Below are 72,089 nucleotides of genomic sequence, written 5' to 3'. Positions count from 1 at the left end.
TTATATATGGTGATTAGGCCGATTAGGCCTTAGGAAAATACACCCATTCAATTTGCACCTTAGGAACGAAAAACTGGCCCAATGACCTGGAAATGCTTCCAAGGTTTGCAAATCCGTCGCCGGCAGGTGGCGTCGAGTTAGCCTGTAGTGTCAGAGTAAAAGTTGGATTACGTCGAACCTAGTCCATGATCCGACTAGCATTCTGGATGGTCAAAAAAAAATAAAAAACAAAAAAAGAAAGTTTCCTAAGGTTATAAATTAACATTTTCTTCTAAGGCTTAATCACACATAACGGACTCCATGGAATCATCCATTGGGGAAGTTTTAATTTTTGATCTTATGGGAAAGAAGAAGGAAACAAAAGAGGTGTGACATTTACCTAGAGAGGGATCATAACACCTCTTTATGCTCCTATTTGTGTGCACCTTGTGTTGAAACACGGATAAATGCAAGTATTTTTGCATGGTGGATTTAGCTAAATGGGGGGCCTTAATAGCATAATTATATCCCTAAAGAGAACCTTATCATCCAAAAATTTGGATAGAGCTAGAGACAAATTGGTGGATTTTTCAGATGCCCCAGATGATGCTTATGCCTATCATGAGGGGGCTAGACACAAATCATGTTCTTGTAGAGGAAGAGAGATTTATTACAATCAACTATAGAGGAAATAGAGGAGACCTGTGAGAGTGACTCAGGGTCAGACGATGATAGTGATGATGATGTTGACCTTGCTTGTCATTATGTGGGATGGATGTGGTGGTGGTTGAGGGAGCATGGGAGGAGCATGAAGGCCAAAAGGGCTAGGTGATGTCCTTGGGTGCCCCTAGCTTCACATCGGATTCACCCTCTGGTGATGAGGATATTGGTGATGATGATGTGTTTGATTTTGACTTATTGGTTAAGGATGATGATGTCATACTATCTTATGTTGAGGATACATGATTTACTCATGATGATGATGAAGTTATCACACTGTTCTTGGCTTTTATTACTCATGATAATGCCATAGAGTCTTTAGATGGGGATATCATACATGATGATGATAGGCATACATATGATGGGGACACATAGGGTGATAATGTGGTGAGATGCATGGTGATGTGGTTTCCATTCATGATGCCAATAAGAGAGAAAGAGAGCTTTATTATAATCAACTATAGAGGAACTAGAGGAGACTTGTGAGAGTGACTCAAAGTACGATGATAGTGATGATGATGTTGACCTTGCTTATGTGGGATGGATGTGGTGGTTGAGGGATCATGGGAGGAGCATGAAGGCTAGAAGGGCCAAGTGATGTCCTTGGGTGCCCCTAGCTTCGCATACAATTTACCCTATGGTATCAAAATACTGGTGATGATGATGTGCTTGGTTTTGTCTTATTGGTTAAGGATGATGATGTCATACTACCTTATGTTGAGGATACATGACTTACTTGTGTGTAGGAATTTAAATATTTCCAAAAGATAATCATAAAGTTGTGCTCTTGTTTTATGCATAGAAGTTCTTAGATTTTTGAAAATCTTGATATTAGATTTGAAAGGGTGAAAACTTTTGTAGAAAGGTACAAAGACAGTTTTAAACACTAGATTACGGTTGTATGGTGTATAGGCTTGAAGCCTGATAAGCGTTAGTGTGAGATTGATATGTTATAAGGTTGATTTTTGCAATGAGTAGTATATGGTAGAGAAAAAAAGAAATGTGCTATGGCAGAGAAATATTATAGAAATTTATAAAATTACCAAATGTTGAGATAATGCAAAAAAGGATACATATAATGCATAAAATGCTCGATTGCCTCTTACAGCATCATGAGTAACCCATTTGAACTAAGTTTTTCTACACAACCATTATTTCCATGCTTCTTCTAAACCTTATATTTACAGTTTTTAAGTGGTTGTTTCTTGCAAATTCATTTCAATAAATTTACAAAAGATAAAGACAATCAACTTTCACCAATCTTCTTAATTATCATTTACCATAAACAAGTTATCACAAGCATTATTTAAAGTCATAATCAACGCTCTGATACCAAATGAAATGCCCCAAGTAATTGTCCACTTACTAAAATTTAGAGCATGGCCACTTGCTCTTTCTCAGTCCTTGCTCTCTTGCATACATCTAGAGGCACTTATTCTACTAGGCTCCAAGCTAATGTTTAAGCTCATGAGGCTTGATTAGAGAGGTTCCTCTTAGAGCTATTTTGCTAGTGAGGTTTCTTCCTCCACAAGCAATAAAATCTTTATTGCTTCATAGGGAACTATCCCTCACGATGGGGAAACAGTTATCACCCTGAATAATTATCTTCCTTACATGTCATGTATAACTTTTTCATACTTTATATACAATTGGTCTTTCTTTTAGATAGTCTCGAGTATGATCTCCTCCATTTGGTCTCCCAAACTTTCTTAGCCTCTAATGTGTTTGTGAAATTTCTCTTACCCTTCTTATCTTGTTTATTGACTTCAACCCATTGTTGGCTCTACTTTTTCTTTATCAACTCTCAAGTCTTCTTGTCCCCTTTCCTCTTACCGGAGCTAGCTGATTCAATTTGGCTTAGGCTAAGATGCTCAAAGTTTTAGCATTTACAACAATCTTCTTTGTTAAGGATAATTGGATTCTTTTGTTGATCCTTTCACTTTTGGCATCTCCTTTGTTGAGCTTTTATTCTTTGTCCTTTGTTTCTTTGCTTTAATTTCTGCTTTAGCTGCCTTCTTAATGAGTTCTTTCTTGGGTCTAGTTCTTTCAGCCTCGGCTTGTTCCTTTTTCTTCTCGACTTGTTTCTTGGATTCTCTTCTCTTTGCCTTGGCCTTTTTTTAAAAAGTAATCTTTTCCCTTTTTGTGATGTCTCCTCCTTGGTTTGCAATACATTTCTCATGAAAACCATTGCATTAATGGAGAAGAGTATGAATCTATTTTAGGACTCCGGTTAATGCACTTATACCTCTAAAAATGATTACATCAAAACCATATAATTTATTATACCAACATTGAAGTAAAATTTATTGTATGTGGTGTAATATGTGATGATTGTCATAGTGGACACATTACTCATACATTAGCTTAGGTAATTAGAATGAACATTTACATTTATATATGGTGATTAGGCCGATTAGGCCTTAGGAAAATACACCCATTCAATTTGCACCTTAGGAACGAAAAACTGGCCCAATGACCTGGAAATGCTTCCAAGGTTTGCAAATCCGTCGCCGGCAGGTGGCGTCGGGTTAGCCTGTAGTGTCAGAGTTAAAGTTGGATTACGTCGAACCTAGCCCATGATCCGACTAGCATTCTGGATGGTCAAAAAAAAACAAAAAACAAAAAAAGAAAGTTTCCTAAGGTTATAAATTAACATTTTCTTCTAAGGCTTAATCACACATAACGGACTCCATGGAATCATCCATTGGGGAAGTTTTAATTTTTGATCTAATGGGAAAGAAGAAGGAAACAAAAGAGGTGTGACATTTACCTAGAGAGGGATCATAACACCTCTTTATGCTCCTATTTGTGTGCACCTTGTCTCGAAACACGGATAAATGCAAGTATTTTTGCATGGTGGATTTAGCTAAATGGGGGATCTTTATAGCATGATTATATCCCTAAAGAGAACCTTATCATCCAAAAATTTGGATAGAGCCAGAGACAAATTGGTGGATTTTTCAGACGCCCTAGATGATGCTTATGCCTATCATGAGGGGGCTAGACACAAATCATGTTCCTGTAGAGGAAGAGAGCTTTATTACAATCAACTATAGAGGAAATAGAGGAGACCTGTGAGAGTGACTCAGAGTCAGACGATGATAGTGGATGATGATGTTGACCTTGCTTGTCATTATGTGGGATGGATGTGGTGGTGGTTGAGGGAGCATGGGAGGAGCATGAAGGCGAGAAGGGCTAGGTGATGTCCTTGGGTGCCCCTAGCTTTGCATCGGATTCACCCTCTGGTGATCAGGATACTGGTGATGATGATGTGTTTGATTTTGACTTATTGGTTAAGGATGATGATGTCATACTATCTTATGTTGAGGATACATGATTTACTCAATGATGATGATGAAGTTATCACACTGTTCTTGGCTTTTATTACTCATAAAAATGCCCTAGAGTCTTTAGATGGGGATATCATACATGATGATGATAGGCATACATATGATGGGGACACATAGGGTGATAATGTGGTGAGATGCATGGTGATGTGGTTTCCATTCATGATGCCAATAAGAGAGAAAGAGAGCTTTATTATAATCAACTATAGAGGAACTAGAGGAGACATGTGAGAGTGACTCAAAGTACGATGATAGTGATGATGATGTTGACCTTGCTTATGTGGGATAATGGATGTGGTGGTTGAGGGATCATGGGAGGAGCATGAAGGCTAGAAGGGCCAGGTGATGTCCTTGGGTGCCCTAGCTTTGCATCCGATTTACCCTATGGTGATCAAAATACTGGCGATGATGATGTGCTTGGTTTTGTCGTATTGGTTAAGGATGATGATGGCATACTACCTTATGTTGAGGATACATGACTTACTTGTGTATAGGAATTTGAATATTTCCAAAAGATAATCGTAAAGTTGTGCTCTTGTTTTATGCATAGAAGTTCTTAGATTTTTGAAAATCTTGATGTTAGTTTAAAGGGTGAAAACTTTTGTAGAAAGGTTCAAAGACAGTTTTAAACACTAGATTACAAGTGTATGGTGTATAGGCTTGAAGCCTGATAAGCGTTAGTGTGAAATTGACATGTTATAAGGTTGATTTTTGCAATGAGTAGTATATGGTAGAGAAAAAAAGAAATGTGCTGGCAGAGAAGTATTATGGAAATTTATAAAATTACCAAATGTTGAGATAATGCAAAAAAGGATACATATAATGCCAAAAATGCTCGATTGCCTCTTACATCATGAGCAACCCATTTGAACTAAGGTTTTCTACACAACCATTATTTCCATGCTTCTAAACCTTATATTTACAGTTTTTAAGTGGTTGTTTCTTGCAAATTCATTTCAAAAAATTTACAAAAGATAAAGACAATCAATTTTCACCAATCTTCTTAATTATCATTTACCATAAACAAGTTATCACAAGCATTATTTAAAGTCATAATAAACGCTCTGATACCAAATGAAATGCCCCAAGTAATTGTCCACTTACTCAAATTTAGAGCATGGCCACTTGCTCTTTCTCAGTCTCCTTGCTCTCTTGCATACATCTAGAGGCACTTATTCTACTACGCTCCAAGCTAATGATTTAGTTCATGAGGCTTGATTAGAGAGGTTCCTCTTAGAGCTATTTTTCTAGTGAGGTTTCTTCCTCCACAAGCAATAAAATATTTATTGCTTCATAGGGAACTATCCCTCAGGATGGGGAAACAGTTATCACCCTGAATAATTATCTTCCTTACATGTCATGTATAACTTTTTCATACTTTATAAACAATTGGTCTTTCTTTTAGATAGTCTTGAGTATGATCTCCTCGATTTGGTCTCCCAAACGTTCTTAGCCTCTAATGTGTTTGTGAAATTTCTCTTACCCTTCTTATCTTCTTTATTGACTTCAACCCATTGATGGCTCTACTTTTCCTTTATCAACTCTCAAGTCTTCTTGTCCCCTTTCCTCTTACTGGAGCTAGCTGATTCAATTTGGCTTAGGCTAAGATGTTCAAAGTTTTCGCATTTACAACAATCTTCTTTGTTGTGGATAATTGGATTCTTTTGTTGATCCTTTCACTTTTGGCATCTCCTTTGTTGAGCTTTTATTCTTTGTCCTTTGTTTCTTTGCTTCAATTTCTACTTTAGCTGCCTTCTCAATGAGTTCTCTCTTGGGTCTAGTTCTTTCAGCCTCGGCTTGTTCCTTTTTCTTCTCGACTTGTTTCTTGGATTCTCTTCTCTTTGCCTTGGCCTTTTGAAAAAAAAGTAATCTTTTCCCTTTTTGTGATGTGGCGTTCGGTTACATCGAACCTAGTCCATGATCCGACTAGCATTCCGAATGGTAAAGAAAATAAAAAACAAAAAAAGAAAGTTTCCTAAGGTTATAAATTAACATTTTCTTCTAAGGCTTAATCACACATAACGGACTCCATGGAATCATCCATTGGGGAAGTTTTAATTTTTGATCTAATGGGAAAGAAGAAGGAAACAAAAGAGGTGTGACATTTACCTAGAGAGGGATCATAACACCTCTTTATGCTCCTATTTGTGTGCACCTTGTCTCGAAACACAGATAAATGCAAGTATTTTCGCATGGTGGATTTAGCTTAATGGGGGATCTTTATAGCATGATTATATCCCTAAAGAGAACCTTATCATCCAAAAATTTGGATAGAGCTAGAGACAAATTGGTGGATCTTTCAGACGCCCTAGATGATGCTTATGCCTATCATGAGGGTGCTAGACACAAATCATGTTCCTGTAGAGGAAGAGAGCTTTATTACAATCAACTATAGAGGAAATAGAGGAGACCTGTGAGAGTGACTCAGAGTCAGACGATGATAGTGATGATGATGTTGACCTTGCTTGTCATTATGTGGGATGGATGTGGTGGTGGTTGAGGAAGCATGGGAGGAGCATGAAGGCCAGAAGGGCTAGGTGATGTCCTTGGGTGCCCCTAGCTTCGCATCGGATTCACCCTCTTGTGATCAGGATACTGGTGATGATGATGTGTTTGATTTTGACTTATTTGTTAAGGATGATGATGTCATACTATCTTATGTTGAGGATACGTGATTTACTCATGATGATGATGAAGTTATCACACTGTTCTTGGCTTTTATTACTCATGATAATGCCATAGAGTCTTTAGATGGGGATATCATACATGATGATGATAATTATTTAAGTCATAATCAACGCTCTGATACCAAATGAAATGCCCCAAGTAATTGTCCACTTACTTAAATTTAGAGCATGGCCACTTGCTCTTTCTCAGTCTCCTTGCTCTCTTGCATACATCTAGAGGCACTTATTCTACTATGCTCCAAGCTAATGTTTAAGCTCATGAGGCTTGATTAGAGAGGTTCCTCTTAGAGCTATTTTGCTAGTGAGGTTTCTTCCTTCACAAGCAATAAAATATTTATTGCTTCATAGGGAACTATCCCTCAGGATGGGGAAACAGTTATCACCCTGAATAATTATCTTCCTTACATGTCATGTATAACTTTTTCATACTTTATAAACAATTGGTCTTTCTTTTAGATAGTCTTGAGTATGATCTCCTCGATTTGGTCTCCCAAACTTTCTTAGCCTCATATGTGTTTGTGAAATTTCTCTTACCCTTCTTATCTTCTTTATTGACTTCAACCCATTGATGGCTCTACAATTGGTCTTTCTTTTAGATAGTCTTGAGTATGATCTCCTCGATTTGGTCTCCCAAACTTTCTTAGCCTCTAATGTGTTTGTGAAATTTCTCTTACCCTTCTTATCTTCTTTATTGACTTCAACTCATTGATGGCTCTACTTTTCCTTTATCAACTCTCAAGTCTTCTTGTCCCCTTTCCTCTTACCAGAGCTAGTTGATTCAATTTGGCTTAGGCTAAGATGCTCAAAGTTTTAGCATTTACAACAATCTTCTTTGTTGTGGATAATTGGATTCTTTTGTTGATCCTTTCACTTTTGGCATCTCCTTTGTTGAGCTTTTATTCTTTGTCCTTTGTTTCTTTGCTTCAATTTCTACTTTAGCTGCCTTCTCAATGAGTTCTCTCTTGGGTCTAGTTCTTTCAGCCTCGGCTTGTTCCTTTTTCTTCTCGACTTGTTTCTTGGATTATTTTCTCTTTGCCTTGGCCTTTTTTAAAAAAAGTAATCTTTTCCTTTTTTGTGATGTGGCGTTCGGTTACGTCGAACCTAGTCCATGATCCGACTAGCATTCCGGATGGTAAAAAAAATAAAAAACAAAAAAAGAAAGTTTCCTAAGGTTATAAATTAACATTTTCTTCTAAGGCTTAATCACACATAACGGACTCCATGGAATCATCCATTGGGGAAGTTTTAATTTTTGATCTAATGGGAAAGAAGAAGGAAACAAAAGAGGTGTGACATTTACCTAGAGAGGGATCATAACACCTCTTTATGCTCCTATTTGTGTGCACCTTGTCTCGAAACACGGATAAATGCAAGTATTTTCGCATGGTGGATTTAGCTTAATGGGGGATCTTTATAGCATGATTATATCCCTAAAGAGAACCTTATCATCCAAAAATTTGGATAGAGCTAGAGACAAATTGGTGGATCTTTCAGACCCCCTAGATGATGCTTATGCCTATCATGAGGGTGCTAGACACAAATCATGTTCCTGTAGAGGAAGAGAGCTTTATTACAATCAACTATAGAGGAAATAGAGGAGACCTGTGAGAGTGACTCAGAGTCAGACGATGATAGTGATGATGATGTTGACCTTGCTTGTCATTATGTGGGATGGATGTGGTGGTGGTTGAGGAAGCATGGGAGGAGCATGAAGGCCAGAAGGGCTAGGTGATGTCCTTGGGTGCCCCTAGCTTCGCATCGGATTCACCCTCTTGTGATCAGGATACTGGTGATGATGATGTGTTTGATTTTGACTTATTTGTTAAGGATGATGATGTCATACTATCTTATGTTGAGGATACGTGATTTACTCATGATGATGATGAAGTTATCACACTGTTCTTGGCTTTTATTACTCATGATAATGTCGTAGAGTCTTTAGATGGGGATATCATACATGATGATGATAGGCATACATATGATGGGGAGACATAGGATGATAATGTGGTGAGATGCATGGTGATGTGGTTTCCATTCATGATGCCAATAAGAGAGAAAGAGAGCTTTATCATAATCAACTATAGAGGAACTAGAGGAGACCTGCGAGAGTGACTCAGAGTGCGATGATAGTGATGATGATGTTGACCTTGCTTATGTGGGATGGATGTGGTGGTTGAGGGATCATGGGAGGAGCATGAAGGCTAGAAGGGCCAGGTGATGTCCTTGGGTGCCCCTAGCTTCGCATCCTATTTACCCTATGGTGATCAGGATACTGGTGATGATGATGTGCTTGGTTTTGGCTTATTGGTTAAGGATGATGATGTCATACTACCTTGTGTTTGTTAAAATTACAGCAATGTGATGATCTATGGTGGATGAAATGATAGAATCAACATCATTAACAAAGAGATTAGATGAAATGATAGAATCAACATCATTAACAAAGAGATTAGATGATAATTAAGACATGATTAGTGAGCAATTAACTGATAGCTTAATGTAGGCATGGATAATCAAAAACCAGCAAGTTCTCATTAGGCCAATGCCTCAATTTATAGAGTTTACATCCAAGCATCTAATCCCACTGATTTCTCCTTGATTCACTCCACCTCTTTCGCTTGATTCTCTCCACCTCTCCCAGAATATCTCCACACATCCTAAATCTTCTCATGCTACCCTTCATTCTCTCCCAGTAGATTCTTCTCACCTTTTCACAGGTTCTCTCACATTTACAGATTCTCTTTTACAGCCTCTAGCCAAGGGCTTGTTCCCGCACACACCCTATTCACTTGTATATTTCAACACCTCCCCTCAAGTGAATACTCCTAGCACACCTGGACCCTATACCAAGTTTCCCTCTTCCTTGATAGTCCGCGACCAGTGCCTCAAGTCCCTAAACTCATAGTCCTTTGACACTCTCTCTCTCTCTATGTGTCCAAGGCTACTACAAGTGCCCGTGACCTTGACTAAAGTGCTCACACATACATCTACCACATGGCCTACATCATCGGTGGCTCAGAGGTGGTTTTACTTTGTGGGGGCAGGTTACATTGGGTTGTGGGGTTTCTCTCTCTCTCTCTCTCTCTCTCTCTCTCTCTCTCTCTCTCTCTCTCTCTCTCTCTCAAAAGATGATTCGACTCCACTTCCTTAGGAGCCTCCATGAAGTTTGCTGATGTCGTTCCTTCTCCACTGGGTTTGCTGTATAGCAGTCTCTTGCCATGTGTCCTTGTGAGATCCCTCTTCCCCCTCTGCGCCCCATACTCCTGGTAGCTGACAGCAGAAGCAACCCCCTCATGTGCAGGGCAGGGTTACTCACTCGGGGCCTCGCCCACGAATGTCCGGGCACGAGACTAGGCTGGTGGTCACTCCGAAAACCAAAACCGGGAAAATTTTCCATACCCAAAAAGCGAGGACGATTCCACCTTTTTGAATTTTCTTAATGAATTTTTCTAACGAGATCAAAACCTAAACTATCCTTCACCTGAATAAACTAGATAGAAGGAAACTATCGCTGATATAATTTGATCATCTGAGCAATTCAATGCTTTTTTCTTGATCAAGATCAGGCACAGCTGTTGATCCACTCAATTGAGAAATTTATCAGGGAATTAACTAACTACTCGAATCCTAGCGTAATCCTAAGATTTTTTAGTTTGATTATTAAAACTCCACTGATTCAAGCCTAACCCCATCTGGCCCATGGGTTAGCCACCACCCTACCACTGGAATTGATAGAACCGAACAAGTACTCACCCACCCATAAATGAATGCTTTTCTTAACTTTAGGTTTAGAAAACAAGTATGCACACACTCCTCTTTAAAACTTTAATATAAAAATAATCCATTGATAAAACAGATATGGTCACAGATTTTATAACTCATTTCCATTCAATCCCTTGTTTCACAAAAACAGTACCACTCTGGACTCTCCGTTGAGACCAGTAGGTCAGCCACGAGATCCAGTAAAAACAGATTACAATAATCATTTCGTCAACATTCATATATATCTTCCACGACATACGCATGGGTGTCCTAAGCACCACAAGCCTGTGCATCGCCTGGTCAGAACCCTCCAGGATCCTCCTTAGGTGTCCTGGTACTTCACTCAGGGACCGCTTCGTCTGCCCTCGCCTATCGTATCGGAAGCACACCATTTTTCACCATACCCAGGCTGGTGTCAAGACCTGGGCAGGTTTTTGCCACGTGAGCTGTCCCTTGAACACTCCCTGCCAGCTGTTGCAAATGAACTTCCCTTAGATAAACACATATGTTAAATGCTCCCTCTCCAGCATTCTGGCGTAAGACAGTCCTTTAAGAAAACAGGGTTTCTATGTAAGTTTTCAGTTTTGTTTTTGTTTTTGAATACAATGGTTATATCTTAATTCCGTATCCCAATACTTCTAGATCACAGGTCTGGATTCCCAAGCAGAATTCCTCGAATTCTGTAATCTTGATCCTCAGATCAAAATGAAAGGTCTCAACTTAGTTTCAGATTCGGTGGGTGATTTGAGTGCATTTTTCTGAACTGGGCACATCGTCATTGATCGAAATTGACGAAGGAATTAGGTCTTGGTCAAAAGTCTGAATCAGAGTTTGAGTCTGGAAAGGTTCTTCCTAAACTATCTTTCTCGAAAGGTAATATTTTAATTTCTCTTTTTCTAAATTTCGTTCATTGAATATTTGCTTACAGATTTCTAAACTAAACATGAATTCCTAGGAGGAATAAAATAATCATTTATCTCGATCTCCGACTTCGGTAGTTTATTTGAATTTTCTCATTCCCATCTTAGTGAATATGAAACGGTAGAATTTCCTCTCACATATTATCTACTTATTCATTTTTCCAATTTTTACGGAAACCAAACAGAGGATTAAAGAGAACCCTTATTTAAATATAAAAATTCTATATGCATCAATTTATGCATAAAATCCAATTCTGATGAAAGTCACACTTTTATCATCATAAAAATCATTTATGATGAAAATCTCTCTTTTAATATAAAAGAATTTCTTTTATGCATCCATTTATGCATAAAATCATTTATGATAAAAATCACATTTTTAATATAAAAATATCTTTTATGCATATGTTTATGCATACAAATCATTTATGATGAAAATCACTCTTTTAATATAAAAGAATTTCTTTTATGCATCCATTTATGCATAAAAATCATTTATGATAAAAGTTACACTTTTAAAATATAAAAAATATCTTTTATGCATAAGTTTATGCATACAAATCATTTATGACAAAAATCACTCTTTTAATATAAAAAAATTTCTTTTATGCATCCATTTATGCATAAAAATCATTTATGATGAAAATCACACTTTTAATATAAAAAATATCTTTTATGCATATGTTTATACATACAAATCATTTATGATGAAAATCACTCTTTTAATATAAAAGAACTTCTTTTATGCATCCATTTATGCATAAAAATCATTTATGATGAAAATCACACTTTTAATATATAAAAAATATCTTTTATGCATAAGTTTATGCATACAAATCATTTATGAAAATCACTCTTTTAATATAAAAGAATTTCTTTTATGCATCCATTTATGCATAAAAAATCATTTATGATAAAAATCACACTTTTAATTAAAAAAATATCTTTTATGCATAAGTTTATGCATACAAATCATTTATGATGAAAATCACTCTTTTAATATAAAAGAATTTCTTTTATGCATCTATTTATGCATAAAAATCATTTATGATAAAAGTCACACTTTTAATATATAAAAAAATATCTTTTATGCATAAATTTATGCATACAAATTATTTATGACAAAAATCACTCTTTTAATATAAAAGAATTTCTTTTATGCATCCATTTATGCATAAAAATCATTTATGATGAAAATCACTCTTTTAATATAAAAGAATTTCTTTTATGCATCCATTTATGCATAAAAATCATTTATGATGAAAATCACTCTTTTAATATAAAAGAATTTCTTTTATGCATCCATTTATGCATAAAAATTGTTTATGATAAAAATCACACTTTTAATATATAAAAAAATATCTTTTATGCATAAGTTTATGCATACAAATCATTTATGATGAAAATCACTCTTTTAATATAAAAGAATTTCTTTTATGCATACATTTATGCATAAAAATTATTTATGATGAAAATAACACTTTTATAATCAAAATAAAAAATTTCAATATGCTACCTTCTATGCATAGAATTTAATTCTAAGAAAGTAACACTTTTTTTTAATAAAATATTTTTAGTATGCATTTTTTTAATACCTAGGATGAAAAATAACACTTTAAGAATACATATACGATGGGAATTACTCTTTTTGAAATAAAGAAAAGTAAAACTTATTTTACACAATTTTAGAAAATTTTGCCATAACCTCCTTTGTATGGCTGACCATTTTTTAATTTTTTAACTCTCTAAAATTAATTAGAATTTCACCAAGAGTATTTAAATCATTCTAATGTAAACATTTTCTACTCATTTAAGAGAAACATTATGAAAAAACTTGATTTTATCCATTAATCATTCATCTAGGATAAAGAATGGTTGGATTTACTAAAGAAGAGAGGGGAATGCCTTTTTTCAATGAGGCATAACATCATATTCATATTAGAGAAGACAAAAATCATAATAAACCATAAAATGAAATAGAAAAGAGAAGAATCTCCAACTTACAAGGAGAATTTGAGAGCTTTCCTTTGGCTTGATGGTTTGAGGGATCTACTCTTGTTTGAAACAAGAGTGGCCACCAATCTTTAGAAGTCAAAAACTAATGAATTATGAGTAAATTCATAGTTTTTGGCTGTATGGGGGAATTTTCCTCATGAAGGAGGCGTCTATTTCACATGTGCGAGAGAGTTTTAAACTCCCAAATAATGAGATATTTTTATCTCTCCTCTCTCCTGTTTCAACTAGATCCAAAAAGTGAGCTAAACTGACCTAAAAATGGTCAAAAATTGACCAAACTGATCTGAAAAATTCTAGAATCAGTTGGCTTGGTTAGAGGCTCACTTTTTCCTATAAATAGAAGCCTTCACCTTTGTTGGAGCTTAATAGTGTTTTTGCACTATTACCCTACTTCTCCCAAGAGCCAAAAACTATGAATTTACTCATAATTCATTAGTTTTTGACCTTCCCTCTTCTAAAGATTGGTGGCCACTCTTGTTTCAAACAAGAGTAGATCCCTCAAACCATCAAGCCAAAGGAAAGCTCTCAATTTCTCCTTGTAAGTTGGAGATTCTTCTCTTTTCTATTTCATTTTATGTTTTTTTATGATTTTTGTCTTCTCTAATATGAATATGATGTTATGCCTCATTGAAAAAAGGCATTCCCCTCTCTTCTTTAGTAAATCCAACCATTCTTTATCCTAGATGAATGATTAATGGATAAAATCAAGCTTTTCATAATGTTTCTCTTTGATAAGTAGAAAATGTTTACATTAGAATGATTTAAATACTCTTGGTGAATTTCTTATTAATTTTAGAGAGTTAAAAATTGAAAAATGGTCAGTCATACAAAGGAGGTTATGGCAAAATTTTCTAAAATTGTGAAAAATAAATTTTACTTTTTTTTGAATTTCAAAAGAGTAATGCCCATCGTATATGTATTCTTAAAGTGTTATTTTTCATCCTAGGTATAGAAAAATGCTTACTAAAAATATTTTATTAAAAAAATGCTACTTTCTTTAGAAGCATAGAAGGAAGCATATTGAAATTTTTATTTTGATCATAAAAGAATTATTTTCATCATAAATGATTTGTATGCATAAAAGATATATTTTTTATATTAAAAGTGTGTTTTTATCATAAATAATTTTTATGCATAAATGGATGCATAAAAGAAATTCTTTTATATTAAAAGAGAGATTTTCATCATAAATGATTTGTATGCATAAATATATGCATAAAAGATATATTTTTTATATTAAAAGAGTGATTTTCATCATAAATGATTTGTATGCATAAATATATGCATAAAAGATATTTGTTATATATTAAAAGAGTGATTTTTATCATAAATGATTTGTATGCATAAAAGATATTTTTATATTAAAATAGTGATTTTATATGCATAAAAGATATTTTTTTATATTAAAAGTGTGATTTTCATCATCAACGATTTTTGTGCATAAATGGATGCATAAAAGAAATTCTTTTATATTAAAATAGTGATTTTTATCATAAATAATTTGTATGCATAAAAGATAATTTTTTATATTAAAAGAGTGATTTTTATCATAAATGATTTGTATGCATAAATATATGCATAAAAGATATTCTTTTATATTAAAAGAGTGATTTTCATCATAAATGATTTGTATGCATAAACATATGCATAAAAGATTTTTTTATATATTAAAAGAGTGATTTTCATCATAAATGATTTTTATGCATAAAGAATTTTATTTTTATTCCAAAAGAGTTATCCTTATCAATTTTGAATTTATGCATAGAAAGATGCATAAAGAATTTTATTTTTAATTCAAAAGAGTATTTTCATCAATTTTGAATTAGTCTGATGGACCATTATTGTGTTAAAGCTATGAATGAGATATTCCAAAAGAGTTATCCTCATCAATTTTGAATTAGTCTGATGGAAAAAATTAGTCTGATGGACCATTATTGTGTTAAAGATATGAATGAGATATTCTGAATGAATTGTTAACTGATAATGCGTTCTATATGAGTATCTTTATCCCTTGATTCTGTGGGGAGCCGACCTATTTAGAGAACCCCAGAATCAATTGAATCAAAAATCGGATTGAATCATAAATAAAGAGACTTAACAAGAATTTTTGTATTGATAGGAACATGGATCGAGGTCACCGTGGTAGAAATGTTAACCCCCAACTCGATGAAGAAGAGCTCGACCTGGATGTTCATAAAACTCTTCATAGTTTGCAACGTGGACCTTTCAAGAGTGAAGGCGAAAACTTGGACGAGGCTATGGAGAAGTGGATCAAATCAATGGAAGAATACTTCGATGTCACCGGGTACAATGAGAAGAGCAAAATGGCTCTTGCAAGGCTGAAGATAGTGGAGACAGCTAGAGTGGCATGGAGAAACCACTGCGAGACAAACCGTCTCGACCGAAATACCCAAACCTGGACCGATCTCAAAGCTTATGTGAGATCCCTCTGCTCCCTCCGTGCACCGGCGGATTCCCGGTAGTTGCCAGCGGAAGCAGCCTCCTCATGCGAGCCTCCTCATACGCGGGGCAGGGTTTCTCACTCGGGGCCTCACCCTCGAATGTCCGGGCACGAGACTAGGCTGGTGGTCACTCTGAAAACTGAAACCGGGAAAATTTTCCATGCTCGGAAAGCGGGGATGATTCCACCATTTTTATTTTATTTAACGAATTTTTCTAAACGAGGTCAAGGTACTAAACTAACCTTCATCTGATAAAACCAGATAGAAGGGAAACTATCACTGATATAATTTGATCATTTTAGTAAATTCAACGCTTTTTTCCTGATCAAGATCAGGCACAGCTGTTGATCCACTCATTTGAGAAATTTATCAGGGAATTGACTAGCTACTCGAATCCTAGCGTAATCCTAAGATTTTTCAGTTTGATTATTAAAACTCCACTGATTCCAGCCTAACCCATCCGGCCCATGGGTTAGCCACCACCCTACCAACCACCACTGGAATCGATGGAACCAACAAGTACTCACCCACCCATAATTGAAATGCCTTTCTTAACTTTAGCTTTAGAAAACAGATACGCACACACTCCTCTTTAACTTTAATCTATAAAACAATCCATTGACAATTTACTGGTTACACATGTCGTACTTCAAAATTTCCATTGAGTCTTTGTTTCTCACAAAACAGTATCATTCTGGACTCTCCGTTGAGACCAGCGAGTGAACAACGAGATCCAGTGATAGATTATAATAAACATAGGTCCATCATATAATATCTTCCTCGACATACGCATGGATGTCCTCGACACCGTGAGCCCGTGCATCTCCTGGTCAGAACCCTCCAGGATCCTCCTTAGGTGTCCTGGCACTTCACTCAGGGACCGCTTCGTCGGTCCTCGTCCATCGTACCGGAAGCTCACCATTTTAACCATACCGAGGCTGGTCAAGACCTGGGTAGGCTTTGCCGCGTGAGCTGTCCCTTGAACACTCCCCGCCAGCTGTTGGAACCGAACTTCCCTTAGATAAACATATATACCAAATGCTCCCTCCAACAGCATTCTGGCGTAAGACAGTCTTTTAAGAAAACACGGTTTCTATGCAAGTTTTCAGTTTTGATTTTCTTTTTGAATACAATGAGTATATCTTAATTCCGTATCCAAGATTTCTAGATCACAGGACTGGATTCTCAAGCAGAATTTCTCGAATTCTGAATTCTTAACCTTAGATCAAAATCAAAGGTCTCAACTTAGTTTCGGATTCGGTGAGTGATTTGAGTATAAATTCAGGAACTAGTCGCACCATCATTTCTTGAAAATAACGAAGGAATTATATCTTGGTCAAAGTCTGATTCAGGTTTTTGAGTCTGGGACGGTTCTTCTTGAACTATCTTTATCAAATGGTAATATTTCAATTACTACTTTACTAAATTTAAAACTAATCATTTACCAATATTCATGGGAATTAGTCATAAGATTAAGAGAATTCTTATCTTAATATAAAAATATTCTTTCATGCATACTTTTATGCATAAAATCAATAATGATAAAAGTAACACTTTTATAATAATAAAATATTCTTTTATGCACAAAAATCTATTATGATGAAAGTAACACTTTCATAATAAAAAAATTATTCCTTTATGCATAAAAATCTATTTTGATGAAAGTAACACTTTCATAATAATAAAAATTATTCCTTTATGCATAAAAAACTATTTTGATGAAAGTAACACTTTCATAATAAAAAAATTATTCCTTTATGCATAAAAATCTATTTTGATGAAAGTAACACTTTCATAATAAAAGAAAATTATTCCTTTATGCATAAAAATCTATTTTGATGAGTAATAAAAAAATTATTTCTTTATGCATAAAAATCTATTTTGATGAAAGTAACACTTTCATTATAAAATAAAATTATTCCTTTATGCATAAAAATCTATTTTGATGAAAGTAACACTTTCATAATAAAAAAATTATTCCTTTATGCATAAAAATCTATTTTGATGAAAGTAACACTTTCATAATAAAAAAAATTATTCCTTTATGCATAAAAATCTATTTTGATGAAAGTAACACTTTGATAATAAAAGAAAATTATTCCTTTATGCATAAAAATCTATTTTGATGAAAGTAACACTTTCATAATAAAAAAATTATTCCTTTATGCATAAAAATCTATTTTGATGAAAGTAACACTTTCATAATAAAAAAATTATTCCTTTATGCATAAAAATCTATTTTGATGAAAATAACACTTTCATAATAAAAGAAAATTATTTCTTTATGCAAAAAAAATAATAATAATCAATATGCATCTTCTATGCATGAAAATGACACTTTTAGAGTATAGATTTGATAGGAATTACTCTTTTAGCATAATAAAAGGTAATACTTATTTCCAAAAAAATTTCGCCAAAACCTCCTTTGTATGGCTGACCATTTTTTAAATTTTCCTACTTAATTTGTCTTAAAAATTAACTCTTAATTGATTTAAAGTAATCTAGACTAATCAAAATTCACTTATAAAAGAGAAAACATTATAAAAATTTTGATTCCAATAATTATCACTTTAACTAGGATAAAGAAGGGTTGATTCTAAGAAGAGAGAAGGGAAAAGTCTTTCAATCAAGGCATAGCTTCCATTTATTACTTCAAACAATCATAAACATTAGAAAAACATAAAATTAATAAAGAAAATTACAAGAACCTCTACTTACATAGTTTCTTGGAGCTTTCCTTTGGCTTGAAGGTTTGAGGGTTCAACTCTTGTTTGTAACAAGAGTGGCCACCAATCTTTGGAAGAGGAAAATGTCAAAAACTAGTGAATTATTAATGAATTCACAGTTCTTGGCGTGGGAGGAGTAGAGTAACAGTGCATAAACACTATTGAGTTTTCAACAAAGGGGAGGGCTTCTATTTATAGGAAAAATTGAGCTCCTAACCAAACAAACTGAATTCTAGAATTTTCCAACTCAGTTTGGTCACTTTTTGACCATTTTTAGGTCAATTAAGCTAACTTTTTGGAACTAGACTTAAATTAGGAGAGAGGAGAGATGAATTATCTCAATTTTTGAAGATTTAAAAGTCAATTGCACATGTGAAGTAGGTGCCTCATTCATGAGGGGAATTCCCCCACGAACTCGACTAGGTGCAAATAGTTTAGCCACTTCTTGGGTTCCTTGCCACCACAGCATGACCGAAGTATATCTTCGATTACTTGGTTTACCCTTTCTGTTTGATCATCGGTCTCAGGGTGGTAAGCTGTGCTGAGATCCAAGAAAGTTCCCACTGCTTTGAAAATGGCAGTCCAGAACCTTGAAGTAAACTTGGGATCTCTATCACTTACTATTCTCCTGGTTTTGGGTAGGCCATGCAATCTGAAGATTTCTTTGAGGAACACTCTGGCCACATCCACTGCAGTGTAGGTTTCTTTTACTGGGATCAGATGGGCAACTTTGGTTAGTCTGTCAACTACCACAAAAATGGAGTTGTAACCTGTTTGTACTGAAGGTAATCCAGTAATAAACTCTATACTGATACATTCCCACTTCATCTGGGGGATGTCTAATGGATGTAACTTCCCAGGCATTTTTACTCTTTCAGCTTTGACTTTCTGACAGGTCAGACATTGACGTACATGATTAAGCACATCCCTTTTTAGACCAGGCCAAAAGAAGCTTTTCTTCACAGACATGTAGGTTTTGATGAAACCTCGCTATCATGGGCTTCATTCAGAATTTGTCCTTTGGTTCTCTCATCATTGGGGATGCATAGCCTGCGATTATAATACATAATTCCATCATCCAGGTTGTACCCTTGAACTCGGTTCAACTCTTGTGGAGTTTTTCTTTCCTGCATAAGTAGGGTAGCAATAGGGCCAAAGAATCTATCCTGCATGATCTTCTCTCTTGCTTCAATAATCAAAGGATTTGATACTATAGTAATTGCAAGCAAGGAGGCTTTCCTGCTGAGGGCATCTGCTACCACATTTTCTTTGCCTAGGCGATACTTGATTTCAAAATCAAATTCCTGCAGGGTCTACATCCACCTTCTTTGGTGCATGTTGAGATCCTTCTGAGTGAAGATCCACTTTAAGCTCTGATGATCAGTCATCAAAGTGAATTTTTGACCCAGTAGGTAATGTCTCCACAATTTTAGAGCATATACTACTGAAAGTAGTTCTAAGTCGTGGACAACATAATTCCTTTCATGCGTTCTGAGTTTTCGGGATTCATAGGCCATTGCATGACCTTCCTGCATGAGTGCACCTCCGAGGGCAAAACCACTAGCATCAGTTACTACCTCAAAGGGTAGAGAGAAATCTGGCAACTTCAGGACAGGATTGGTTACTAAAGCAGTCTTTAGCTTATCAAAAGCACTTTGGCACCTGGTAGACCATTGAAACAGAATATTCTTCTTGAGAAGATTAGTCAGGGGGGAAGCTATAAGAGCATACTTTGGTATAAAAATTCTATACCAACCAGTCAATCCCAAGAATCCTCTGACTTCTTTCACTGTCTTTGGTTTAGGCCAGTCTATGAGTGACTGCTTGGACTTTTGCGGAATCTGGAGAAATTTCATCTTTTGATACCAGAAAGCCCAAGTATTCAACATGGTCGATAGAGAAAGTGCATTTGCTCTTTTTGGCAAAAGAGTTGGTGCTTCCTTAGAATCTCAAGAACTTTTCTGACATGAGCTTCATGGTCAGCTGCATTCTTTGAGTAAATCAGAATATCATCAAAAGAAAACAAGAACAAAATCATCCAAGTATTCTCTGAGAATGTCCTGCATTAAGCGATTGAATGTAGCTGGGGCATTTGTCAATCCAAACGGCATGACAATGAATTCATAATGCCCATACCGAGTATTGATGGCTGTCTTCGAGATATCTTGCTCATTAATCCTGATCTGATAATACCCTGATTTAAGATCTATCTTTGTGAAGATCTGGGCTCCACTTAGCCTGTCCAGAAGCTCATCAATTCTGGGGATAGGATACTTATTCTTAACTCTTAGTTGATTTAGACCTCTGTAGTCTACACAGAGTCTTAGCGTTCCATCTTTCTTTTTCTGAAAGAGAACTGGCACACCCTAAGGTGAAACACTGGGTCTTACAAACCCTTGTTCCAACAGCTGTCTAAGCTGTTCCTTGAGTTCGATGGCTTCAAGAACTGGCATTTTGTACGTGCGCAGGGCTACTGGCTGAGCTCTTGGGGTCAATTCTATCACATGATCTACTTCCCGTATTGGAGGCATCTCTGTTAGCTCTGCTGGGAATAAATCATCATATTCACTTAACCAATCAGGTTCTTTAGCTTTTAACTTTGAGTCTACTGGATTCATTTTGACAAGATAAATGTGCTGCTTTTTTCTAAGTCCTTTTAGTAACTTAGAAGCCTTTACTAACTGCAGACTTGGGGATCCTGAAATTCCGGTTCCTTGAACTTTGTTTCCGTGAAGGTCACGGAAGGAAATGGTTCCATTATGACAGTGAATGTCAGCTTGATTTTTGTGGAGCCAATCCATTCCAAGGATCCCATCAAAAACTCCCAAAGGTATAACTCTAAACTGACAGTCAGTTAAATTCCCATCTAGATGGAACTGTATACGATCTGTCTCAAGGTGAGTGAAAAGAATCTTCCCACGTGCCAATTTAACTTGCATAGATTTCCTTGATTTCTGATCTAAGACTAGCTTACGCAAGCATCTAGGGGAAATGAAAGAATGAGTACTGCCTAAATAAATCAAAAACTTAAAAGGCTTACCCTGATACTCAGCTGGAGTATTGATGACTGAGAATTGATGATTTGGCCCTTGATTTTCAATTGCTGCATAAATCTGGCCTCTTTCTTCTTCCACTACTTCTGCTATTGTGACTGCTCTGGCTGCTGTAGTCTGAGGCGGAGCTCTTTCTCTTTGGTTGCCCCAGTTCTTCTAGGAAGGAAATCTGAGGCTACTCTGGATAGAGGCAGATGGCTGAGCTCGAGTTCTCCTGGGATTTCCCTGATTCTGGCGCGGGGGACCTTGATTGGACTGATAAGAAGGATTCTGTCTCGGAATTCTGGGACCCTGGCTTCCTTGACCCACAAAAGGAGATGGGCAGTCCTTGAGCTGGTGCCCAAGACCTAGACATCTGAAGCATCGGTTCTTGCTTCGAAGGTCTTCTCTTTGCATTTTGGAGAGAGCCGGAGTTCCAGAGAATGTACTTCGGGGGAAAGGTCTCCCTTCATTTCTAAAGTTTCCCGTCTCCACATTCTGATTAGGACCTTGGAGTCTCTTTGGAGGCGAAAAGTTGGGAGAACTTCTCGGTGTCTTAAATCTCTTGAAGAATGAGGGAGCTGGCTTTGGCGGAACTTTTACGATGAAGGCTTTGGCAAAGTCCTTCGCCATTCTGACAGCTTCAGCCATGGACACTAGCTTGGCATTTTTGACCAATGTGTCCAAGGGTTGGTTCATTCCCCGAATGAACCTTGCCATGAGTTGCTCTTCATCTAGAGGTGGTGAATATTTGAGTAGAAGAGCGAAGGCCATGATTTGTGTCTAGCCCCCTCATGATAGGCATAAGCATCATCTAGGGCGTCTGAAAAATCAACCAATTTGTCTCTAGCTCTATCCAAATTTTTGGATGATAAGGTTCTCTTTAGGGATATAATTATGCTATAAAGATCCCCCATTTAGCTAAATCCACCATGCAAAAATACTTGCATTTATCCGTGTTTCGAGACAAGGTGCACACAAATAGGAGCATAAAGAGGTGTTATGATCCCTCTCTAGGTAAACGTCACACCTCTTTTGTTTCCTTCTTCTTTCCCATTAGATCAAAAATTAAAACTTCCCCAATGGATGATTCCATGGAGTCCGTTATGTGTGATTAAGCCTTAGAAGAAAATGTTAATTTATAACCTTAAGAAACTTTCTTTTTTTGTTTTTTATTTTTTTTAGCATTCGGAATGCTAGTCGGATCATGGACTAGGTTTGACGTAACCGAACTTCAACTCCGACACTACAGGCTAACCCGACACCACCTGTCGGCGACGGATTTGAACCTTGGAAGCATTTCCAAGTCGTTGGGCCAGTTTTTCGTTCCTAAGGTGCAAATTGAATGGGTGTATTTGCCTAAGGCCTAATCACCATATATAAATATAAATGTTCATTCTAATTACCTAAGCTAATGTATGAGTAATGTGTCCACCATGACAATCATCACATATTACACCACATACAATAAATTTTACTTCATTTTTTGGTACAATAAATTAAATGGTTTTGATGTAATCAATTTTAGACGTATAAGTACATTAACCGGAGTCCTAATAGATTCATACTCTTCTCCATTAATGCAATGGTTTTGATGAGAAATCTATTGGAAACTAAGGAGGAGACATCACCAAAAGGGAAAAGATTACTTTTTAAAAAAAGGCCAAGGCAAAGAGAAGAGAATCCAAGAAACAAGTCGAGAAGAAAAAGGAACAAGCCAAGGCTGAAAGAAATAGACCCAAGAAAGAACTCATTGAGAAGGCAACTAAAGCAAAAATTGAAGCAAAGAAACAAAGGACAAAGAATAAAAGCTCAACAAAGGAGATGCCAAAAGTGAAAGGATCAACAAAAGAATCCAATTATCCTTAACAAAGAAGATTGTTGTAAATGCTAAAACTTTGAGCATCTTAGCCTAAGCCAAATTGAATCAGCTAGCTCCGGTAAGAGGAAAGGGGACAAGAAGACTTGAGAGTCGATAAAGGAAAAGTAGAGCCAACAATGGGTTGAAGTCAATAAAGAAGATAAGAAGGGTAAGAGAAATTTCACAAACACATTAGAGGCTAAGAAAGTTTGGGAGTCCAAATCAAGGAGATCATACTCAAGACTATCTAAAAGAAAGACCAATTGTATATAAAGTATGAAAAAGTTATACATGACATGTAAGGAAGATAATTATTCAGGGTGACAACTGTTTCCCCATCGTGAGGGATAGTTCCCTATGAAGCAATAAAGATTTTATTGTTGCTTGTGGAGGAAGAAACCTCACTAGAAAAATAGCTCTAAGAGGAACCTCTTTAATCAAGCCTCATGAGCTTAAACATTAGCTTGGAGCGTAGTAGTATAAGTGCCTCTAGATGTATGCAAGAGAGAAAGGACTAAGAAAGAGCAAGTGGCCATGCTCTAAATTTGAGTAAGTGGACAATTACTTGGGGCATTTCATTTGGTATCAGAGCATTGATTATGACTTTAAATAATGCTTGTGATAGCTTGTTTATGGTAAATGATAATTAAGAAGATTGGTGAAAGTTGATTGTCTTTATCTTTTGTAAATTTATTGAAATGAATTTGCAAGAAACAACCAGTTAAAAACTGTAAATATAAGGTTTAGAAGCATGGAAATAATGGTTGTGTAGAAAACCTTAGTTCAAATGGGTTACTCATGATGCTGTAAGAGGCAATTGAGCATTTTTGGCATTATATGTATCCTTTTTTGCATTATCTCAACATTTGGTAATTTTATAAATTTCTATAATATTTCTTTGCCAGCACATTTCTTTTTTTCTCTACCATATACTACTCATTACAAAAATCAACCTTATAACATATCAATCTCACACTAACGCTTATCAGGCTTCAAGCCTATACACGAAACAACTGTAATCTAGTGTTTAAAACTGTCTTTGAACCTTTCTACAAAAGTTTTCACCCTTTCAAATCTAATATCAAGATTTTCAAAAATCTAAGAACTTATATGCATAAAACAAGAGCACAACTTTACGATTATCTTTTGGAAATATTCAAATTCCTATACACAAGTAAGTCATGTATCCTCAACACAAGGCACTATGACATCATCATCCTTAACCAATAAGCCAAAACCAAGCACATCATCATCACCAGTATCTTGATCACCATAGGGTAAATTGGATACGAAGCTAGGGGCACCCAAGGACATCACCTGGCCCTTCTAGCCTTCATGCTCCTCCCATGATCCCTCAACCACCACATCTATCCCACATAAGCAAGGTCAACATCATCATCACTATCATCGTACTCTGTGAGGAGTCACTCTCACAGGTCTCCTCTAGTTCCTCTATAGTTGATTATAATAAAGCTCTCTTTCTCTCTTATTGGCATCATGAATGGAAACCACATCACCATGCATCTCACCACATTATCACCCTATGTGTCCCCATCATATGTATGCCTATCATCACCATGTATGATATCCCCATCTAAAGACTCTACGGCATTATCATGAGTAATAAAAGCCAAGAACAGTGTGATAACTTCATCATCATCATGAGTAAATCATGTATCCTCAACATAAGATAGTATACATCATCATCCTTAACTAATAAGTCAAAATCAAACACATCATCATCACCAGTATCCTGATCACAAGAGGGTGAATCTGCCGATGCGAAGCTAGGGGCACCCAAGGACATCACCTTGCCCTTCTGGCCTTCATGCTCCTCCCATGCTCCCTCAACCACCACCACATCCATCCCACATAATGACAAGCAAGGTCAACATCATCATCACTATCATCGTCTCTGACTCTAAGTCACTCTCACAGGTCTCCTCTATTTCCTCTATAGTTGATTGTAATAAATCTCTCTTCCTCTACAGGAATGATTTGTGTCTAGCCCCCTCATGATAAGCATAACATCATCTAGGGCATCTGAAAAATCCACCAATTTGTCTCTAGCTCTAATCAAATTTTTGGATGATAAGGTTCTCTTTAGGGATATAATTATGCTATTAAGGCCCCCCATTTAGCTGAATCCACCATGCAAAAATACTTGCATTTATCTATGTTTTGAGACAAGGTGCACACAAATAGGAGCATAAAGAGGTGTTATGATCCCTCTCTAGGTAAATGTCACACCTCTTTTGTTTCCTTCTTCTTTCCCATTAGATCAAAAATTAAAACTTTCCCAATGGATGATTCCATGGAGTCCGTTATGTGTGATTAAGCCTTAGACGAAAATGTTAATTTATAACCTTAGGAAACTTTCTTTTTTTGTTTTTTATTTTTTTTACCATTTGAAATGCTAGTCGGATCATGGACTAGGTTCGACGTAACCAAACTTCAACTCCGACACTACAGGCTAACCCGACGCCACCTGCCGGCAGATTTGCAAACCTTGGAAGCATTTCCAAGTCGTTGGGCCAGTTTTTCGTTCTAAGGTGCAAATTGAATGGGTGTACTTGCCTAAGGCCTAATCACCATATATAAATGTAAATGTTCATTCTAATTACCTAAGCTAATGTATGAGTAATGTGTCCACTATGACAATCATCACATATTACACAACATACAATAAATTTTACTTCATTGTTGGTACAATAAATTAAATGGTTTTGATGTAATCAATTTTAGAGGTATAAGTACATTAGCCGAAGTCCTAATAGAGTCATACTCTTCTCCATTAATGCAATGGTTTTGATGAGAAATCTATTGGAAACTAAGGAGGAGACATCACAAAAAGGGAAAAGATTACTTTTAAAAAAAGGCCAAGGTAAAGAGAAGAGATTCCAAGAAACAAGTCGAGAAGAAAAAGGAACAAGCCGAGGCTGAAAAAACTAGACCCAAGAAAGAACTCATTGAGAAGGTAGCTAAAGCAGAAATTGAAGCAAAGAAACAAAGGACAAAGAATAAAAGCTCAACAAAGGAGATGCCAAAAGTGAAAGGATCAACAAAAGATTCCAATTATCCACAACAAAGAAGATTGTTGTAAATGCTAAAACTTTGAGCATCTTAGCCTAAGCCAAATTGAATCAGCTAGCTCCGGTAAGATGAAAGGGGACAAGAAGACTTGAGAGTTGATAAAGGAAAAGTAGAGCCAACAATGGGTTGAAGTCAATAAAGAAGATAAGAAGGGTAAGAGAAATTTCACAAACACATTAGAGGCTAAGAAAGTTTGGGAGACCAAATCGAGGAGATCATACTCAAGAGACTATTTAAAAGAAAGACCAATTGTATATAAAGTATGAAAAAGTTATACATGACATGTAAGGAAGATAATTATTCAAGGTGATAACTGTTTCCCGATCGTGAGGGATAGAAAGCAAGGACTGAGAAAGAGCAAGTGGCCATGCTCTAAATTTGAGTAAGTGGACAATTACTTGGGGCATTTCATTTGGTATCAGAGCATTGATTATGATTTTAAATAATGCTTGTGATAACTTGTTTATGGTAAATGATAATTAAGAAGATTGGTGAAAGTTGATTGTCTTTATCTTTTGTAAATTTATTGAAATGAATTTGCAAGAAACAACCACTTAAAAACTATAAATATAAAGTTTAGAAGCATAGAAATAATGAATGTGTAGAAAACCTTAGTTCAAATGGGTTACTCATGCTGTAAGAGGCAATCGAGCATTTTTGGCATTATATGTATCCTTTTTTGCATTATCTCAACATTTGGTAATTTAATAAATTTCTATAATATTTCTCTGCCATCACATTTCTTTTTTTCTCTACCATATACTACTCATTGCAAAAATCAACCTTATAACATATCAATCTCACACTAACGCTTATCAAGCTTCAAGCCTATACACCATACAACCGTAATCTAGTGTTTAAAATTGTCTTTGAACCTTTCTACAAAAGTTTTCACCCTCTCAAATCTAATATCAAGATTTTCAAAAATCTAAGAACTACTATGCATAAAACAAGAGCACAACTTTACGATTATCTTTTGGAAATATTCAAATTCCTATACACAAGTAAGTCATGTATCCTCAACACAAGGTAGTATGACATCATCATCCTTAACCAATAAGCCAAAACCAAGCACATCATCATCACCAGTATCCTGATCACCATAGGGTAAATCGGCGGATGCGAAGTTAGCGGCACCCAAGGACATCCCCTGGCCCTTCTAGCCTTCATGCTCCTCCCATGATCCCTCAACCACCACATCCATCCCACATAAGCAAGGTCAACATCATCATCACTCTATCATCGTACTCTGAGTCATCTCGCAGGTTTCCTCTAGTTCCCCTATAGTTGACTATAATAAAGCTCTCTTTCTCTCTTATTGGCATCATGAATGGAAACCACATCACCATGCATCTCACCACATTATCACCCTATGTGTCCCCATCATATGTATGCCTATCATCATCTGGTGATATTCCTCGATGGTTTTGCTCCCCTGCTTTAGCTCTAAGAATTCGTTCATTTTGGTTTTCAAAAATCCAGGGGGACAAAATCTCTTTCTCAAATAGGTTTTTAGGTTGGTCCAGGACTGAGTATTTCTGTCCAGACGGTTGGCGTCACAGTGGTTCCTCCATGCTTCCTAGGCTGTTTCCACTATTTTCAGCCTGGCAAGAGCCATTTTGCTCGGCTCGTTGTAGCCTGTGACATCAAAATATTCTTCCATGGCTTCCACCCATTTCTCCACAGCCTCGCCTAGGTTCTCCCCTTCTCCTTTGAAGGGTCCTGGGGCTGAGTCCTATGAAGAGCCTTGCGAACATCAGGGTCAAGCTCATCATCTTCAGAGAGAGGGTCTGGCTGACGGCCACGGTTTCCTCGTCTCATGATTCTGCCAAAAATTATATATTATTAAATTTTTATTTTGATATCATCCACGAGATCCTAAGACTTAAGAGGTTCGAAAAACAATTTCTTAAACAAGACAATGATCTTATTGGAGATCTATGACATATGTCCGATAACAGGTTTTTCTTTTTCAGATCGTCTATGAACAATCACTTATACAACAGGGAATTTTTCTCCAAAAACATTTCTTTATTTATATATAAGTTGCAATATGTACATAGAGCAGCTCGGTTCCAGAATTCAAAATCTCCTCGAGAGACGCATATGACGACGGTACTAGGCCATAGCCATGTCCTGATACAAACGTCCACTTACTGACAAGGGAGCTATTATCTTCCACTTAGGAATGAAGCAACTAAAGAGTATGTAGATTTGACATGAAAGTCTGAAATTTTGAGGCGTCAAATGATATAGAATGATACCACACACCATTTTTAGCTTTAACAGAACCATTGCCAATGAGAGATTCTGTCTTATCATTGCATGTCGGTCACAAGAGGCGTGGACATACTGCCCTGCAAACCACTTATGCTGTCGTCTCTCTACTGGGTCAGGAAAATATAATTCCTCGAAATGGCTTGCGAGTCTTGCTCGGCTTGCTCGAGTTGAAGCGGAAGAGATGAGATGCTCGAAGGCGAACGCAGTCATATCTTGTGACTGGGTGAGGTCAAGAATACCGGATAAGTACGGAACTTCCATCTATAATTTCCAATTCGATTTATAAGTTTCAATTATTTATTTATTTATTTATTTTGAAAGTTTATTTAACATAATATTAATAAGCGAAAAGCATTATTTCTCAAATTTTTAAGCAATTTCTGCTATTGTTACGTAAATTTTACAACAGGGCTCTGATACCAATTGTGAGATCCCTCTGTCCCCTCCGCACACCGGATTCCCAGTAGTTGCCAGCGAAAGCAGCCTCCTCATGCGTGGGGCAGGGTTTCTCACTCGGGGCCTCGCCCTCGAATGTCCGGGCACGAGACTAGGCTGGTGGTCCCTCCGAAAATCGAAACCGGGAAAATTTTCCATGCCTGGAAAGCGGGGACGATTCCACCATTTTTATTTTATTTAACGAATTTTTCTAAACGAGGTCAAGGTACTAAACTAACCTTCATCTGATAAAACCAGATAGAAGGAAAACTATCACTGATATAATTTGATCATTTTAGTAAATTCAACGCTTTTTTCCTGATCAAGATCAGGCACAGCCGTTGATCCACTCATTTGAGAAATTTATCAGGGAATTGACTAGCTACACGAATCCTAGCGTAATCCTAAGATTTTTCAGTTTGATTATTAAAACTCCACTGATTCCAGCCTAACCCATCCGGCCCATGGGTTAGCCACCACCCTACCACTAGAATTGGTGGAACCAACAAGTACTCACCCACCCATAATTGAAATGCCTTTCTTAACTTTAGCTTTAGAAAACGGATATGCACACACTCCTCTTTAACTTTAATCTATAAAACAATCCATTGACAATTTACTGGTTACACATGTCGTACTTCAAAATTTCCATTGAGTCTTTGTTTCTCACAAAACAGTATCATTATGGACTCTCCGTTGAGACCAGCGAGTGAACAACGAGATCCAGTGATAGATTACAATAAACATAGGTCCATCATATAATATCTTACTCGACATATGCATGGATGTCCTCGGCACCGCGAGCCCGTGCATCTCCTGGTCAGAACCCTCCAGGATCCTCCTTAGGTGTCCTGGCACTTCACTCAGGGACCGCTTCGTCGGCCCTCGTCCATCGTACCGGAAGCTCACCATTTTAACTATACCGAGGCTGGTCAAGACTTGGGCAGGCTTTGCCGCGTGAGCTGTCCCTTGAACACTCCCCGCCAGCTGTTGCAACCGAACTTCCCTTAGATAAACATATATACCAAATGCTCCCTCCAACAGCATTCTGGCGTAAGACAGTCTTTTAAGAAAACAGGGCAAGTTTTCAGTTTTGATTTTTTTTTTGAATACAATGAGTATATCTTAATTTCGTATCCAAGATTTCTAGATCACAGGACTGGATTCTCAAGCAGAATTTCTCGAATTCTGAATTCTTAACCTTAGATCAAAATCAAAGGTCTCAACTTAGTTTCGGATTCGGTGAGTGATTTGAGTATAAATTCAGGAACTAGTTGCATCATCATTTCTTGAAAATAACGAAGGAATTATATCTTGGTCAAAGTCTGATTCAGGTTTTTGAGTCTGGGACGGTTCTTCTTGAACTATCTTTATCAAATGGTAATATTTCAATTACTACTTTACTAAATTTAAAACTAATCATTTACCAATATTCATGGGAATTAGTCATAAGATTAAGAGAATTCTTATCTTAATATAAAAATATTCTTTCATGCATACTTTTATGCATAAAATCAATAATGATAAAAGTAACACTTTTATAATAATAAAATATTCTTTTATGCACAAAAATCTATTCTGATGAAAGTAACACTTTCATAATAAAAAAATTATTCCTTTATGCATAAAAATCTATTTTGATGAAAGTAACACTTTCATAATAAAAAAAATTATTCCTTTATGCATAAAAATCTATTTTGATGAAAGTAACACTTTCATAATAAAAAAATTATTCCTTTATGCATAAAAATCTATTTTGATGAAAGTAACACTTTCATAATAAAAGAAAATTATTCCTTTATGCATAAAAATATATTTTGATGAAAGTAACACTTTCATATAATAAAAAAAATTATTCCTTTATGCATAAAAATCTATTTTGATGAAAGTAACACTTTCATAATAAAAGAAAATTATTCTTTTATGCATAAAAATCTATTTTGATGAAAGTAACACTTTCATAATAAAAAAATTATTCTTTTATGCATAAAAATCTATTTTGATGAAAGTAACACTTTCATAATAAAAAAATTATTCCTTTATGCATAAAAATCTATTTTGATGAAAGTAACACTTTCATAATAAAAGAAAATTATTCCTTTATGCAAAAAATAATAATAATCAATATGCATCTTCTATGCATGAAAATGACACTTTTAGAGTGTAGATTTGATAGGAATTACTCTTTTAGCATAATAAAAGGTAATACTTATTTCCAAAAAAAATTCACCAGAACCTCCTTTGTATGGCTGACCATTTTTCAAATTTTCCTACTTAATTTGTCTTAAAAATTAACTCTTAATTGATTTAAAGTAATCTAGACTAATCAAAATTCACTTATAAAAGAGAAAACATTATAAAAAATTTGATTCCAATAATTATCACTTTAACTAGGATAAAGAAGGGTTGATTCTAAGAAGAGAGAGGGGAAAAGCCTTTCGATCAAGGTAGAGCTTCCATTTATTACTTCAAACAATCATAAACATTAGAAAAACATAAAATTAATAAAGAAAATTACAAGAACCTCTACTTACATAGTTTCTTGGAGCTTTCCTTTGGCTTGAAGGTTTGAGGGTTCAACTCTTGTTTGTAACAAGAGTGGCCACCAATCTTTGGAAGAGGAAAATGTCAAAAACTAGTGAATTATTAATGAATTCACAGTTCTTGGCTTGGGAGGAGTAGAGTAACAGTGCATAAACACTATTAAGTTTTCAACAAAGAGGAGGGCTTCTATTTATAGGAAAAATTGAGCTCCTAACCAAACAAACTGAATTCTAGAATTTTCCAACTCAGTTTGGTTACTTTTTGACCATTTTTAGGTCAGTTAAGCTAACTTTTTGGAACTAGACTTGAATTAGGAGAGAGGAGAGATGAATTATCTCAATTTTTGAAGATTTAAAAGTCAATTGCACATGTGAAGTAGGCGCCTCATTCATGAGGGGAATTCCCCCATGCAAATGTGTCAAAAATGCATCATTACTTCCAAATATCTCTCTTTTTAACTATTAACCTTGTCCTTATTCAACTCTTCATCTTATGTGAGTATTTACTCATTTTTGGAGGATTTTCCTTTTATTCTTCTATTTATCTCCTTCCTACATTTGGATGAATCTTATTGGTCCATAGGAACCTTAATTTAAAATTTTGAAAAAATCTTCACCCTCGAGATAATGCCTCTTGAACAGATTACACTTAATTTCTAATGCACCTTCTGGAAATCTTTTTGAACTTCTGTTTCAGGGGAACTTATTTTAATAAGATGAGAATTTTTTCTATCCTAAAATATTTAGAAACTGAATGTTCTCTCTCTAGAATATTTTCTCTCTCTAGAATATTTTCTCTCTCTAGGCTAAAATAGGTAGAAACAAGATCTTTTATATTTCTGAAGAGGGATTTGACTACAGGGGAAGATGTTGGACATCTTGAGAGGCTGGGGAGGAATCTTACAGCTTACCTCAGAAAGAGGTTTTGTCCCCCAGGCTTTCTTGAAACTAAGATGAATGAGTTCTTGGAACTAAATCAGGAAAATCGGACAATTGAAGAGTACCATCAGGCTTTTGCCCTTCTCCTTAAATATTTCCCTCAATTGGATGAAGAGCATCTGATGGCCAGGTTCATTCGGGGAATGAATGAGCCATTGCATACTTTAGTCAAGACTGCCAAACCTATCTCAATGGGGCCGAAGCAGTAAGAATGGCGAAGGATTTTGCCAAAGCCTTTGATGTCAAAGTCCCGCCAAAGATAGCACCATCACCTTTCAAAAGGTTTTTATTCCCAGATGGTGATTCCAACCTTCCTTCGCCTAAGAGATATCAGGGTCAAAACCCAGGATATGGGAAGTTCCAAAATGGCAGAGATGTCCTTTTTCCGAAACTCAATCCCCTGGAATTCAACTTCAGAAGTTCCATCCTTGAACAAGGGAGTGAAATGCTATAACTGTCAACGGTTTGGACATCGCAGCATGGATTGCCCAACTCCTCTGTGAAAAAGGCAATTTCATATTGGGTGTGTAAGTGGTGTGACTAGTTTAAGTTTGTATGAATATCCGGCTAGGGGACCTGGGAACTCTTTTCCCTGGTACCCGGGACAAAACCTAACCAAATTCCTAATTGGATCCCATCACTACAGTGTTTGGGCGGTTGGCTAACCCATGGGACTGGATGGGGTTAGGTTGGACTGATGGATCCCTAAATTGAGACTCAATTCTGTTATGGTACGATAGATGAAGTAAATGTCGGACAAAAATTATTCTATGGAAAAGAATCAACGTCTGTGCCTCTCAATGAGGAAAAAAGTGTTGGTCTCTATGATCCAAGTGCAATCTTTTCCCTGATTTGACTATGGGACTTACGGGTTTGTTCAGATCAGTTCACTTAGTTAAGGCTTTTGACTACATTAGAGAAAAGTTATCCTCGAGGAATCGCTCGTGCTTTCCGAGCAAGGGAAGTTTTTACGGGTTCAGTTTTGGAAGAATCGATGGATTAGTCTCTTGTTCGGTTATCCGTGGGCCCTCCCCCGAGTGTGGGACCCTGCCCCGTGCAAGAAGTGCTACTTCCGCTGCTAGCACCCGTGAATTCATTGTGCGCGGTGGGGACAGGGATCTCATTAGCTGGTAGTATCAAAGCCATTAAGCTAAAGTGGATCAACCGAGAAGCCAAGAATGTCATAAATTTATGAAGTAGTAGTAAAAGGTTGGAATTGTGTGATGAAACACATACAAATTGATATTCAGAATGAAATTCCTAATTTGATAATTGGGTCTTCAGATGGAAGTACTGCAATTGTATGGAATCCCTGACTTGCTTGAGGCCTAGACATGATGGTATTTACCTTATAGTTCCAAGGATCGTGCCTACCCGTATATACCGAGGGTATAACTACAGCTCTTCTTACTGACAGTATATATGAATAAATTTAAGATCTTAAAATTATAAGCTAAAATGCTATCCAGATGATGAATTTGAATGTGGTTGATATGATTTTAAAATTTTGGTGAGTTGAATTGGATTCTGATTGAAAAATGATGACTCCTGAATTTTTGGTTGAAAAGCGATAAACTGAGCAAAACCACAATGAGGATGAATGGGACGAGTCCCTATGTTGATGTTCGTAAGTGGAATGATGATAATCACTTCAGCAAATCACTATGAGATTAGTGGATTATGCTGACAGATTGCTATTGTTAACTCTTCACCCAGTGGATCAAGTTAAGGGATTGCAAATTAAAAATCTATAAAATTGAAATCCCCCATGGAGTATTGTTCAGATGGAAATTTCGGTCTAATAGACCATTATTGTGTTAAAGATATGAATGATATGTTCTAAATGAATTGTTATCTGATAATGCGAGTATCTTTATCCCAATTCTCTAGGGAGCCGACCTATCTAAAGAACCCTAGAATCAGATGAATCAAAAATTGGAATTGAATCATAAATAAAGGGACTTAACAAGATGTTTCGTATTGATAGGAACTTGGATCGAGGTCTTCATGGTAGAAATGATAACCCCCAACTTGATGAGGAAGAGCTCGACTTAGATGTTTGTAAAACTCTTCATAGTTTGCAGCCTGAACATTTCAAGGGTGAAGGGGAAAACTTGGGCGAGGCTATGGAGAAGTGGATCGAAGCAATGGACGAGTACTTTGATGTCACCGGGTATAATGAGAAGAGCAAAATGGCTCTTGCAAGGCTGAAGATAGTAGAAAGAGCCAGAGTGGCATGGAGAAACCACTGCGAGACAAACCGTCTGGATTGGAATACCCAGACATGGAATGATCTCAAAATTTACCTAAGGACGAGATTTTGTCCTCCCGGCTTTTTGGAAACAAAGATTAACGAATTCTTAGAGGTAACCCAGGGGAGCAGAACTATTGAAGTATATCACCAAGCGTTCGCTTTCCTCCTCAAATACTCGCCACCACTGAATGAAGAACAGCTGATGGCCAGGTTCATTCGGGGACTGCTGAGAACGAACCTTTGAATATTTTGGTAAAGAACGCCAAGCTAGTTTCCATGGCCGAAGTAGTGCGGATGGCAAAGGAATTCTCCATGGCCGAAGTAGTGCGGATGGCAAAGGAATTCTCCGAGGCCTTTGATGTCAAGGTCCCACCAAAGCCAACACCATCACCTTTCAAAAGGTTTTTAGTTCCAGAAGGTGATTACAACCTTCCACAGTAGAATGGAAGAAATGTCCTTTTCTCGAAACTCAATCCCCTGGAATTCAACTACAGAAGTTCCACCCTTGAACAAGGGAGTGAAATGCTATAATTATCAAGGATTTGGACATCGCAGTATGGATTGTCCAACTCCTTTTGGATCAAGGTTTTTCAGGGGGGCAGGGAAATCAGGGATCAAGATTCCAGACTCCAGCTCCTTCCTTCCAGAGTAATCAGGTTTCTATATACCAAAATCAGGGAAATCCTAGAGGTAGACGCTCTATCCAACCCACAATTTCAAACCAAAGTAATGCAAGACCTCTGCCTCAGAATAGGGAAAGTCAAAGAGAGTTGTTCCCAAATCGGCCTTCCACTTCCAAGGCAGTAACGCTGGAAGTGATTGAAGAAGAAGAAGAAGATGAAAGAGATCATACTCCACCTGCGAGATAAGGACATCTCGCATTTTTTAAGTGGGGTAGGATGTAAGATTCCTCTCCCAGCCCCTCAAGATATCCAATCTCTCCCCTGTAATCATTCCCCTTGTCAGAATATTAACAGATCTTGTTTCTACCTATTTTGGCTTAGAGAGAGATAATATTCTAGAGAGAGATTATTCAATTTTTAGAAAGTTTTGAATGGAAAAATATCTCTTCTTATTAAAATAAATTTCCCTAAAACAAAAGTTCAAAAAGGATTTCAGAAGGTGCATTAGCAATAAATTATAATTTGTTCAAAATGCCTTAGTCTAAGGGTCTAGATTTTTTGAAAATTTTAGATTAAGGTTCTCAGGGGCCAATTAGGTTAATCCAAATGTAGGGAGGAGATAAATTGAAGAAATAAAGAAAATTTCCCCAAAAATGAGTAAATACTCACATAAGATGAAGAGTTGACTAAGAACAAGGTTATTAGTTAAAAAAGAAGAGATATTTAGAGGAAATGATACATTTTGACACCTCAGTGTGGGGGAATTCCCCTCATGAAGGAGGCACCTATTTCACATGTGTGGATGAGTTTTAAACTCACAAATAATGAGATATTTTTATCTCTCCTCTCTCCTGTTTCAACTAGAACCAAAAAGCAAGCAAAACTGACCTAAAAATGGTCAAAAAGTGACCAAACTGATCTGGAAAATTCTAGAATGAGTTTGCTTGGTTAGAGGCTCACTTTTTCCTATAAATAGAAGCCTCCCCCTTTTTAAAAGCTTAATAGTGTTTTATGCACTGTTACTCTACTCCACCCCAGAGCTAAAAACATTGAATTCATTAATAATTCACTTGTTTTTGACTATTTCCTCTACAAAGAATTGGTGGCCACTCTTGATCCAAGCAAGAGTAGAACCCTCAATCCCTCAAGCCAAAGGATAGCTCACAAAACTCCATGTAAGTTAGAAATTCTACTTTTTTCTAATTCTATTCTATGGTTTTATGATTTCTTGCTTCTTTTAACTTGAATATACCTTGATGGAAAGGCTTCCCCCGAATTCAGCCCTTCTTTATCCAAGATGTGTAATCAAATAATAGAGTTAAACTTTCCGTGTTGTTTTCTCTTTAAAAAATGGGAATTGATTAAATTAGAGTGCTAAATTCATCTTGGGGTAAATTCTAAGTAGATTCAGAATGTAAAAATTGAGAAATGGTCAGCCATACAAAGGAGGTTATGGCAAAATTTTCTTAAATTTTGTTGAAATAAGTTTTATCTTTATGTTATTCAAAAAAAGTAATCACCTCCGTTTGTGTATTCTAAAAGTGTTATTTTCATTCTATGCATAGAAAGATGCATATTGGAAATATTTTTATTATAAAAGTGTTATTTTCATTACAATTAATTTCTATGCATAGAAAGATGCATATTGGACATATTTTTATTATAAAAGTGTTACTTTCACTAGTATTGATTTTTATGCATAAAGTGATGCATAAAAGAATTTTGTTATTATAAAAGTGTTACTCTCACCAATATTGATTTTTATGCATAAAAGAAATTTTTTAATTATAAAAGTATTACTTTCATCAAAATTGATTTTATGCATAGAAAGATGCATAAAGAATTTATTTTTATTCTAAAAGTGTTATTCTCAATAGTTTTGATTTTATGCATAGAAAGATGCATAAAGGAATTTATTTTTATTTCAAAAGAGTTATTCTCATTAATTTTTAATTTTATGCATAGAAAGATGCATAAAAGAATTTATTTTTATTTCAAAAGAGTTATTCTCATTAATTTTGATTTTATGCATAGAAAGATGCATAAAGGAATTTTGTTTTATTTCAAAAGTCATTCTCATTAAATTTAATTTTATGCATAGAAAGATGCATAAAGGATTTATTTTTATTTTGAAAGTGTTATTTTCCTTAAAATTGAATTCATGCATAAATAGATGTATAAAAGGATTTTTATAAAAGTGTTATTCCTACTGAAGTTGATTTTTATAAAAGAATGAATGGATGGATAGATGTGATGTGAATCAGATAAATGTGAATGAATAGATGGATAGATGTGATGTGAATAAGATAAATGTGAATGAATGGATGGATAGATGTGATGTGAATCAGATAAATGTGAATGAATGGATGGATAGATGTGATGTGAATCAGATAAATGTGAATGAATGGATGGATAGATGTGATGTGAATCAGATAAATATGAATGAATGGATAGATGTGATGTGAATCAGATAAATGTGAATGAATGGATGGATAGATGTGATGTGAATAGAAGTGATGAGATGTCATGTGAATGAGGATGTAAATGAAGGATATAGGATGGATGTGGATGTGTATGTGATAAGTATGGATGTGGATGTATGTGATAAGTATGGATGTGGATGTATGTGGAAGAATATATGTGGATGTGAATGTGATGAATATGAACGAGAATAGAGACGATGAGATGTGATGTAAATTGGATAGATATGAATGATAAGGGATGTGAATGAATGATATGGGATGTGAATGAATGTGATGGCAAGTGAGCCAGGATGTGAATGAATGATAAGGGATGTGAATGAATGTGATAGCCTGTGAATCGGGATGTGAATGAATGATAAGGGATATGAATGAATGATAAGGGATGTGAATGAATGTGATGGTATGTGAATCGGGATGAGAATGAATGGTATGGGATGTGAATGGATGTGATGTCATGTGAATCGAGATAGATGTGAATAAATGTAATGTGGTCTGAATGAGATTTGTTGTAAATGAATGTGATGTGGTCTGATTAAGATGTGATGTGAGTGAATGTGATGTGGTCTGAATGAGATGTGACGTGAGTGAATGTGATGTGGTCTAAATGAGATGCGGTCTGAATGAGATGTGTTGTGAATGAATGTGATGTGATCTGAATAAGATGTGATGTGAGTGAATGTGATGTGGTCTGAATGAGATATGACGTGAGTGAATGTGATGTGGTCTGAATGAGATGTGATGTGAGTGAATGTGATGTGGTTTGAATGGATGAGATGTGAATGAATGTGATGTGATGAGATGTGGATATGGGTAAATGCGAGTGGATGAGATCTAATGAGGATAATTGAGGAAAGAAGTGATGAGATGAAAAATGATGTGATTGGATGAGAATGGGAATTTATATGAAATGAATGTGGATTAAGTAATGTTGATTAATGTGGAAAGACGAGAGTTCGTTATAGAAATTGTATTTTATGACCTGTTTTTAAATGACTGTTTTATGTCAAGAATGCTCGGGAAGCATTTTGACCCTCTTGTGAATGAGGTCGTGGAGACCTAGCTGATAAAGTTGCAACAGCTGATGGAGAGTCAACGAAGGACGTCTTGCGTAGCAAGGTCAGCCAAGGTCTTGACCAGCCTCGGTTCGATTTAAATGGTGAGCTTCCAGTATGGTGGACGAGGGACCAAGGAAGCAGCCTATGAGTGAAGCGCTAGATGACGTGCGAAGGATCCTAGAGGGTGCTGACCATACGGTGCTCGGGCTCTGGGTCACCGAAGATACCCACAAGTTTGTCGGGGAAGATATTGAATAAGGAGTAAGAGTTGTTTTCTGAATTCGGGCATGGATCTGGTTGATTGACCTTGTTGGTCCTCAATGGATGAGTCCATGGCTCTTTTATATGGATCCGTTGGTTGATCTTGCTAATCTTCAACGGAGATTCCATTTTGATATGTGAATATATTACCGATTACTATGAGCTAGGAACTATCGAAAAGGCCCCTGAGTGGTGGACAGGTGGTGAACGTTCTAGTTGCCAATGATGCCATAGGTACACTGATGAAGGAATGATTGGAAATAAGGATTTAACCAGAGATTTTGAGGATTATGATTAGTGACACCATGGTTTCATTAAATGATTGTTTTTAAAGATAGCTGATTCTGTAAAAAAGGCAATTTCATATTGGGTGTGTAAGTGGTGTGACTAGTTTAAGTTTGCATGAATATCCGGCTAGGGGGCGTGGGAACTCTTTTCCCTGGTACCCGAGACAAAACCTAACCAAATTCCTAATTGGATCCCATCACTACAGTGGTTGGGCGGTTGGCTAACCCATGGGGCTGGATGGGGTTAGACTGGACTCATGGATCCCTAAATTGAGACTCAATTCTGTTATGGTACGGTAGATGAAGTAAATGTCGGACAAAAATTGTTCTATGGAAAAGAATCAAGGGCTCTGCCTCTCAATGAGGAAAAAAGCGTTGGTCTCTATGATCCAAGTGCAATCTTTTCCTTGATCTGACTATGGGACTTATGGGTTCGTTTAGATCAGTTCACTTAGTCAAGGCTTTTGACTACGTTAGAGAAAAGTTATCCTCGAGGAATCGCTCGTGCTTTCCGGGCAAGGGAAGTTTTTTCGGGTTTGGTTTTGGAAGAACCGATGGATTAGTCTCTTGTCCGGTTATCCGTGGGTGAGGCCCCAAGTGTGGGACCCAGTCCCGCAAGAAGTGCTACTTCCGCTGCTAGCACCCCTGAATTTGTTTGCGCGGTGGGGACAAGAATCTCACAGCTGGTATCAGAGCCATTTGGCTAAAGTGGATCAACCGAGGAGCCAAGAATGTCATAAATTTATGAAGTAGTAGTAAAAGGTTGGAATTGTGTGATGAAACTCATACAAATTGATATTCAGAATGAAATTCCTAATACAAATTGTGTGATGAAACTCATACAAATTGATATTCAGAATGAAATTCCTAATTTGATAATTGGGTTTTCAGATGGAAGTACTGCAATTGTATGGAATCCCTGACTTGTTTGAGGCCTAGACATGATGGTATTTACCTTATAGTTCCAAGGACCGTGACTACGCGTAGATATCGAGGGTATAACTACAGCTCTTTACTGGCAGTATATACGAGTAAATCTAAGATCTTGAAATTATAAGCTAAAATGCTATCCAGATGATGAATTCCAATGTGGTTGATATGATTTTAAAATTCTGGTTGAGAATTGATGAGTTGAATTGGATTCTGATTGAAAAATGATGACTCCTGAATTTTTAGTTGAAAAGCAAAAAACTGAGCAAAACCACAATGAGGATGAAGGGGATGAGTCCCTCTGTTGATGTTCGTAACTGGAATGATGATAATGACTTCAGCAAATCACTATGAGATTAGTAGATTGTGCTGATAGATTGCTATTGTTAACTCTTGACCCAGTGGATCAAGTTAAGGGATAGCAAATTAAAAATCTATAAAATTGAAATCCCCCATGGAGCACTGTTCAGATGGAAATTTTGGTCTAATAGACCATTATTGTGTTAAAGATATGAATGATATGTTCTGAATGAATTGTTATGTGATAATGCAAGTATCTTTATCCCATGATTTTGTGGGGAGCTGATCTATCTAAAGAACCCCAGAATCAGATGAATCAAAAATCAGAATTGAATCATAAATAAAGGGACTTAACAAGATGTTTCGTATTGATAGGAACTTGGATCGAGGTCGTCATGGTAGAAATGATAACCCCCAACTTGATGAGGAAGAGCTCGACTTGGATGTTTGTAAAACTCTTCACTCATAGTTCGCAGCCTGGACCTTTCAAGGGTGAAGGGAAAAACTTGGGCGAGGCTGTGGAGAAGTGGATCGAAGCAATGGACGAGTACTTTGATGTCACCGGGGTACAATGAGAAGAGCAAAATGGCTCTTGCAAGGCTGAAGATAGTAGAAAGAGCCAGAGTGGCATGGAGAAACTACTGCGAGACAAACCGTCTCGATTGGAACACCCAGATATGGAATGATCTCAAAATTTACCTAAGGACGAGATTCTATCCTCTCGGCTTTTTGGTGGAAACAAAGATGAATGAATTCTTAGAGTTAACCTAGGGGAGCAGAACTATTGATGAAGTATATCACCAAGCATTCGCTCTCCTCCTCAAATACTCGCCACCACTGAATGAAGAATAGCTGATGGCCAGGTTCATTCGGGGACTGAACGAACCTTTGAATATTTTGGTAAAGAACGCCAAGCCAGTTTCCATGGCCGATGTAGTGCGGATGGCGAAGGAAATCTCCGAGGCCTTTGATGTCAAGGTCCCACCAAAGCCAGCACCATCACCTCTCAAAAGGTTTTTAGTTCCAAGAAGGTGATTACAACCTTCCACCGCCTAAGAGATATCAGGGTTAAGCCCATGATATGGGAAGTTCCAGAATGGAAGAAATGTCCTTTTCCCGAAACTCAATCCCCTGGAATTCAACTACAGAAGTTCCACCCTTGAACAAGGAAGTGAAATGTTATAACTGTCAAGGATTTGGACATCGCAGTATGGATTGTCCAACTCCTTTTGGATCAAGGTTTTTAGGGCAGGGAAATTAGGGATCAAGATTCCAGACTCCAGCTCCTTCCTTCTAGAGTAATCAGGTTTCTATCCGGCCAAAATCAGGGAAATCCCAGAGGTAAACCCTCTATCCAACCCACAGTTTCAAACAAAAGTAATGCAAGACCTCTACCTCAGGATAGGGGAAGTCAAATAGAGTTGTTCCCAAATCGGCCTTCCACTTCCAAGGCAGTAACGCTGGAAGTGATTGAAGAAGAAGAAGAAGATGATGAAAGAGTTCATACTCCACCTGCGAGATGAGGACATCTCACATTTTTTAAGTGGGGTAGGATGTATGATTCCTCCCCGAGCCCCTTAAGATATCCAATCTCTCCCCCTGTAATCATTCCCATTGTCAGAATATTAACAGTTCTTGTTTCTGCCTATTTTGGCTTAGAGAGAGAAAATGTTCTAGAGAGAGATTATTCAATTTTTAGATATTTTTGGATGGAAAAATATCTCTTCTTATTAAAACAAATTCCCTTGAAAGAGAAGTTCACAAAGGATTTTAGAAGGTGCATTAGAAATAAATTATAATCTGTTTAAAAGGCCTTAGCCTAAGGGTGCAGATTTTTTTAAAATTTTAGATTAAGGTTTTGAGGGGCCAATTAGATTAATCCAAATGTAGGGAGGAGATAAATTGAAGAAATAAAGAAAATACCCCCAAAAATGAGTAAATACTCACATAAGATGAAGAGTTGACTAAGGACAAGGTTATTAGTTAAAAAAGAAAAGATATTTAGAGGAAATGATGCATTTTTGACACCTCAGTGTGGGGGGAATTCCCCTCATGAAGGTGGCACTTATTTCACATGTGTGGATAAGTTTTGAACTCACAAATAATGAGATATTTTCATCTCTCCTCTCTCCTATTTCAACTAGAACCAAAAAGTAAGCTAAACTGACCTAAAAATGGTTAAAAAGTGACCAAACTGATCTGGAAAATTCTAAAATCAGTTTGCTTGGTTAGAGGCTCACTTTTTCCTATAAATAGAAGCCTCCCCCTTTGTAAAAGCTTAATAGTGTTTTATGCACTGTTACTCTACTCCACCCCAGAGCCAAAAACATTGAATTCATTAATAATTCACTTGTTTTTGACTATTTCCTCTACAAAGAATTGGTGGCCACTCTTGATCCAAGCAAGAGTAGAACCCTCAATCCCTCAAGCCAAAGGATAGCTCACAAAACTCCATGTAAGTTAGAAATTCTACTTTTTTCTAATTCTATTCTATGGTTTTATGATTTCTTGCTTCTTTTAAATTTAAATTGGATGTTATGCCTTGATGGAAAGGCTTTCCCCTTCTCTTCATTGAATTCAGCCCTTCTTTATCCAAGATGTGTAATCAAATAATAGAGTTAAACTTTTCGTGTTGTTTTCTCTTAAAAAAATGGGAATTGATTAAATTAGAGTGCTAAATTCATCTTGGGATAAATTCTAAGTAGATTTAGAATGTAAAAATTGAGAAATGGTCAGCCATACAAAGGAGGTTATGGCAAAATTTTCTTAAATTTTGTGGAAATAAGTTTTATCTTTATGTTATTCAAAAAGAGTAATCACCTCCATTTGTGTATTCTAAAAGTGTTATTTTCATTCTATGCATAGAAAGATGCATATTGGAAATATTTTTATTATAAAAGCGTTATTTTCATTACAATTAATTTCTATGCATAGAAAGATGCATATTGGACATATTTTTATTATAAAAGTGTTGCTTTCACCAATATTGATTTTTATGCATAAAGTGATGCATAAAAGAATTTTTTTATTATAAAAGTGTTACTTTCACCAATATTGATTTTTATGCATAAAGTGATGCATAAAAGAATTTTTTAATTATAAAAGTATTACTTTCATCAAAATTGATTTTATGCATAGAAAGATGCATAAAGAATTTATTTTTATTCCAAAAGTGTTATTCTCATTAATTTTGATTTTATTCATAGAAAGATGCATAAAGGAAATTTTTTTATTTCAAAAGAGTTATTCTCATTAATTTTGATTTTATGCATAGAAAGATGCATAAAGGAATTTATTTTTATCTCAAAAGAGTTATTCTCATTAATTTTGATTTTATGCATAGAAAGATGCATAAAGGAAATTATTTTTATCTCAAAAGAGTTATTCTCATTAATTTTGATTTTATGCGTAGAAAGATGCATAAAGGAAATTATTTTTATCTCAAAAGAGTTATTCTCATTAATTTTGATTTTATGCGTAGAAAGATGCATAAAGGAATTTATTTTTATTTCAAAAGAGTCATTCTCATTAAATTTTATTTTATGCATAGAAAGATGCATAAAGGATTTATTTTTATTTTGAAAGTGTTATTTTTCTTAAAATTAAATTTATGCATAAATAGATGTATAAGAGGATTTTTATAAAAAAGTTATTTCCACTGAAGTTGATTTTTATAAAAGAATGAATGGATGGACAGATGTGATGTGAATCAGATAAATGTGAATGAATAAATGGATAGATGTGATGTAAATCATATAAATGTGAATGAATGGATGGATAGATGTGATGTGAATAGAAGTGATGAGATGTCATGTGAATCAGGATGTAAATGAAGGATATAGGATGGATGTGGATGTATGTGAAAGGATGGATGTGGATGTGTATGTGATAAGTATGGATGTGGATGTATGTGGAAGAATATATGTGGATGTGAATGTGATGAATATGAACGAGAATATAGGCGATGAGATGTGATGTTAATTGGATAGATATGAATGATAAGGGATGTGAATGAATGATATGGGATGTGAATGAATGTGAGTCAGGATGTGAATGAATGATAAGGGATGTCAATGAATGTGATAGCCTGTGAATCGGGATGTGAATGAATGTGATGGTATGTGAATCGGGATGGATGAGAATGAATGGTATGGGATGTGAATGAATGTGATGGTATGTGAATCGGGATGAGAATGAATCATTAGGGAAAAAGGGAGCTCATTTTGGGGCCCTGTAAGAAATTCACAATTTTTTGATTTATTTCTCTCCTAAAAGACCTCAAAAATAGTAAAATACGGAAACGTGACTCAGAACTGTCAGTAAGGACTACAGAATTGTCAGTTCAGAAAGGAATAAGATAATCTTTTGTCTAACTAACACGATTTTGGATTAAATATCTCCTTAGTTTTTTTTTTGTTTCCTGAAGATTTCGTATCTCTTTTGACGACGTGTGCAGGCCTCTCATAAAGAATCCATCACTGAACTTGATGATTGCACTTTTTCAAAATATTTACATGGATACCGCCACACTTCCACGATTCATGTTACAAAAAGACTATGAGATTGACAAGCAAACTTCGCAACCTCAGAAGCACAAAAAATGGCCGATACTAGTGAGTCACAATCTCAGAAGAAGCGATTACACCATCTTCACATCGACTTAGAAGAACAATATGCTCCAGCACAAAAAAGACGAAAGGATACGGTGCTGAATGCTCAACAACAGGAAAATATGAGAAGAGAAGGGCTTCAACATATTGACTTATGGTGCGATGGAAGTATATATCCAAAATGTCTAGTAAAAAACTCGACACCTCCATTTGTCAATCCAACCACACTACTGAGGTTTGCGGGCGATGGACAAAATGGACTTCTTGGTTATATTTCAGCGCAGTCTGCATTTGCAGAAACATATAAAATGATGTATCTACAAGAAAAGGGGGCCAGGATGCAAGAGATAGCCATTTGTGCAAAATTGGAGCAACAGTTGCAGAATGAAATTGAGGAGCATTCAAAGAGTAAAAAAGAGTTGACAAGAGCAAGAAGGAAGAGAACCGTGCTTGGAGACAGACTACGAAGCAAGAAGATTAAAAACATTGCAAATTTGAAGGCTGGGATTGGTGGATGCAAGCGAAGAATTCAAGAAGCAAGGCTAGTTTGAAATTTTTCATTTTGTATACTCAAAAAGGCTCTCAAATGACTATATCTATTTCGTCCATTAACGCAAAACAAGAATGGAGGTGTTGAATGATATAGGCATATTGTGTTGTTACTATAGGAAACTATTGGAGCTTGCAAAAGAAAATATGGATCCCAACCTTCTTCCTGTTAAACAAATGAAAGGATTGATTTCTTGTGGTGTAGCAAAAGGTTTGATTGAAGAAAAAAAATACAAAACAATCAAACGCAATGTTGTAGAGGACTTTATATCCAATAATCAAGTTGATGGCACTACAATCCAAGAGGCTCTTAATATTAGTGGAGTTAGCAGGAAGGGATATAGTTCGATTTTCCATGCGATATCCTCAACTTTGAAAGATCAAAGGATTAAACGAGTTTTACTACCAAATCCAGCAACTGTGTGGAGGATAAGAGGTCATTTGAATGAAAGTATAGATGAGTTTATTGGGTAATATATCCATATTGAAGAAATATTTCATGGTGGTAAAGGAACCACTGTGTATGACCCTTGGAACAATATATTTGTAGATCTACAACAACTTCAAAGAAGAATGGTCGAGTTTTATGGAATAACATTTGAGGAGTACAAAGGCATTTTGAAATTTGTTATCAAACTGGATGAGTGTGAGGTTGTAAAGGAAAAGAAAATGGAAAGGATTACTATTACATTGATGAATGGAGCACTTGATACATCATTGACTAAAGCGAGTTTGAAGTATTTTAGTGTGCAGTCGGAGAAACATATATGGTGGTTAGGCTCGTTCTAGGTATGATCATTTTTTGTTTCGTACTTGATTTTAGTCATTGTTTTCAAATCTTTTATAGTAAGACTTTTGTTTTCTATAATCACAGGTGAAGACAGAAGACCATGAAACACTAGATTGGGTGTTTCACCACATGGAAATACCAAGAATAATTAAAAGACAAGTGCAAGGAGAGAATCTCCATGTTGCACGAAAAGGTGATTTTCAAAGTAGAGTGGCACATGGCGAGGGATCTTAAAACACTTAAGTGCATGTATAACGTTAGTAAAGGAGGCAACTCAAAGTCTCCTTGTCTTTACTGCAAAGAATCAGCTCAAGTAATGGATTCCAAATGGTGGAAGAGAGCACCTAATAGAGATAAAGTTGATCCTGACTTCAAGGCCATTCTTGACATTCCACTATGTAATGTTCACATATGCGCATTACATGGTCTATGTCGAATTATTGAGAAATTGGTATTTTTGTATATTGGATTTGCTTGGAAACTCCATCCCGAAAAAAATAGAAAGGATGCTCTTCAAGCATTGGAAAAAGTGTTATCTGATATAGGTCTACATGGAGGTGATGTTCATATCACAAAGGATTTTAAAAAGTCTACCAATGGCAAGGAGGTACCAATCAAGCCCTCTATTGGTGGTGTTAAGGCAAGAAGATTCTTGTCTCAACCCAAACACAGTAGTAAGCAAGTAAGGCAAGGTAGAACAGTTTCAAGGATTAATTATGGATTGTGGAAGCAAGTCCATAATGCCGTGAAAGATCATGAGGTAGATGGGGAAGCACGAAATGTGAAGGCAGAGGTGTGGAGGTCTCTTGATCAACTCTTCATGTTCTGTGACAATGTAACATGGACAAAGAGTGATTACAAGAACTTTGAAGAGGCAATTAAATATTTTGGGAAGTCAATGAAAGACGCGTGGACAGCCTGCAATATAACTCACTACATGGTAAGGTTCTGTCTTCTTCTTTTACTTAAGTGTGATCCTCTTTTTTTATATAACTTACTATGCATTTTTATGTCTCTGTGAAAACAGCATATCATCTACAACCACCTTCCCTATTTTATCAAAAAGTATGGATTCCCAGCAATTTGGTCTACCCCCCAAGGCATGGAGAAGTCTCACTACATGGCACGTAATGCATTTTTCAGACACACACAACACTACAGAGGGAGTCAAAAGGCAAATAGTCTGAAGGAAGTCTTCCAATGGTTTTACCGAGGCATACTACAGAGGCTGCATGCTAAAAGAAAAGTTGCTAGCTCCAAAGTCAAGCTTGCTTTTATTCTAGCCCAAAAGCAAAGACGAAGACAAACTTTGGACAATTCAATGGCAGCAGAGAGACATAGACAATGGAGGGATTCGAAGATATTTAGAAACCATAAATGGACAAGTAAACATGAATAGCAGTTTGTAACTTATTGATGTTATGTCCACATGTTTTCAAACTCAATCAATAGATTTTTTTTTTTGTGGAACAAGTGACTCTTGGTGTTATGCCTATATGTTTTGAGACTCCATCAAAAGTATTTCTTTTATGAAACATGTGATCTATATTAACAAGCATCAATACATCCATGAGATACACACAAAAAATTCAATCAATACTACTTAATTATGCTAGACACACTATTGATCCTTACCAATAAGGTACTGAGTGTCAAACGCTTTTAGAAGCTACTGAGTGTGGGAAGAGTACTGAAGTGTCGTACGGTGATGGGACAAATGCAAAAGGGTACTGATCGTTCGTACGGACAAGGAACTAATGACAAGATGCATGTCAATCCACCACCACCATCGAGGAGGGAATATCAATTCGGAATGATATCTTGAAGTGTGGTTTTCTCAAATATTAATTTGAAGTGGTGGGTGGGGATCTTGCAAAACAAGAAGGAGCTCAACTCCGTGACGTGGATAGTCTTACATATCAAGGGGCCGGCAAAGGAAGACTAAGATGGCGGATGAAGGCATGACGTTGGACGTACTTCTTTGACTTCTACGAGGGAAAGGTAGAGGATTAGCCCTACTGGGGCTTATCCTGCCGGAGCTGAAAGAAAGGAATGCACCACTTCTGCAAGGAAATTACAAAGATTTCGGAGCTGCCTCCCTCCTTCAAAATGTCTATCCTAGGAGGGCTTAACTCCATTAGAGGATGACTAGATAGAAGATGAGGATACTATTGTGATAGAGAGGATTAGGGAGATCTCTTTTTGTTGCAGTTTTGTTCAGCCATGTTATTACAGGCCCTTAGGAAGGATGGGTGTAGATGAATCCCACCTCTCTTGAGGCTATTGTAAATGTGAACAGATGAAATGTACTTGAGAAATTTGTGATGGGTTTTTCCTCGATGATATAATAAAATGCTTACCTTTATAAGTATCAGAGAGTAATCGTTTCATAAGCAATGCCATCTTTATACAAAAAGATAACAGATGTCAAAAACGTGATACAATTTGTTCACAATTTCAATATATTGTTTGTTTAATATTTAATGACACCACTCTATCTATCCCAAGGACTTTGTACAAATCAGTTCAACTTCAACATATTGTTCATTTATACAAGATCATACCAGACATCAAAGACTTTGTACAAATTAGTTCAACTTCAACATAATGTTTGTGCTATATTTGATGACTAAATCCTATTACTCCCAGGGCCTGCCAATCGGAACTCTCTTTTTGATCTTGATTGGACTCTTTTTCTTCCTTGTTAGCTTGATGTCGACTGTCTGTTTATCAATGCTTGCCTCTGTTGCTTGTCTGAGAGGGGTATCCTTGTCTTCAGCTATCTCCACGTGTTCTTCTTCTTGGATTGTGTCGCCTGATGCAATCATGGGTGGCTCTCAAAACCTTATGAGCTTGTGTTTTCCATAGCCCTCCAAACATTTGGGCTCCTTAACACCACATGCTAATGCAAGTATGATTTATATGCACAAAAACCTTTTCACCTTCCACAATTCTTCTTGCCTCTGTCAATTGTTTGAAGGTATCCCAATGGTCTGAAAGAAAATCTCTGTGATGCTCCAGTACAGAGCTCATAGTGAACTCCCTGTTGAAAATACTGTGGTATATGTGGAAGTTCCTATGAGCCTTGCATTTGTGAAGAAACTCAAATAGGAGCAAATCTGGAGATTTGTCCTCTTCTAGTTCCTTTTGTTTTGAGAGGGAAGACTCAGCTTTCTACTCCAGTCTCTTCCTTTTGCCTGAACCAAAATTTATATATCATGAATTCTATATGCTGACATATGCAATCAGGGAATGTATAGGATATCACCAAACAATTCCCTTCATGAGCACTCATGACTCACCTGGTGATTACTGTGGTCTAATTATAGCAGTAGAAAAGTCCAGCTTCCTCTTGAAAGGAGGGGCCTGAGAATCAACTGTTCCAAAGCAAAAACTTTTCTCATCATCAAGGAAGAATTCCCCAAGGCCAAAGAAAGCAAAACAATGAGGAAGAAGTGAAAACCAAAAGGGACACAGGAATTTGCAGGAAAACGCGATGTAGGGTCATTTGGAAAATGTCAAGCATTCTCCTCACATTTTGTTGCAAATTTTCCATTTCTATTGATATCCATCTCCAATAAAATGCTAGGATCATCTCACAGATTCCTAGAAAGTAGGCAACTGCGAGATGATCCTAGCATCAAGGAAGAATTCCCCAGGGCCAAAGAAAGCAAAACAATGAGGAAGAAGTGAAAACCAAAAGGGACACAGGAATTTGCAGGAATACGCGATATAGGGCCATTTGGAAAATGTCAAGCACTCTCCTCGCATTTTGTTGCAAATTTTCCATTTTTGTTGATATCCATCTCCAATCAAATGCAAGGATCATCTCACAGATTCCTGGACAGTAGGAGTTGATATGCAAGGGGAAGGGTGGAGCTGAGTGAAACTTTTCATGAGGAATGTGTCGAGAAAAGGATTTTGTAGCAAAATGCGATATGGGTTAACTAGAGATAGGTAAAGCACTCTCCTCGCATTTTGTTGCAAACTTCTAGGTTCTATTGATATCCATCTCCAATCAAATCCTAGGGTGATCTACCAGATTCTTGGACAGTAAGATTTGGATATGTAACAAGAAGAGTGGAGCTGAGTGAAGATATTCATAGGAATCTGTCTGAGAAGGGAATTTGCGGCAAAATGCGATATGGGGTGATTAGAGATATGTAAACCACTCTCCTCGTATATTGTTGCAAATATCTGGGATGTTCTATGAGATTATTGGACAGCAAGACTGGGACATGTGACAAGAAATGCTGGAGCTTAGTGGAAATGTGGGATATGGGATGTGGTGGATGGGAATTACCCATCTATCTGGACATCAAGAAGTCTATGGATGGAAGAAATATATATCAAAAAACATTGAAAAGAATCTAGAACTTTGACCTTTCTTTTCCTTTTCCATGTTGTTGGAGTTGCACTAGTGAATCTTCTGCTCTTTCCCAAACTTGAGCTGTAGCCTAGGTAACCTGGAGATCTGGCAGTGGTAGTAGTCTTCAGGCAGGTTGCAGTCTGGATGGAGTGTGTTGGGTAGGAAGGGATCAGAGAGGGAAGGAAAAGGATGATGGGAGGGTGCTGGCAGGGATGAAAGATTGGGAGGCAGGGGAGGGAAGAGTGGTTATGGAACTGATTATGAAATCATGATTGGCACAAGTTCCAAGGCAAAAAGTGTCCCATTCACATGTGCCAAGTTTCAAACTCCAAGAGATCTGGATCCCATCCACACGTGTGAAAAAACGACTCCATTCCACACGTGTGGGATTTAGTAGCTTGTGATGTGGTCTCTGAATGAGATGTGTTGTGAATGAATGTGATGTGGTCTGAATAAGATGTGATGTGAGTGAATGTGATGTGGTCTGAATGAGATGTGACGTGAGTGAATGTGATGTGGTCTGAATGGGATGTGATGTGAGTGAATGTGATGTGGTCTGAATGGATGAGATTTGAATGAATGTGATGTGATGAGATGTGAATGAATGTGATGTGGATATGAGTAAATGCGAGTGGATGAGATCTGATGAGGATAATTGAGGAAAGAAGTGATGAGATGAAAAATGATGTGATTGGATGAGAATGGGAATTTATATGAAATGAATGTGGATTAAGTAATGTTGACTAATGTGGAAAGACGAGAGTTCGTCATAGAAATTGTATTTATGACCTGTTTTTAAATGACTGTTTTATGTCAAGAATGCTGGGGAAGCATTTTGACCATCTTGTGAATGAGGTCGTGGAGACCTAGTTGATAAAGTTGCAACAGCTGACGGAGAGTCAACGGAGGACGTCTCGCATAGCAAGGTCAGCCGAGGTCTTGACCAGCCTCGGTTCGATTTAAATGGTGAGTTTTCGGTACGATGGATGAGGGACCAAGGAAGCGGCCTATGAGTGAAGCGCTAGGTGACTTGCGAAGGATCCTAGAGGGTGCTGACCATACGGTGCTCGGGCTCTGGGTCATCGAAGATACCCACAAGTACATCGGGGAAGATATTGAATAAGGAGTAAGAGTTGTTTTCTGAATTCGGGCATGGATCTGGTTGATTGACCTTGATGGTCCTCAACGGATGAGTCCATGGCTCTTTTATATGGATCTGTTGGTTGATCTTGCTGATCTTCAACGGAGATTCCATTTTGATATGTGAGTTTATTGCCGGTTACTATGAGCTAGGAACTATCGAAAAGGCCCTTGAGTGGACAGATGGTGAGCGTTCTGTTGCCAATGATACCATAGGTACACCAATAAGGGAATGATTGGAAATAAGGATTTAACCAGAGATTTTGAGGATTATGATCAATGACACCATGGTTTCATTAAATGATTGTTTTTAAAGATAGCTGATTCTGTGAAAAAGGCAATTTATTATTGGGTGTGTAAGTGATGTGACTAGTTTAAGTTTGCATGAATATCCGGCTAGGGGGCTTGGGAACTCTTTTTCCTATACCCGGGACAAAACCTAACCAAATTCCTAATTGGATCCCATCACTACAGTGGTTGGGCGGTTGGATCTGACTATGGGACTTACAGGTTCGTTCAGATCAATTCACTTAGTTAAGGCTTTTGACTACGTTAGAGAAAAGTTATCCTCGAGGAATCGCCCGTGCTTTTCGGGCAAGGGAAGTTTTTCTGGGTTCAGTTTTGGAAGAACCGATGGATTAGTCTCTTGTCCGGTTATCTGTGGGCCCTCCCTCGAGTGTGGGACCCTTCCCCGTGCAAGAAGTGTGACTTCCGCTACTAGCACCCCTGAATTCGTTGCGCGGTGGGGACAGGGATCTCATAGCTAGTAGTATCAGAGCCATTTAGCTAAAGGAGAAGCCAAGAATGTCATAAATTTATGAAGTAGTAGTAAAAGGTTGGAATTGTGTGATGAAACTCATACAAATTGATATTCAGAATGAAATTCCTAATTTGATAATTGGGTCTTCAGATGGAAGTACTGTAATTGTATGGAATCCTTGACTTGCTTAAGGCCTAGACATGATAGTATTTACCTTATAGTTCCAAGGCCCGTGACTACCCATATATACCGAGGGTATAACTGCAGCTCTTCTTACTGGCAGTATATATTAGTAAATTTAAGATCTTGAAATTATAAGCTAAAATGCTATCCAGATGATGAATTCCAATGTGGTTGATATGATTTTAAAATTCTGGTTGAGAATTGATGAGTTGAATTGGATTCTGATTGAAAAATGATGACTCCTGAATTTTTGGTTGAAAAGCAATAAACTGAGCAAAACCACAATGAGGATGAATGGGATGAGTCCCTCTGTTGATGTTCGTAAACTGGAATGATGATAATGACTTCAGTAAATCACTATGAGATTAGTAGATTGTGCTGATAGATTGCTACTGTTAACTCTTGACCCAGTGGATCAAGTTAAGGGATAGCAAATTAAAAATCTATAAAATTGAAATCCCCCATGGAGCACTGTTCAGATGGAAATTTTGGTCTAATAGACCATTATTGTGTTAAAGATATGAATGATGTGTTCTGAATGAATTGTTATCTGATAATGCGAGTATCTTTATCCCACGATTTTGTGGGGAGACAACCTATTTAAAGAACCCCAGAATCAGATGAATTAAAAATCGAAATTGAATCATAAATAAAGGGACTTAACAAGATGTTTCGTATTGATAGGAACTTGGATCGAGGTCGTCGTGGTAGAAATGATAACCCCCAACTCGATGAGGAAGAGCTCGACTTGGATGTTTGTAAAACTCTTCATAGTTCGCAGCTTGGACCTTTCAAGGGTGAAGGGGAAAACTTGGGCGAGGCTGTGGAGAAGTGGATTGAAGCAATGGACGAGTACTTTGATGTCACCGAGTACAATGAGAAGAGAAAAATGGCTCTTGCAAGGCTGAAGATAGTAGAAATAACTTGAGTGGCATGAAGAAACCACTGCGAGACAAAATGTCTGAATCGGAATACCCAGACATGGAATGATCTCAAAATTTACCTAAGGACGAGATTCTGTCCTCCCGGCTTTTTGCAAACAAAGATGAACGAATTCTTAGAGTTAACCCAGGGGAGCATAACTATTGAAGTATATCACCAAGCGTTCGCTCTCCTCCTCAAATACTCGCCAACCGCCATTGAATGAAGAACAGTTGATGGCCAGGTTCATTCGGGGACTGAACAAACCTTTGAATATTTTGGTGAAGAACGCCAAGCTAGTTTCCATGGCCGAAGCAGTGCGGATGGCGAAGGAATTCTCCGAGGCCTTTGATGTCAAAGCCAGCACCATCACCTTTCAGAAGGTGATTACAACCTTCCATGGCCTAAGAGATATCAGGGTCAAGCCCAGGATATGGGAAGTTCCAGAATGGAAGAAATGTCCTTTTCCCAAAACTCAATCCCCTGGAATTCAACTACAGAAGTTCCACCCTTGAATAAGGGAGTGAAATGTTATGACTGTTAAGGATTTGGACATCCCAGTATGGATTGTCCAACTCCTTTTGGATCAAGGTTTTTAGGGCAGGGAAATCAGGGATCAAGATTCCAGACTCTAGCTCCTTCCTTCTAGAGTAATCAGGTTTCTATCTGCCAAAATCAGGGAAATCCTAGAGGTAGACCCCCTATCCAACCCACAGTATCAAACCAAAGTAATGCAAGACCTCTGCCTCAGAATAGGGGAAGTCAAAGAGAGTTATTCCCAAATCGGCCTTCCACTTCCAAGGCAGTAACGCTGGAAGCGATTGAAGAAGAAGACGAAGATGAAAGAGATCATACTCCACCTGCTGCTGCGAGATGAGGACATCTCACGTTTTTTAAGTGGGGTAAGATGTAAGATTCCTCCCCCAGCCCCTCAAGATATCCGATCTCTCCCCCTGTAATCATTCCCCTTATCAGAATATTAACAGATCTTGTTTCTACCTATTTTAACTTAGAGAGAGAAAATATTCTAGAGAGAGATTATTCAATTTTTAGATATTTTTGGATGGAAAAATATCTCTTCTTATTAAAATAAATTCCCCCAAAACAGAAGTTCAAAAAGGATTTCAGAAGGTGCATTAGAAATAAATTATAATTTGTTCAAAAGGCCTTAGCCTAAGGGTGTAGATTTTCTGAAAATTTTAGATTAAGGTTCTGAGGGGCCAATTAGATTAATCCAAATGTAGGGAGGAGATAAATTGAAGAAATAAAGAAAATCCCCCCAAAAATGAGTAAATACTCACATAAGATGAAGAGTTGACTAAGGACAAGGTTATTAGTTAAAAAAGAAGAGATATTTAGAGGAAATGATGCATTTTTGACACCTCAGTGTGGGGGAATTCCCCTCATGAAGGAGGCGCCTATTTCACATGTGTGGATGAGTTTTAAACTCACAAATAATGAGATATTTTCATCTCTCCTCTCTCCTCTCTCCTGTTTCAACTAGAACCAAAAAGTAAGCTAAACTGACCTAAAAATGGTCAAAAAGTGACCAAATTGATCTGGAAAATTCTAGAATCAGTTTGCTTGGTTAGAGGCTCACTTTTTCCTATAAATAGAAGCCTTCCCATTTGTAAAAGCTTAATAGTGTTTTATGCACTGTTACTCTACTCTACCCCAGAGCCAAAAACATTGAATTCATTAATAATTCACTTGTTTTTGACTATTTCAATCGGAGGGTAGGGGAGCCAACTCGGCCTCCCATAAATGCACCTCCTGAAATGCGGGTGACAAGATCTTTGGAGGGGTTTGGTGAGGCTGGTAATAGGGGACCCACACCAATTTGGGATGCATGTGGACCATCTTACCAAAGAGAGGAACAATTCCCACTGAGAGTGAGAGGCCGTAGGCCCTATGATGAGTATTCAAGACAAGTAAGGCCATCAACTCTTCAGAAACTGGTAAAGAAGTACGAAGGGTCGGGAGATCCATACGACCATGTAGCAGCATTTAGGCAAGCAGTTCGAGCAAGTGGCTGACAAGCATACTCAAATAAGAGTCAACGGAGGATGTCTCGCGTAGCAAGGTCAGCCGAGGTCTTGACCAGCCTCGGTTCGATTTAAATGGTGAGTTTTCGGTACGATGGATGAGGGACCAAGGAAGCGGCCTATGAGTGAAGCGCTAGGTGACCTGCGAAGGATCCTAGAGGGTGCTGACTATACGGTGCTCGGGCTCTGGGTCATCGAAGATACCCACAAGTACATCGGGGAAGATATTGAATAAGGAGTAAGAGTTGTTTTCTGAATTCGGGCATGGATCTGGTTGATTGACCTTGATGGTATCACACTTTTAATATAAAAAAATATCTTTCATGCATATGTTTATGCATTAAAATCATTTATGATGAAAATCACACTTTTAATATAAAAAAATATCTTTTATGCATAAAAATCATTTATGATAAAAATCACACTTTTAATATAAAAAATATCTTTTATGCATATGTTTATGCATAAAAATAATTTATGATGAAAATCACACTTTTAATATAAAAATATCTTTTTATGCATATGTTTATGCATAAAAATCATTTATGATGAAAATCACACTTTTAATATAAAGAAAATATCTTTTATGCATATGTTTATGCATAAAAATCATTTCTGATGATTTGATGGAAATAACACTTTTAATATAAAAAATATCTTTTTATGCATAAAAATCATTTATGATAAAAGTAACACTTTTATAATAAAAATATTCTTTTATGCATACTTTTATGCATAGAAATCAATAATGATAAAAGTAACACTTTTATAATTAAAAAATATTCTTTTACGCATACTTTTATGCATAAAAATCAATATGATGAAAGTAACTCTTTTGTAATAAAAAAAAACTTTTATGCATTATTTTATGCATAAAAATCCATAATGAAGAAAGTAACACTTTCATAATAAAAAAATTATCAATAAGTATCTTTCATAGAATTTAATTCTATTGAAAATCATTCTTTTATAAAAATTAATCAATATGCATCTTTCTATGCATGAATGAAAATAACACTTTTAGAATACTCTAACGATGGGGATTACTCTTTTTGATTAATAAAAGATGAAATTTATTTCACAAATTTTTAAAATTTTTTGCCATAACCTCCTTTGTATGGCTGACCATTTTTCAATTTTTAACTCACTAAAATTAATTAGAAGTTCACCAAGAGTATTTAAATCATTCTAGTGTAAACATTTTCTACTTATTTAAGAGAACATTATGAAAAACTTGATTTTATCCAATAATCAATCATCTAGGATAAAGAATGTTGGATTTACTAAAGAAGAGAGGGGAATGCCTTTTTTCAATGAGGCATAACATCCATTCAATTTAGAGACGACAAAAATCATAAAAAAACCATAAAAGAAATAGAAAAAAGAAGAATCTCCAACTTACATGGATAATTTGAGATCTTTCCTTTGGCTTGATGGTTTGAGGGTTCTACTCTTGTTTGAAACAAGAGTGGCCACCAATCGTTTAGAAGAGGGAAGGTCAAAAACTAATGAATTATGGAGTAAAATTCATAATTTTTGGTACTTGGGAGAGGCAGGGTAATAGTGCAAAACACTATTAAGTTTCAACAAAGGGGAAGGCTTCTATTTATAGGAAAAAGTGAGCTTCTAACCAAGCCAACTGATTCTAGAATTTTTCAAATCAGTTTGGTCAATGTTTGACCATTTTTGGGTCAGTGTAGTCCACTTTTTGGATCTAGTTGAAACAGGAGAGAGGAGAGATAAAAATATCTCATTATTTGAGAGTTTAAAACTCATTCAAGCATGTGAAATAGGCGCCTCCTTCATGAGGGAAATTCCCCCATACTGAGGTGTCAAAAATGCATCATTTCACCTAAATATCTCTCTTTTTTAACTATTAACCTTGTCCTTAGTCAAGTCTTCATCCTATGTGAGTATTTACTCATTTTTGGGGGATTTTCCTTTTATTCTTCTATTTGTCTCCTCCCTACATTTGGATGAATCTTATTGGTCTATAGGAACCTTAATTTAAAATTTCAAAAAAATCTTGATCCCCCAGGATAATGCCTCTTGAACAGATTATACTTAATTTCTATGGCACCTTCTGAAAATCTTTTTGAACTTCTGTTTCAGGGGAACTTATTTTAATAAGATGAGATATTTTTCTATCTAAAAATATTTAAAAACTAAATTACCACTCTCTAAAAGATTTTCTCTCTCTAGGCCAAAACTGGTAAAAACAAGATCTTTTATATTTCTAAAGAGGGATTTGATTATAGGGGAAGATACTCGATATCTTGAGAGGCTGGGAAGGAATCTTACATGATGAGATGTGATGTAAATTGGATAGATATGAATGATAAGGGATGTGAATGAATGATATGGGATGTGAATGAATGTGATGGCATGTGAGTCAGGATGTGAATGAATGATAAGGGATGTGAATGAATGTGACAGTCAGGATGTGAACGAATGAGATGTGACGTGAGTGAAGTGATGTGGTCTGAATGAGACGTGATGTGAGTGAATGTGATGTGGTATGAATGGATGAGATGTGAATGAATGTGATGTGATGAGATGTGGATATGGGTAATGAGATGATCTGATGAGGATAATTGAGGAAAGAAGTGATGGGATGAAAAATGATGTGATTGGATGAGAATGGGAATTTATATGAAATGAATGTGGATTAAGTAATGTTGATTAATGTGGAAAGATGAGAGTTCGTTATAGAAATTATATTTATGACTTGTTTTTAAATGACTGTTTTATGTCAAGAATGCTGGGGAAGCATTTTGACCGTCTTGTGAATGAGGTCGTGGAGACCTAGCTGATAAAGTTGCAACAGTTGACAAAGAGTCAATGGAGGACGTCTCACGTAGCAAGGTCAGTCGAGGTCTTGACCAACCTCGGTTTGATTTAAATGGTGAGCTTCCGGTACGGTGGAGGATGAGGGACCAAGGAAGCGGCCTATGAGTGAAGCGCTAGGTGACCTGCGAAGGATCCTAGAGGGTGCTGACCATACGGTGCTCGGGGCTCTGGGTCACCGAAGATACCCACAAGTACATCGGGAAAGATATTGAATAAGGAGTAAGAGTTGTTTTTTGAATTCGGGCATGGATCTGGTTGATTGACCTTGCTGGTCCTCAACGGATGAGTCCATGGCTCTTTTATATGGATCTGTTGGTTGATCTTGCTGATTTTAACGGAGATTCCATTTTGATATGTGAATATATTGCCGGTTACTCTATGAGCTAGGAACTATCGAAAAGGCCCCTGAGTGGACAGGTGGTGAGCGTTCTGGTTGCCAATGATGCCATAGGTACACCGATGAAGGAATGGTTGGAAATAAGGATTTAACCAGAGATTTTGAGGATTATGATCTGTGACACCATGGTTTCATTAAATGATTATTTTTAAAGATAGCTAATTTTGTGAAAAAGATGAAGGAATGATTGGAAATAAGGATTTAACTAGAGATTTTGAGGATTATGATCAGTGACACCATGGTTTCGTTAAATGATTGTTTTTAAAGATAGCTAATTTTGTGAAAAAGGCAATTTTATATTGGGTGTGTAAGTGGTGTGACTAGTTTAAGTTTGCATGAATATCCGGCTAGGGGGCTTATGCATTAGGTAGAGCCCTTATGCAAGTGCATAGAGTTCTATGTACTTGCATAAGGGCTATACCTTGTGCATAGAGGTCAAAGAGAGCTCTATGCATAAGGTAAAGCCCTTATGTAAATGCATAGAGCTCAATGCATTTGTTTAGAGCTTACCATAAGTGAATGGAGATCCGGCAAGTGAAGACCTAACCAAAGAGAGTGACGACCTATAAGAAGAAAAGAGAATATTACTTGCATACTCTTCAAAGAAAAGATCTATGCATAAGATAGAGCCCTTATGCAAATGCATAGAGCTCTTACAAATGAGATCTCTCACATATGCAAAAGAAAAGAACTCCCATATATAAGAGCTCTATGCATAAGGGCTCTCATGCTCTATGCCTAAGCTCTCATTATGGATAAGAGAGCGAGGCTTGTTTTATGCATAGCTCTCATTATGAATAAGAGAGCTTATAAGAGCTCTCTTATGCATAGCTCATGACATAATCCTCTTGTATTCATAGCTCTCATGGATAAAAGAGCTCTCTTTTTTGTGTAGGTCATAAGAGATCTCTCTTTTATTCATAGCTCATGCATAAAAGAGCTCTCTTTATACTCTATGCATGTCCAACCAAAGGAATAGAGCATTATACTCTATGCATCTTCCTCAACAATGAGTGTGGTAAGCTTCACAAATTAGTTATAAATAAATGAAGAAGTGTGGTAAACATGAATTATTTTATTAATGAAATGATGCTTCTTTTTTGTACATTCTTTTAGTATGGTGGAGCTTACCTGAAGGTCTTGTAACAACTCTCGAGAAGGAGTCATGTGCCTAGAAGCACCATTGTCCAGAATCCACTCCTGAGTGTCCTCAACTGTGAGACTAACTGCTTCCCTACTTGAAGAAGATGAAGCTTCGGTTTCCATAATCTCCAAGTGCACAAGAGCTGGAGTCTTCGCAGCTGCAGCTGAGGAATTGGCACCTTTCTCGGTGCTCTGCTGATGAGGACATTTCCTTCAATAGTGACCCTTCTGGCCACAATGGAGGTCCGCTTGGCCTTCAAGGCATCATGATCTGAGTCAGGCTTCTTCTTAGAAGACTGCGACTGTGAAGACTTCCCTTTTCCCTTCTTGTTGTTGTTGCGGCCTTTCAACTGCAACAACAACAACAAGGGAAAGTCAAAGTCTCAAAACCTCCGCCTTGTGGAGGGTTAAGAAACCGCTCCTCCTGGTTCAAGATCATCGGCACAAGCTCCTCCCAAGTAATGGTGATGAACCTCCCACTAGTGATCAAAGAAGAATAGAAAGCAGAGTACTGAGAGGACATATGAGACAACAAGGTGATGGCCATGTCCTCTAATGATATCTCCTTCCCAGCATGAAGAACCTCCTACTACTGAAGAGCCTGGTGTTTGTTGATGTGCTTCCGCATCGACTTTGCAGGATTCATCACTCGCATTTGCACTTCCAAGGAAACTCTCTTCATGGGTGATACCCAATTGTACAAAGATGCTAACTGTTGCCAACAAATCCCTCGAGCCAACATCATGTGTTTGATATGATTGATCACTTGGGGTGTGTAGTTGAGAAATATGAAAGAGTGCACACAGGCATTGACACGATCCCACAACTATGCTTGGGCCTCCCGCTCTTTGACTGATATGGGTGATACCCAATTGTACAAAGATGCTAACTGTTGCCAACAAATCCCTCGAGCCAACATCATGTGTTTGATATGATTGATCACTTGGGGTGTGTAGTTGAGAAATATGAAAGAGTGCACACAGGCATTGACACGATCCCACAACTATGCTTGGGCCTCCCGCTCTTTGACTGATAGTGAAGAGGCCTCCTCCTCCGGATCTGGCCTTGAAACTCTAACCGTGTGATGAACTCAGCCAAATCATAAGACTCCAAAATAGACTCCATCATCACCTTCCAAATGCCATAGTTGTTCCCGTCCAACTGTCGGTCCATCGGGAACGTCGGGAGGGTGGAGATCTTCATAGGTTTCTCTGCCATCTCGAGCAAATCTGCCAGCTCAGGGGCTCACGTGGTCTTGTGAAGGGAGGGTGGGTGCGATTTTGTTTTTCTTGCAAGGTGGTTGTCTCTAGCAATGATGCCCGCCTTCTACCTGCTTCTCCACATCCCATACGAACAAGTGGGGGGGGCAACTAGTGACCAAGTGGGGACTAGTGGGGTAACCAAGTGGGGGGGGCAACTAGTGACTTGTATAAACAGGCTCATAGCCCCCTATATGGGCCCACGACCAAGCAAAGGCTAGTCGGCTGGCCCATGTGACCAGAATAACGAGGTCGGCTAGGCCCCTCTTGGCCAATCGCCTCCTATAGGCTGACCAGAGAGAGAAAAACAGCCCCCTCTGATAGCACTCCTACCAAAACTGGGAGAACAAGGAAAAAAATGGCAACTCCTCATGTGGGTGGGCACAACCACATCACAGGCCCTCACTCCCTATGGTATAATATGGTACAGACAGGAGATGAACGCTAACAGATACTTCTCCCATTTGGTCTTTTGATCAGCAAGATATGAGAAGACGTAACATGGTTGTGGCCATCCATTTGTGGGCGATAAGCCAATGAAAAATCCAATTTAGTGCCATGCTATCAAAGAGAGCCCTCCAAAAGAGGCATGTAGTCCTAGGATCTCTATCTCGCACAATGTGTCACCATTTGGTCCATCTCCATTTCTGGAGCCACTTCTATGGGACTGTCACTCCATAGAGTGGCCAGATTTTTACCATGCTCACATGTGGTCAGCAGGCCAGGGCCCCATGTGAAAGGGTCACTCATTTGGTGTCACATGGACGGGAACCAGTTTTGTGCCATGTGTGTGTGACCAATATTGTGCCATATGGATGGGAGCCTGTTTGCTGCCACCCGTGTATGACCAGGATTGCGTCTTATCAAGCGGCCAGATTTGTACCATGTTCACATGTGGCCAGGCCAGTGCCCCATGTGAAAGGGTCAGTCATTTGGTGTCACATGGACGAGAACCAGTTTTGTGCCACCCGTGTGTGACTAGTATTGTGCCATATGGATGAGAGCCTATTTGTTGCCACCCGTGTATGACCAGGATTGCGTTTTATCCATGGGACTATCACTCCATGGTAGGACTGATATTTGTGCCTACCTTGTCTATGGGATTGTCACTCCATAGGAAGGCCCATGCTAGGACTTGTGTTTTGCCTATGGGACTATCACTCCATAGGAAAACCAGGACTTCACATTTCTGTTGCACCAGTTTTGTGCCTGACAAGAAATCATTGTGTACAAGTTTCATGAAAGGGAGATTTCATCCATTACATGTGCACATGCATTTATGTTTGCATGCATAACCTTGTTTTCACATGACTTGTTCTCGTGTGTTTGCCTGCCAGTACACTAGACGGGGATGCTCCTAGTGTACCGTGGGTGTACTATTTTGCTGATGAGTTGGTGTGGCATGTGAACAGGTGGTAAGTATTACCCTTTTTGGCCTTTTCAAATGTAAAATCCCTTAAGTAATTCAACCCTAATATTTATAAGGTTAGGTGTTCACACACATTTCAACATTGGCTAGACATTTGCTTTAATGTGGGTGCCCAACATTATTAAAGCTTAATAATAATATTTATAACTAGTATTACATGGAAAAATACTGTTTCCCTACACGTGGATGGTTGGTGGGAGGGTGGTAGATGGAAAGTACCCACCGTTGTACCTATAACCTGTACCCATCTCTGTACTTGTAGCCTGTACCTGCCTCTGATTTGCAGCTAGTACCTGCCTCTGATTTGCTACTTGTACCCACCTCTATCTACCAGCTTGTACCCGCCTCTGTCCAACCAGCACCTTGTACCTGGTTGTACCTGTTGTACCAGCCTATACCTGATTGCACCTTACTGTACTAGCATGTACTTGACTGTACCCGATTATACTTGCTATACTAACATGTACTTGATTGTACTTGCTATACCTACCATACTAGCATGTACTTGATTATACCCTATTATACCTGTTATACCAACATGTACCTGCGATACTAGCTTGTACCCGACTGTACCTAATGTATTAGCTTGTACTTGATTGCACTCGACTACACCTGCTGATGTACCTGCTCTAGTGGAGTACCCAATTGTACCTGCAGTTATACCAGCTATTGTCCAACATCTACTGTTGCCAAGACCTACCTACAGTTTGGGAGTGCATTAAAAAGGGGATGAGCTTCTCTCCTGAGAATTGAATTTGAACATTTGTCAGATATTTATCTTTGTATTTTCAGATTCAATAATTATTAAAATTAAATGTTGTTTGTACAAGTCTTGTTAGGTAAAAATATCACATCCTGTTGCCTTCATTAAGTAAGGCCACCGGGAGACGGTGACTTTTTCCCATGATTACCGTGACCCTGCGACCTCACATTTTTGAGGAGCCAGTGAAGGTAATTTGGGGTATGAGGAAAACTGGGAGCAAAGCTGATTTGGGAGCACCAGGTATTACTCCCTCCGTGGTGTTTCACCTTGCCAGGCATTAGTATGGGCGTGCTTGTTTGTGCACGGTCCTGGAAGACCAGTGAGGGTAGGTGTTCACTGTGAAGGTGGGAGACTCTGTGACTTGGTCTACTTCGACAATTGATTCTTCACCAACAAAATCTTATTGTTTACCACAGTTGTACTCACTCCTTGTTATGGAGAAATCTGGCCTAGGGCCCGCCGTGAACACTTGTACATATAAATACTCCAAGAAATACAACAGTATTGAGGGGGGGTGGCCCTTTCCGGCCCTAGTGATGGTGTCAAGTGTTCTTTATCATTTTCAGTTTTAATGTTGCAAGTATTGTCCATTGTTTGAAGTAGTTAAGTGATCTAAAATATGTGTATTTTATCTTCCGATTTGTCAGCCTCCTGTAGGGAGAGGTTACACAATGGACTTTGGCGGGTGTCCACAGCTCCTAAAGAACATGCCTGGGTCTGCTCTGAAGCGAGCCAGCCGCTCCGCACCCTCTCTGTGTGAAACTGAGCTCTGATCTCTGTCATCTCTCTCTGGTATAGGGGTGGTGTCCGAAAGCTAGGTGTTCTCTGTCTCCTGCGGGCTTTGAGTGTCTCTGCTCTCTCTGGAGAGTAATTCCCTGCTGTGTAGGGGGGGCTGGCAGTGGGATGGATCTCTGAAAAAATGTAGTAATATGTGTCTGTCGTCCCCCCTCTCTCTAGAGCTGTCTGAGCCTATAATGATGTCTCTCTATGTGACGTATGTCTAGAATGAATCTCCTTAGTATTGATCTGCTGCCTCAAAGATCTAGAAATTCAGCATTTCAAATGGTTCAAAAAGGTACATAAATCCTTGCAGCCATGGGCTGCCTTCTGGAAAAGGTGAAACACCTAAACAATCTCCTAGTTCTATGACCCAGCCAACAAGGGGCTGAATGGTCACACAACAATGAGCCTTAGTGTCTTTTATAGGCCTGGGAGAGCACCCATAGACTGGCCGGCCGGGTCCAAGACATAATATTTATTTAAGCTGCAGAGCCGACAGAACATCCGGGCCATTCAGCACTGGCCGACAGCTCACCATGTCCTCAAATAGTAACTCCTTTGCCAAATCAACCACTTAAGCTCCACAATCTGGTTCTGCTCTTGTCTTTATCTTGTTGCCACTTTCAGAATAGCTTTGAGATTAGCATGTACATGTGTGTGCACATGACATCCCCCTCTGCTAAACTTGATGACGGGATTCCAATCTACTTCTTGGATGAATGTCATCATCCCATTCTATTCTCGAAGTCCCTCTGCCATCCTTCCTACTCTGGCAACCTTTTCACTGAATGCCCGGCCCGGTCCGAAATCCACTCTAACTCTGAATAAGATCTATGCATCTGTTCCATCCAGTCCCCAGTCCATTCCTGCCCTGTCTCTGAACACCATCTTGGTCTTCATTCCTGAGAAATGAGTGTGGCACTTTCACTCCACCCCTTGGAGGATCATCCTTCCTTGGAATTGTTTCCCGAGAGCCCTTCCTAGCTCATAGGACTGCCATCCCCTTTGGGCTTTGTGGAACACCACCAACCAACCTACTAGGAGCTCTTCCCAGTCTTGTGCTCCATGCCTTGGCCTTCGTACCTGTGCACTTTCCTGTACCTTGGACCTGTACACCTTCATATGGGACTGAATTAGGGTTTAGCCTTGCTGAGCCTGATGCTTTGATACCAATGTTACATGCGGAATCTCTCTGAGAGTCTTCTTTTAGCCCTAAACACCATCTAGAACATGCTGATGCAAAAACGCAGACAGACGGGAGAGTAGAGAGAGAGAGAGAGATAGCTAGAAATTTAGTATTTCATATGTTACAAAAAGGTACATAAATCCTTGCAGCCATGACCCAGCCACAACAAGGGGCTGAATGGTCACAACAATGAGACTTAGTGCCTTTTATAGGCTTGGGAGAGCACCCATGGACTGGCTGACTGCTGGGGACCAGGTCCAAGACATAATATTTATTTAAGCTGCAGCGCCGACAGAACATCCAGGCCATTTAGCGTTGGCCGACAGCTCACCATGTCCTCAAACAGTAAACTCTTTTGCCAAATCAGCCACCTAAGCTCCACAGCCTGTGGTTCTGCTCTTGTCTTTATCTTGTTGCCACTTCCAGACTAGCCTTGAGATTAGCATGTACATGTGTGTGCACATGACAGTATGCTCAAGTTTAATGGTCTTCTTGATAGGCAGGAAATGAGCTTGCTTGGCTAAACCTATCCACAATTGTCTATATAGCATTGTTACCCTCTTGAGTCCTTTGCAAATCCATTATGAAGTCCATAACTATACTTTCCATGGCTGTGAGGGAAAAGGCAATAGCTGAAGAAAACCTGGAGCCTTTTGCCTATCGAAATTCACCTTTCAACAGGTGATACATGCATGTACATATGTTTCTATGTCCTTGCACATGGTTGGGGAAAAGAAATTGTGCTCAATCACATGTGTAGTAGGCAATACACCCTAGTGGTGGGAAGCAAGAGGAGGAGGAGGAGCATGAGACTCATCCATAACCTTTAATCTCATGTCAGACAGAACACATAGGTAGTGATCCTTCATAAGATAGCCATCTCTGATCACATATGTCCAGCCATCAAATAAGTTCATAAACTTGCAAAATCTATATCTTTATGAAGTCCCCACATGAGATGCAACTAAAACTGCAGCCACATATGGTCTCTTGGACAAGGCATTTTCCACCACATTCTTCTTCCTTGGAGTGTATACAATCTCGAAATGAAACATAGAGAGGAAGTTTGCCATCCTTGTATATGCTTCTTTGAGAGTTTAGTCTACGTACGAAAGTACTTTAGATTTTGGTGGTTTGTTTTCACTGTGAAATCAGCCCTCCCCAAGAAGGTAATGTTTCCAAATGGTTAAAGCATGAATTACAGCCAACAACTCTTTGTCATAAATGCCCAAAGAAAGCTCGGCATCTTGCAAATGATGACTCTCATAAGCTACAGCATATCCTTCTTGATTTAGGATAGCCCCAATACAATTTCCACACGCATCACACTCCACACTTAAAGGCTTCTCATAGTTGGGAACTATCAATACCGGTCCACTGATGATAGCTACCTTAAGATGAAACAATGCATCCCTCTCATCTATTGTCCATTTGAACACTGGTTTCTTCTTTGTTAGCTCATGCAATGGAATACGTCTGAAATGCCGATTTCTTTAAAAGATTTTTTATAATTTTTAAGTTGGCTTTTAGCTTTAAACTTGAACATTTTAAAGTACTTAACATTGTCATAGAGACAGTAGGAATGTGATGCGAACTAGAGGGCTGAGAGGGGATTGCCAAGAGGTTGTGGCTATTGTTGCAAATGAGGTTGGAGATGAATCTGCACAACAGAAGGGGGAGATGAATCTGCATCATCATTCCCTCTTTGAATTTTGAGGTGAGCTCTTTTTTCTCGATGGATTGCCTTCGGATCTCCACCTAAGCTCTCAATCACATCATCCAGAATGTCGGCGCGCTACAAACAACAACACCCTCCAGACCCAAACTCTGATTCTGACTATTGACCAAGACCTAATTCCTTCGTCAATGATGATGTGCTAAGTTTAGGAAAAATGCACTCAAAACACCCACCGAATCTGAAACTAGTTACGACTTTTGATTTTGATCTGAGGTTGAGTTGACAAAATTTGAGGAATTTTGTTTGGAATTCAGACCTGGATCTAGAAGTATTGAGATACGGATTTAAGATTATTCATGGTTTTCAAACAAAATCAAAACTAAAAACTTGCATAGAAACCCTGTTTTCTTAAAGGACTGTCTTACGCCAGAATGCTGGAGGGAGCATTTGGTATATATGTTTATCTAAGGGAAGTTCGGTTGCAACAGCTGGCGGGGAGTGTTCGAGGGACAGCTCACGCGGCAACTCACGCGGCAAAGCCTGCCGAGGTCTTGACTAGCCTCGGTATGGTTAAAATGGTGCGCTTCCGTTACGATGGGTGAGGGCCAACGAAGCGGTACGTTGAGTGAAGTGCCAGGACACCTAAGAAGGATCCTGGAGGGTTCTGACCAAGCGATGCACGGGCTCGCGGTCGAGGACACCCATGCGTATGTCGAGGAAGATATTGTATGACAGACCAATGTTATTGTAATCTATCATTGGATCTCGTTGTTGACTCGCTGGTCTCAATGGAGAGTTCAGAGTGATACTGTTTTGTGAGAAACAAAGACTTAATGGAAATTTTGAAGTATGACATGTGTAACCAGTAAATTGTTTTGTTAATGGATTGTTTTTTTTAAATTAAAGTTTTAAAGAGGAGTGTGTGCGTATCTGTTTTCTAAAGCTAAAGTTAAGAAAGGCATTTCAATTATGGGTGGGTGAGTACTTGTTTGGATCTACCGATTCCAATGGCAGGGTGGTGGCTAACCCATGGGCCGGATGGGGTTAGGCTGGAATCAGTGGAGTTTTAATAATCAAACTGAAAAATCTTAGGATTACGCTAGGATTCCAGTAGATAGTTAATTCCCTGCCTCGGAATTTCAGACTTTCATGACAAGTCTACAGACTCCTTAGTTGTTTTATTCCTAAGGAGAAAATAATAGCTCCCTTGTCAGTAAGTGAATGTTTGTATCGGGGCATGCCTATGGCCCAGTACCGTCATCTTATGCAACTCCCGAGGAGATTTTGAATTTTGGAGCCGAGCTGCTCTACGTACATATTGCAACTTTTATATAAATATAGAAATGTTTTCTGGAGAAAAATTCCCTGTTGTATAAGTAATTGTTTACGGACGATCTGATAAAGAAAAATCTGTCATAGATCTACAATAAGATCATTGTCTTGTTTAAGAAATTGTTTTTCGAACCTCTTAAGTCTTAGGATCTCGTGAATGATATCAAAATAAAAATTCAATAATATATAAATTTTTGGCAGAATCATGAGACGAAGAAACCGTGGCCGTCAGCCAGACCCTCTCTCTGAAGATGACGAGCTTGACCCTGATGTTCGCAAGGCTCTTCATAGGACTCAGCCAGGACCCTTCAAAGGAGAAGGGGAGAACCTGGGCAAGGTTGTGGAGAAATGGGTGGAAGCCATGGAAGAATATTTTGATGTCACAGGCTACAATGAGCGGAGCAAAATGGCGCTAGCCCGACTGAAAATAGTGGAAATAGCCACGGTAGCATGGAGGAACCACTGTGACACCAACCGTCTGGACAGAAATACTCAGTCCTGGAACGACCTAAAAACCTATCTAAGAAAGAGATTTTGTCCCCTTGGATTTTTGGAAACCAAAATGAACGAATTCTTAGAGCTAAAGCAAGAGAGCAAAACCATCGAGGAATATCACCAGGCCTTTGCTCTTCTACTCAAATATTCACCACCTCTAGACGAAGAACAACTCATGGCCAAATTCATTCGGGGAATGAACGAACCCTTGGACACACTGGTCAAAAATGCCAAGCCAGTGACCATGGCTGAAGCAGTAAGAATGGCAAAAGATTTTGCCAAAGCCTTTGTAGTAAAGGTCCCACCAAAGCCTGCACCCTCTAACTTTAAAAGATTCCAAGCCCAGGGAAGTACTTCAAACTTTCCACCCCCGAAGAGGTAGCAAGGCCCGAATCAAAATCAGAATGTAGGAAGATTCCGAAGTGAAGGAAGACCCTTCCCCCAGAATACTTTCTCAGGAGCCCCACCTGTTTCAAGAAATCAGAGGGATGAGCTCAGAACTGAAAACCGATGCTTTGGATGCCAAGGTTTCGGTCACCAATTGAAATACTGCCCAACTCCTGCCATGTCAAGGGGACAGGGAAGTAAAGGACCTCGAGTTCAGAGACCAACCCCTTCATACCAGTCTAATCAGGGTCCGTCTCGCCCAAGCCAAGGAAACCCCAGAAGAACTCTAGCTCAGCCATCTGCCTCTGTCCAGAGTAACCTCATAACTCCTTCCCATAACTGGGGCAACCAAAGAGAAAGAGTTCCACCTCAGACTGCAGCAGCCAGAGCAGTCACAATTTTAGATGTAGTAGAAGAGGAAAGAGGACAGATCTATGCTCTGCAATTGAAAATCAAAAGCCTAACCATCAGTTCTCAGTCATCCATACTCCAGTAGAGTATCAGGGTAAGCCTTTTAAGCTTTTGATTGATTCTGGCAGTTCTCATTCATTCATTTCCCCTGGATGCTTGCGTAAGCTATCTTAGAATAGAAATCAGGGAAACTTATGCAAGTTGAATTGGCCAGTGGGAAGATTCTTTTCACTCACCATGAGACAGATCTTATCCAGTTCAAACTAGATGGTAATGTAACCGACTGTCAGTTCAAAGTCTTACCTCTGGGAGTTTTTGACGGGATCCTTGGAATGGATTGGCTCCACAAAAATCAAGCTAACATACACTATCACAATGGAACCATTTCCTTCCATGACCTTCATGGGAACAAAGTTCAAGGAACTGGAGTTTCCGGATCCCCAGACCTTCAGTTAGTAAAAGCTTCCAGGTTACTGAAAGGACTTAGGAAGAAGCAGCAAATTTATGTTGTCAAAATGAATCCAGTAGACTCAAAGCTTAAGGCTAAAGTACCAGAATGGTTAAGTGAATTTGATGATCTATTCCCTGCAGAACTAACTGAAATGCCTCCAATTCGGGAAGTAGATCATGTGAGTGAATTGATCCCCGGAGCTCAGCCAGTAGCCCTACGCACGTACAAAATGCCAGTTCCTGAAGCCATTGAACTCAAGGAACAGCTTAGATAGCTGTTAGAACAAGGGTTTGTAAGACCCAGTGTTTCACCTTGGGGTGCGCCAGTTCTCTTTCAAAAAAAGAAAGATGGAACGCTTAGACTCTGTGTGGACTACAGAGGTCTAAACCAACTGACAATTAAGAATAAGTATCCTATCCCATGAATTGATGAGCTTTTGGACAGGCTAAATGGAGCCCAGATCTTCATAAAGATAGATCTCAAATCCGGGTATTACCAGATCAGGATCAATGATGATCAAGATATACCAAAAACAGCCATCAATACTTGCTATGGGCATTATGAATTTACTGTCATGCCGTTCGGATTAACTAATGCCCCAGCTACTTTCAATCGCCTAATGCAAGACATCCTCAGAGAATACTTGGATGATTTTGTTCTAGTTTTCTTTGATGACATTCTGATTTACTCAAGGAATGCAGCTGACCATGAGACTCATGTCAGAAAAGTTCTTGAGATTCTAAGGAAGCATCAACTCTTTGCCAAAAAGAGTAAATGCACTTTCTCTACCGACCATGTTGAATACTTGGGCTTTTTGGTATCCAAAGATGGAATTTCTCCAGATTTCGCAAAAGTCCAAGCAGTCATAGATTGGCCGGAACCAAAGATAGTGAAAGAAGTCAGAGGATTCTTGGGATTGACTGGTTGGTATAGAATTTTTATACCAAAGTATGCTCTCATAGCTTCCCCCCTGACTAACCTTCTTAAAAAGAATGCCCCATTTTAGTGGTCTGCCAGGTGCCAGAGTGCTTTTGATAAACTAAAGACCACCTTGGTAACCAGTCCCGTTCTCAAGCTACCAGACTTCTCTCTACCCTTTGAGGTAGTAACTGATGCAAGTGGTTTTGCCCTGGGAGGTGCACTCATGCAGGAAGGTCATGCAGTGG

This window comes from Cibotium barometz, chromosome 12 (genome assembly GCF_041138505.1).
Source record: "Cibotium barometz isolate CiBa-2024 chromosome 12, ASM4113850v1, whole genome shotgun sequence".
NCBI lineage: Eukaryota > Viridiplantae > Streptophyta > Polypodiopsida > Cyatheales > Cibotiaceae > Cibotium > Cibotium barometz.
Note: the sequence above shows the minus strand (reverse complement) of the source record.